The 72,089-nt window shown below is 36.5% G+C and overlaps 2 long non-coding RNA genes and 1 other non-coding gene across 4 annotated transcripts; 2 read left to right on the forward strand and 1 right to left on the reverse strand.

Moving 5' to 3' along the window:
• Positions 1-17,895: 17,895 nt before the first annotated feature.
• Positions 17,896-34,279, forward strand: LOC107872947. 2 transcript variants are annotated; one of them, XR_001675044.2, is made up of 3 exons: positions 17,896-18,650; positions 31,126-33,233; positions 33,325-34,279. It is a non-coding gene; the product is annotated as an uncharacterized LOC107872947 (long non-coding RNA). The 2 variants fall into 2 exon arrangements; XR_001675045.2 differs by having other exon boundaries at positions 17,896-18,181.
• Positions 34,280-38,032: 3,753 nt separating this feature from the next.
• On the reverse strand, positions 38,033-38,139 carry LOC124899779. Its single transcript, XR_007057343.1, has one exon. It is a non-coding gene; the product is annotated as a small nucleolar RNA R71 (small nucleolar RNA).
• A 5,148-nt stretch (positions 38,140-43,287) lies between these two features.
• Positions 43,288-46,130, forward strand: LOC107872946. Its single transcript, XR_001675043.2, has 2 exons — positions 43,288-43,658; positions 44,617-46,130. It is a non-coding gene; the product is annotated as an uncharacterized LOC107872946 (long non-coding RNA).
• The last annotated feature ends 25,959 nt before the right edge of the window (positions 46,131-72,089 follow it).

The raw sequence follows: 72,089 nt of genomic DNA on the forward strand, positions 1-72,089 counted from the left end.
TGGTTCAATAAGAACCTAATAATAATATTTGTAATCTCATGTAATAGAGTGGATTTTAAAACTCAATGACCATTAGGTCAAAACATTTCTCAACAATCTCAGAATACTCAAATCATAGGTTCTTATAGCACAAGAGTTCATAAAATCTCAAGTCTTAAATAGGGCTTAATGACCCATAATTCAATCTCAAGTTAAAACTCATCAAAAGCATAATAGATAGCATATAGATTCATAACTCATGTAGAAATGTAGAAATTTCAGCAATTGTCTCAAAATCTCAACATACTCATATACTTTAATATCTCAGACATTTCAACTATTAACTTCTCAAGGATAAAAATCATGGGGTATAGACCCAGCTGTAATTTCTCAAGAAAACATGTAAAAATCATGCCATTAGACTCTCAATTCAAGGAAAGCATCAAAATCTTGTAACCAATAATAATGAGTGAAAACCCCCATTTCAATTTCATGTAAAATCTCATAAATTGTAGAGAATTGTAGTTTAAAAAAGCCTTTGGACACAAGGGTGAAAGGATTACCCTTGTTCAAAACCCCACATACCTTGAATTAGAAGCTTTGGATGAACTCTCGCTTTTGGAACTCTATTAGTACTCTTGAATGAGTGTTCTTGAAGTCCTTGACTTGGGAACCTTGAATCTTGACTCAATTTATAAAATTTATGGTGAATTTTTTAGATTCTTGGAAGAGGTTTTGGATGCTTAGGGTTTTTGTTGTGAGAAAACTTGAGAGAGACTTTATTGAATGCTTGTAAATGACTTTAATTTGGTGTTTGCACGGTTTAAGAGGCTTGGAAAAAGTCCAAAGTGCCCTTTTTAACTTCTGTACAAAGCTAGAAAAATTGAACTGGGAACCCAATTTTCTGGACCACCGCGATGCGCCATTATCACGATGGCTCACTGGAAATTGACAAATGGGAATCTCGGAGTCACGTGATGCAGAGCCATCACATTGTCTCACTGGTTGGGACCTGGAACTTCAGCGCGACGTGTCACAATCACGCCAGGCCACTGGAAATTGACTCTTAGGAAATTGGGGTCCTCCACGATGTGCCACTATCATGAAGTTCCACTGGAAATTGGAAATTTTTAAATAGACCCTCTCTGTGATGTGCCAAGCACTAAAATGACGTTGTTTTACGACTAGGACTTAAATTAGCCATAACTTCTCACCCGTGTATCAGATTTACGCGAATCTTATATCGACGAAAAACTTATCAAATTTCCCATGTGATAAAAAGTCAAAGTTGGGGAAATTCTATATGGTTAAGACTATACTCACCTAGGAAGTCACTTCTTAATGTTTTAGGGTTGTAATTACGCCTTACTTGACATGCCCTAAGGCTCATTCTACGAGGGAATTTTGTGGGGTCTTATAATTTCATAAGTCTTGAGTGTCTATAATGCTAGTTTCTTCTTCCTTAACACTAATAGAGTCAAGATCCAAGTTGAACTCCTTCTTGTATTATGTTTGTGCGGATTTAAAGGGTTGGCCGTGTGTGGTTTGTTATTGTTATGAATTCAAGATTTGTGTCTAGATTTGAGTGTATTTTGCTTGTCTTAGTAGTTTTGTATGTTTGCTTATTATTTTCCTAGCACACTTGAGTCTAAGGTCCAAGATTTGAGTTTTTGTTTTGTGTTGTTGAAGGGTTGGACAACTTGAATATCATTGGTATTCATAAGTGTTCATATTGTTCTTTAGATGAATGTTCAACAAAAGGTTTGTTTGATTTGAAAAGGATAAGAAAGAGGTAAAGTCTTGGAATTACTTTCAAGATAGCACTAAAGTTGCAAAGAAAACATAGGCCTACCAAAAGGGCTTATCTACCAAAAGAGTGTCAAAACATCTTTCAAGAAAGGTCAAAAGAGAAAAGGATCAAAGACAAGGCAAAAAGGTATTTGCCATTTTAGTGCTTGGTGAAAAGATAATGTAAAACTTTTGACCTTTGGAAAGAGAATCCAAAGTCTTGGTTTCCTCGTTTCAAAACAGAAAACCATCACCAAAACAACTAGATTGAACAACCTAAGTTGAAAAAATAAAGCATCAAACTTCAACAAAACAACAACAGCAACGGCCAAAAATAAAAAGTGAGGGCCACATCAACAATAAAACTCAAGTCATAGGATATTCGTAGTTTCTTTCCTTGTCTCTATAAGTTTCACTTTTATTGACTCCTATACTAGTTGATAACTAGTAACAAGCTACTAAGTTGTGAACTAGTTTTTGAGTACTTCTTTCGTGTTAAGCGTTACTTGTGGTGCTTTGTTCATTTATAATTCATAGTTGTGTTTTTTGTTCAAGTGCGTACAAAAATTCATTGAGTCTTCAAACCAAAATCCACTTCAACTCAAGAGTCGACTCATTCCTAAGTTCTCACAAATTGATACCCGACTTACAACACTTGAAGAACAAAGTGAGGAAGCTGAGTGTGAAGAATGTGTGAGCATATTTTGAACTAATGTTTTCTTGTTTTTTAGGTACAATTTCAAATGGAACCCAAAAAATTCAATGCTTCAACCATGGACAATAATGTTATGAATGTCCTCTTAGCTAGTCTTAAAACTGTCTCGAGGAGTGGCTAGGATGAAGGCAAATATTAAGAAGTTAGGTTTAAATGTGGCCTGAATGAGTGAGAGGTTGGAGAAGGTGAAAATCCAAAGGAGTTCTGGACCTCATACTCCTCAAAACACCTTACCTACCATTACTCCCGAGACCTTGCACCAAAGTTTTTATCCACCAAGTGCTAAAAACCAAGTAAATATTCTACCCTAGAGACGAGAACAAGATGCACCTATCCATTCCTTACTCCACCAAGTTCCACAAGAAGGACTTGGAACCTAAATTCCATCTCTAAACTAGAATCCTCCACTTTAAAATTCTTTAATTCAAAGACCCTATACTCTACAAAATCCAATGCCTTCCCTCCATGCTCTACTAAATTGAGATCACAACATCCAAGTAAAAAAAAAAAGAGTTAGACTCCGCGGAGAATGAGGCTAACCCTCAATATGGAGAGAAATTTGATGGTGAGGTACAAGAAAAATCTGAAGAAAAGAGGGAAAAAAAAATGGAATCCGTGGGTATTGAAGTTGGAATGGGAAAGAAATGCTTGATTGTGGATTTTATACACAAAGAACCCTTGTTACTCACTAACCCAAGTGCTAGCATTTTGCCTAGCATTGGTTCTTCTTATGTGCAGGTACAAGATGATATATTCCTAAAGGAGAATCCAAAAGAAATCCATCCCAAACATGTTGGTGTTCCAATTGAATTCTTGGACGAGAATTCAATGTAAGTGGGCTGCCCTAGTACAAACCAAGGTAAAATTAGTACACTTTACACTCCCTTAAGTTTAAAAAGTTATGATGTGGATATTAGTAGCCAAGTTGATGTGTATAGATAGAGTAGAATTATAAGCATCATTCTTGGGTAGTATTTTAGGTGTGTATAATGATCAATGTGCTCCTAAAATTAGCTCACTACTTGAACATGTAAATGGTATGATTAAAAATTTTTAAGTTATTATTGAGGCTTGTAATGTTGATCTAGATAATGAATATAGTCCTTTCAACTTGTATGATGAAAGCCGTGATATTAGTTTTGTTCATAATGACCATGTGTATGTCAAAGTTTTGAGTAATGCCTTGGGTGATTGTGGGTTTGATTCTCTAGTAAAAGAAATGAGTAGCCTCGGCTTATGCCCTTGGCTACTTTATCCATTTGATCTCGGTGCATTAGTGGGGTGGGAAAGGAATTGTCTAGGTTTGTGCTCATTCTCCCTTGATGTTTACCTTATCCCTATACTTTATAACGCTCATACTAAATGTTTTATTGTCAAAACAAAGGATTGCAGGTTGTATTTTAAAAGTGTACCCCCTTGGCATAAAGTCTTCACACTTGATTCCTTCCTATATTACCTCTTTACCTATGATGATAACCATGTTAATTTTGAATATGTATTGTGTAGAGGTAGTAAGTTTGTTGGATGGTTTCCTGGTTTGAATAATAATGATATGTGGGTAAGGTGGATATTAGGATCAATAGTGGCACCATATTTCATGAGGTACTTTGTAGAGGTAATGAAACAAATCTATCTTATAGTTCCTAAGCCAAAGTCAGTCTTACCTTTTGGGTATAGTAAGGCCATCAAGAACATTGTTGTTTCCTTATCTCTTGGTATGTTCCAAAACCACATCCTTTGTTCCATTCATTCTAAGTTTTTCATGTCACTCACAAAGTCCCCATGGATGTATTTCAAATATGAATTACCTTGGGTTATTGATATATGTGATGGTCTCGGGTTGCACTCCTCTACCTTTGATGTCTATCTTAGCCATGTCCTTTGTGATGCTTGTAGTAAGTATTTCATGATCATAACAAAGGATTGTTGGATGTATTCCAAAAGTGTACTCCCTTGGCATGATTATATAATTTGTAACACTAATGCTAACCCTCGTACCATGAGGGTTGTGTGCTTATTTTCCCTCTCTTTGGTTTTGCAAGGTGTAAATTTGAGGAAAAAAATCCTTTCAATATGAAGAGGATAATACAAGCGTAAAGAGCACAAGGATGACAAGTGATACGAGTGCAAAGAGGGTACAAACATGTAAAGCTATACCTGAACCATATCCAAGAAGAGGGAAGAGTGTGAAGCCACATTCATGAAGATGGATGTGTTTAAGCTTGTCTTAAGTTCGTCTAAGGGATTTTATGTATTAATGTTTGAAGACATTCCTTGAGTATCATAAAAATACTACAAGGAAACCCCATTTATACACTCCAAACCACCCCTTTCATTAAGGGTAAAGATGTTATTTCCCATCTCTTTTGTAATAGACTATAAGTAGGAACCCCTTAGTCTTATTTGCTTAGTTAGCTTATTTTGAAAATCAATATTGTAATATTGAAAATCCATCCTCTCAAGAGAGAGTAGACCACCACTTTGACATCACAAGAAATGATTTCTTCTTGTGTTGTATATATCGGCTAAAAATATGAGTGCTTGAGTGAACCAAGTTCCTCTTGTGTTCTAGTCAGAACTTGGTGCTTATTAATGTGTTTTGTAGACGTTTTAGAGTTTGATACACTCTTTAGTTGCTACATTACAAGTTCTCTTTATGTCAAGTTATCTATCTCCTTATCTTTTGAGTTTGTATATTTGTTGTTCTTGTTTGATGTCTTGTACGTGTGGACTATTTTTGTGATTTATGGACTATTTTGTGCTCTTGTAGGTACCGTTTGTTATCAATGCATATGAACCCATGCATTCATCCTACCTCACTTTGCATCCAAGTACATTCAAACGTACTGACGCATACTTTTCTCTTTTGCTATGGTGTCTTATACCATAGGTTTAGACGCTCGGGCTCTTGACCATCCTTAGCATCCCAGTCTATCAACGAAAGACTTATGGTAAGTCCTTATAGTTTGAGGATGAAGTTATCATGTCAGTTATCAGTATTCAGTTTACTTTCAGTAGACGGAGTTAGTTGGGGACTGGTCCCTTCAATTCCACAGTTCAAACAGTTTTAAAGGCTTTTCAGACAGATATTTCAGTTTTGGTATTTTTATACCGTATTTCATATTTCAGTTTACAGTATTTACTTCAGATCAAACCTTATGGATGTTTTCCGTATTTATCTCTGCTATATGGTTATTACAATATTACTATTATTCACTGCTCACAGCAGGTACCAGTCACGGGTTAGCTGGTGATCCTTCAAGATTATTAGCACCGTGTAGCATCTGGGGTACAGACTCGGGGCATTACAAACTTGGATATCAGATCCTAAGGTTCAATAATACCCTTGGAAGTCTAAAAGCCATATCTAGTAGAGTCTTATGCATGGGTGTGTTTAGTGCCAAACTTATGGACAAGAGGCTATAAGATGTTTTAGGAAAAGTTTCCCTTCTTTCAATATTTATGTCGTGCGAATGAGCATGATCTCAAGTTAAACTCTCAGTCTAATCCATTCTTTCTTTCATTTATAGACATGCCTCCTAAGAAGAGTACCAAAAGAAGAAATAGAAATCAAGCAGCCCCTCAGCCCGTACAGGCAGATCCTCTGGATGAGCATGTCTCCTACACTGAATTCATAGTAGCTTTTACCACCCTATCTTATTCTGTGGCAGCCCAGAATAAATTCTCAGCTATTGTTTAAGCCAACTAGTGGCCAATACTGTTGTAGCCAGGATTCGAGACTTTACCCAGATAAACCCTCTAGCTTTTACCGGGTCTAAGTCAGATGAAAAACCTTAGGAATTTCTAGATTAGGTACAGAAGATTACAAATATTAAGGGGGTGACAACTAGTGAGAGTGCTGAGCTAGCTGAATATTAGTTGAAGGATGTGGCACACACATGGTTCAAATAGTGGAAAGCAGAGAGGGCCGCAGATGCAGGCCCCCTAGAATGGGAGGAGTTTGCCACTTCTTTTCAAGATAAATTATTTGCCCTAGATTTGAGAGAAGCTAAGGTGTTAGAATTTATCAACCTCGGGCAAGGGAACACGATGGTCAAAGAGTATTCTCTCAAGTTTACTCAACTAGCTAGATACGCTCCTCATGTGGTGGCAGATAGAAGATCTAAGATGATTAAGTTTGTATTTGGGGTGAATGATTGTGTGATCAAGAAGTGTAGGACTACAATATTGATTAGTAGGATGGACCTATCTAGGCTAATGGTCCATGATTAATAGATAGAGGATCAGAATAATAAGGAGAGAGAAAGCAAAATAAGAGAGCTAGAATAGGTAATTTCAACTTTTCTCAGCCTAAGTCAGAGAATGGATATTGTTCTCAGTTCTGCTCAAAATCTTAAGTTCTAGCTCCGTCCTCAGCCAGTGCTCTAGTGTCAAAATTCAGAGATAGCAATAGGGATAAGGTGTCAGGTCCTAAACCTCAGGGCAATTTTAATAGTTCCCAAACCAATCCTTTTTTCCAATAATATGAAAAAACCATCAAGGTGCTTGCAGGGCTGGCAGTGATGTATGTTTTGGATATGGCAAGCCAGGCCACAGAGTCAGAGATTATCCCCAGTCAGGTTCCCAAGGTTAGCATAACTGTCCCCCAACTCATCTGGTCTCCCAAATTAGCAGGGTGCCACATCTAGTGTCACTAGTGGGCAATGCCCGCTCTTCAGTCCCGACAAGATTAGGAAAGTTCTCCTGATATGGTCACTGGTACGTTACAAGTTTATCATTCGCATGTTTATGCTTTTCTAGATCAAGAAGTTTCTTTGTCCTTTGTTACTCCTTATATAGCAGTTGACTTCGAAGCCAGTCCCAAAATCCTAGAATAACCTTTGTTAGTCTCTACCCAGTGGGTAAATCTATCATTACCCGATGGTTATACAGGAACTATCTGGTTATGGTATCTCAGAAAGTCACTTCTACAGATTTAGTTGAATTAGAGATGACCGATTTTGACATCATTCTTGACATGGATTGGCTTCATTCCTGCTATACCTTAATCAACAACAGAAACATAATTGTCCAGTTTTAATTTCTGAATGAATCCATCCTAGAGTGGAAGGGTAGCACTTCGTTATTCAGGGGTTAGCTTATTTCCTACCTAAGGGCAAGAAAAATGATATGTAAGAGATGTGTCTATAATTTTGTGTGAGTCAAAGACTCTAGTACTGAAAATCTCAATCTTGAGTAGTCCTAGTAGTGAATGAATACTCAGATGTCTTTCCCGAAGATCTTCCTGGAGTTCCTCCCGTCAGGGAAATTGACTTCGGAATAGACCTTCTTCCAGCTACTCAGCCCATATCTAATCCACCTTACAGAATGGCACCAGCAGAACTTAGAGAGTTAAAAAAATAGTTGAAGGATCTCCTAGATAAGGGATTTATCAGACCAGTGTGTCCTAAAGGGTGAGTCAGTCCTATTCATGCGCAATAAAGACGGTTCTCTCAAAATATGTATAGACTACCATTAGGTAAAAAAAAGTCATAGTCAAGAACAAGTAACCACTTCCCAGAATTGCTGACTTATTTGACGAACTTCAGGGTGCTAGTTACTTTTTTAAGATAAACCTCAGATCAGGCTACCATCCGCTCAGAGTCAGAGAATGTGACATCTCAAAGACAACTTTCAGAACTTGATATAGTCTCTTCTAATTCTTAGTCATGTCCTTTGGTCTTACCAATGCTCCAGCAGCTTTCATGGACTTAATGAACCGCGTGTTCAAGCAGTATTTGGACATGTTCATCATAGTCTTCATAGATGATATTCTTGTCTACTCTCGCAGTAAGCATGATCATGCAAACCATCTTAGAATAGTGTTATCAGTCATATCAGTCAAGAAATCATGTATCAGATATGCATGGCCAGTATGTACATTTAGTTTCTCAGTTATCCCATCTTAGTCAAACTTATTAGAGGACGAATGTTTCCAGTCTTAGTCTAATTCAGTCTTACATAGCATGAAAAAGGTCTCCAGACTTAGAAAATTTTAAGCTAAGTATTGACACTTAGTCTTATTTCTGACCTCAAAATTTCCACGACTTTGTTTTCAACCCATACGACCTTAGATTATCAATTTTTAAGTTAATTCATGGCCAGGGATGTTAATAGGTCCTATTGGGTAAGTTTTGGAATTTTTGAAATCCGTTTAGGGTATGTTTGGAATTCAAAACAGAGGCATCGCATGATTAGCATACGGCACACGCTCCAGTCCACCAGTAGGGGCGGGTGATATATAGTATGCGGTGCACGCTTTATTCTAATGCACTAGGGTATACGACATACACTCCCTCGCACGCCTCTAAAAATTTTAGCTTCCAGCTTCATGTATTTGAGGGCAATTAGGTCTTTTGGCTCACATAAAAAATGTCCTAAACACTTAGTTTCACCCCCAAAAAACCTAGATACATGAATTTTAGCAAAATTCTCTCAAGAACAAACCCTAGCTTTATCAAGCTTAAAGGTCAAGTCTTAAGAACTCATTCCATTCTTCACAAATCTAGAAATCAAGGTATGTAATGTGTTCATCCAGGGGTTTCCTTCCGCACTTGGAGTTCAAGAAACTTCTTTTGAAAACATGAATTGTGATTTCCATGTTTTGGGTTTGATTGTAATCTTGTTGATGTTGTGGTATGTATTCCAAGTTAATATCTTTAATGAATTTCATGAAATTATGTTATCAGGTGTATTGAAATCCTTGAATTTGTATTGATTAATGTACTCATGAAGCATTAGTTAAGGTTCTTTCTTAAGCATAGAATTATGCCTCCCATGTGTTTGTTAAAATGCCTAAGTGAATGAAATTATGCCATGTGATCCATGGGTGGTCCTATAATGAACTCACGATAGAACTACATGTTCAAAATTACTCCAATGTTGAAATTATGATTTTGATGTGATTGTAGCATACTTATGTGAATTGAATAGTGTATTTATGACACAATAGTAGTGCATTCCTATTCATATACAAGTCCATGACTTTTACAAGTTCTTGATGAAATAACTCATTGATTTAATAGTGAACGGTTGACTATTGTCATGTTGGCAAGAATTGCCATGTTGTATTATTATTCATCCTATCGAGTCCTGGGGGTATTTAATACCCAACAATTTAGCTGATTACCTAGAGATAGTGTCACTTTTAAGATAATCACCGTCATGCCACGATCAGTAGTACTCTAGTCAGTTACAAAACTCAGGAAAACTCAGTAAACTTAGTATTAGTCCAGTCTTGTTTAGCATTCAGTTTAGTCCTCAATAAACTCAGTCAGTTAGATGAATTTAGTAGTATTTTGTTAGTCAACGGAAACTCTATAAAATCAGTAATAATGAAGTCAAGTTTAGTATGAACTAGGAATTCAGTTCAATTTCTATTCAGTTGGGAGTAGGATTCAGCACCTAGTGAATCCAAGGATGTGGACCACCTGAGAGTAGAGGGTGTGATCCTTAGAAATGATCTTTGTTCCAGAACTACGTAGCCAACGTAGGTTGAGACATCAAACCTGCAATTTGAGCGTAGATGAAGTGGCTTAACCTGCCAGACGAGGGTCCCACCATTCTCTTTCAGAGAACCTGCCAGATATACTCATCATGGCCAGGACCTGGTTTGGGTCATGACAGTTGATGTGCAGGATGCGGTAGAGAAAGACTGCTTCTCTTCTTCTTTAGTGTAGGCGTTGTCCGGGCTTAGGGTAAGGTCCAACCAACTCTTTATCCCTTTCCAGCTTACTAATCAGTTAACTGTTCCTGTAAATTCAAAACCAAGACCAAGTGAACAGCACCAAAGAAATCAAAACAGTAAAACTAAAACTAAAAAAATTGCCAAACTACAAGTCCCCGGCAATGGCGCCAAAAACTTATTGATTGCGCCCAAGCACACATGCAAGTGTACGTTGTCTCACCAAATAATAGATTGTCCTTATAAAAAGCCGAATAATGATCCCTCCAAGACTTGTGTTGACAACTACTCAGTTCTAGTTCAACGATTGAGATTAATCAAGTGCTACACGACCAAAAGTGTTTGATAGTTACAAACTAAAAGTGAAGTAAACAATGTGGTAAATTATGGTGATTGGACAACCAATGAAAGAGAAACTTAGGGTTAAGGATTTGCGAAAAATCATACTATGCTATTGAACTTCATTGGTTAGGTATATTATCTTAGTCATTGATTCACGGGGTTGGTTGTATGATCATAGCCTTTTGAGCTTCTAATCACCTATCTAAATTAGACCCATAACTACATTGTTGAGAGGGAATGTCAGAAATAGGTTAAATGCATTCATATTTAATCCTTTAATGAACCAAATAGGTCATTCTGTAGAGGATTATAATCCTACTCTATTTACTGCACATTTTATCCTCTTGTTCCTCCTTCTAGGCTCAAAAGATGACAATGGATGTATTCTAAGGGTCGAAAATCCTTAAAATTGTTATAAAAAGGATAAATAAACATCAAAATATAACAAATAATCAAAACTAAATCAATTCATAGGAAGAGTAATCATGTTCTCCGCCTTAACCTCTAAAAGGGGTTTTTTAGCCATACATGGATATAATCGTAATTACGATAGAAGAATACATGATAAAATCCATAAACAGACTAAAGTAATGAAATAAAAACCCTATTTGAAGTGTTTTCCATCCTCCATCAACGTTTCAAAATCGTCCAAGGTTTTTTGCATTATGTTCAAGCGTCGTATTTATAGGAGAGCAAAGATGGCCGAAATTAGCATAAGTCCTCGACACACCACCTATAGCGGATCCCAGTGTTCGTGTCTTGGCCTAATAATGGGGAAACAATTGAAATTTTCCCTTAGTAATCTCCCATGTCTGTTTCATGGACCTTATAGCCTTGGTTAAGGTCGCATGGACTCCGAAACCTCCTTTTTGCATCAACGCTTGTCCTTGGTTTTGTCCATCCATTCCAAGAATTATGGAGCTATTTACACTTGATTTACAGATTTTTTTATCTTACATATATCATCATAATAAACTCACAAATAATCTCCAACATTAAAAACCACACATTAAACCTCCAAACAACATACAGTTCAAGACTATGATCTAGTAATGAACATAACTCAAGCTAAGAGTACTAGTTTAGTCCTTTCATTCTCAATTTAGCGTTTTGACTCCAAACCAACTATAAACATGACTTAAGCATGAAAAATACATATATTTATCCTTGGATGCTTATTTCTATCCTCAAAAACTAATTAATCATAAGATAAATCATCAAAACAAGACTAATTAGGGTTGGATAACAAGTCTTAGGTGCATAAATCAACCTAAGATCAATGACCCACGGAAAAAAGGCCTCTAGGGGGTTCGGGATTACCTGTATACACTGACCTAGTCCTTATCCTTGATTTCTAATAACCATCATCATCATCAATCTACTCTATCTAGTACCAGAGATGTATATTTGTAAATGCATGGTATCAAATCAGGCTAAATGAGTGTGTGAATCTATAAATTTGTTACTTACAAGAAATTTTGGGGCTAAATCATCATAAGAGTGTGGAAAGGATCAAAATCTCTCTAGATTGTGGTAAATAGCAGTAGTAAAATTGTGGATTAGAATCTATCTAGGTGAAACCTTTAAAACATAATTTTTAGTCTAAAAAGTCCATCAATTATTCATTATGGTAGTACAATTCCTATTATAAAAGAATCTCTTTTAAAAAATAAAAGAGGGATTAAATCCATTTTTAGGAAAGCACTAGTAAACCATATTTTTAATCAGAATCGTACCATTAAGTGAGAATGAATGTAATGAATCTAAGCATGCCATCACCACTATTCTTACAGTACCATTATAAGCGTCTAAACATAAATAATCTAAACCACACCATTTACGAGGGTAAATTACTCGCTTGAAATCCTTCTAGTATCGTGATCACGGCCTTAGGCCCAATAATACATAAATGACATAATTATATCATTATTCGGGAAACAAACATATATCTCCAAGTAACATAGTAAACATTCCACAAAAGGTTCATTATCCTCAACTATGTCTAACATGCCACCTACTTAAGGTAATAGGATCTTATAAGCATAGTACGTATTTCACCTTAAGGGTCAGTTACCCTTCTAACCCCCAAACTCATAAATTAGACTATGTCACGACACTCTACCCAATATCACATCAGAACATCCCTCACTAACATGCAATATATATAATACACCATCTTATGAAGATGAGTAGACAAAAGCCTACCTCGATGTCAAACCTCAAATCATTGAATTACCCCTGAATTGTCTATTTTTGCTCCACTATCCAAAAATTACACCATGCTATCAAAATTGTAATCTACATATCAATAGGAGAGAAATAAGATCCATATTTCTATATTAATGGTTGTGTTAAAATTCATATCAAGAAAGGGCCCGTAGGGCTCGCAAATGGAATAAAGAATTGACTCCATCACGGGGTCTCTCAAAGGACAGGGAATGTGTGCTTAAAAGTTGTGCATAAATGGAGCATAAATTGGGTCTTAAATTGATCCTTAATGTTTAGGAATTCAAGACCTAATTTATAAGAATTTACCATAAATTATGATCAAAATTAAAGGAAAATGACCAAGGAGAGTTAGGCTATGTTACCTGAAGATTCTGTGGATGATTTCCTACTTTTTACTTTCTTTAAGCTCTCAATTTGGTGTTAAAATACTGGAAAATCGGATGGGGGAAAGGGAATTTAAAGACACTAGGTGTCGCTTAAGCAGTCACCCTATCACTTTAGCAAAAACTGCTTAAGCAACTCCACTATCACTTAAGCAATTTGGAAATGCTAGCATGTATCAGTTAAACGACTCTTGGTCCGCTTTAGCGGTATCTGCTTAAGCAATATTCGCTTAAGCGGATACAATCATCGCTTAAGTGGCCATTAAAAAATGGACAGTATAATTTAAGCAACACTAAGTTTCATATGAGAAAACAACTTAAGTGGTCATATGATTGCTTAAGAGGTCGTGTTAGTGACCTGATGCACTGGATTTCTCGGAGTCTAAAATAGACTCCAATCGGGTGCTTGGGATTCATTCAAAATCCCGTGCATGCAAACAAATATGCAACCATGCCAAATTTGATGATTCGAACTCAATGAAACCATCTAAACTTTTATTCATGATTCTTTTTACGATTTTTAGGGCCTACATATATAGTTTTGTTTTTCACATAATCTTCCCAATAGCCCAGAATGACCTCAAAAGCCTTGAGTCCTGAAGCAAGGGTCCCCTAATCCTAAATCAAATGTTCCAGAGCTGATGACTCTATTGCAATTCTCATCTGAGGTCACCCACTAGGAGTTTTGGTCCTAGACCAAATCCTAAATTTCAAAAGCTCCAAAACAGGAATATGAGCCTAAAATCCAAATGAACTATCCAATAAACTAACTGAAAGTTCTGGCAAGTCACGAATGACCTATAGTCTCTGTGGGAAGGCTCGATATGGAAAATGTATACAAATAGAGAAAATGACTTAGGAGGTCATTACTATATCCACAACTAAAAGAAATTTAATATGCAAAAGTCAAAGAGATAAAAAGATTCATTAAAATTCAAGAGGACGAGGTATTGGGCCCTCATCCTCCACGCATGACTCCCCAGATAACCTTCATAAGAAAAATAACGCTTTCAATGGATTTTGCTTTGGGAATGTTGTTTTACACAATTTTCCTTTCTTCACTTCTTAAACAACCAAAATTCAACCTTCGACTACGCTAAGAAGACTAATACACAGAAATCTGATCCTCAAGAAACTGACACCTCACTAATACCAGCATAACCTAGCGAAGACTCATCCAAGACAAAGGCAAAACAAGTTATGGGTTATACAATTGACTCCAAATAAGAAAATAACATTCTTTTACCCTTCCAAACCTGCTATCCAATCAAAACCAAGTTAAAAGTCACATAAGTCCTCCCAGTGCAACTTTATCACACTATCTTTGAAGAACTGAACCTGGTCTACTAAGAATTCATAATGGAAAGCATGAGAATAAGACCACAAGGTGCTACCTGGGAATACAAAAGGAGATTACCAACGACTATAATATATATCGATTCTACAATAGGTTTGAATGACCCTCAAAACTAATAATTAGGAGTTTGAAGCACAACTACTCAGCACCAAATGATCCTCTCTAGGAGGTCCCATCAATTGAGGATGAAGCAATTATAAATTCAAATCATGAATACTATTTCTGCTCAGTACATCATTAAAATTTTCAACAAAAACTGTAACCTTAGGTCAAAAATAAAAAAACCAATATCGTACCAATGGACTACCATATGAACATTTATACCATAATCCATCTTAATTGAATGAGACCGAATAGGTAGACACAGAGTAGACTTAACCATCCAATAGATGAAATCCCAACTGAGACAAATCTCAAAATAAAGGCTGCATCCTGGCTCTACAAATTCCCGGTGAAATCTTTACACCAAGACCGAGCTGCTAAATCTCTACTACACAAACAAAACCTGATGATGGGTAAGAATCCATACTTCAAATATTTCATAACCGCCCAGCCTTTATTCCAAGGTTTCAAGACCAAAACCGAGCCAAAAGATCTGAACTAAGGCCGAATGCCCAAATAAACCTTACCTTAAAAATCAAACATATCCTTACTAAATCATGTCAGAGATTAAACCAAAACTTAGATGAAGCACCAATCACCACGGAGGATAAATCATAAGTTGAAAACGCAAGCAACAAACTCTAAATCTTCTACAGGGAAAGAACAACCAAAGCATACTAAAGAACACATTAAGGCGGCAAATCACACTAGTAATGGACAAAACTCAAGTAACTTAGAGAAATACAACCTTAGATAAATACTAAACAATCTAATACTCCATATCGACAATGAACAATTAGTTTGCCAACTTAGGAAATAGCCAAAGAAAGGATCACTAATCTCTTACTTTCTAACTCCACTATAACAAAAACCACATCGCAAGAACAGAGTACCCAACTCTTAATCCTAAATAAGAGTAAGGTTATTACCAGGAGAAAGACCTATCTAACCTGAAAGGCAAATCTAAGACCTCTTGACATTAGCATTGTAACCATTACTAGGTGATGAATTAGTACGATCATAAGAATCGACACCAAACTGGTCAACCTCATAAACGGACTACACAACCTAATAACCAACTAAAACCACATTAGAACAATGTGTGGTCAACCTACCCCCTCTTAAATAACCCACTCAACCAATTTAGCATAGTTAACAGAAGAGGGAAATGTATAACCTTACCTTGATACAACAGAGATATTATCCAACCAAGATAACCTTCAAAGCCAAATGAATAAAAATCACGAGGAAGGGAAATCTAACAAGATAAAGCTAGATTAACTACCTACCAAGAGATGATCGATTAATATTCAACAATGAAAATAATAACAATAATAATATAATTATCAACATAAAGAAGAGGTGGTACAAAAAATGAATACCAATAACAAGCACCATTATAGTGCCATAAGAAAGCCCGTATGCATATGTAAATAAGACTCAAAACCAAATGCTACACCCCCATTGAAATATCAACACTAATCCACTCTATCCACTACTAAAAAAAATAATCTATAGAGTAGGTCAAATAAATATGATCTTTATATCAAGGGAGATAATAATCGATATAAACCTACCAAGGCATACAACCATCGATGTGTACGAGAACTCCAATAGACTCAAATTAAAAGATAAAGTTGAAAATAAAAATTGCACCTATGAACGGGTCTAAATTCGCACTGACTATTTGAATCATCAACTGAGCCATTAAGCATATTGTCTCTAACTGAAGGTTTCACAATATCATAAGACTAATCTAAATGAGTTGAATGACAAATAATCCCACCCTGGGGACACTCTCTAGACTAGTGACTTATCTTTATTCAATCATAGAAAACTTTTGAAGCCCTAACCCAATGAGAAATATGATTGACCCCAACTGGCTGGCCAACTAATATCGAGGGAACTCCCTACTAAAATGACCATTACGCATTCATAATACACCACAAGATCTCTACACTCACATGGACCATATGCTAACCCTGCCTAGGCAACTAACTCACGTCTATGGCATTCTGTAGACCAATGAACAATCTTTCCACAACTATGGAAAGCTCTCAAAATACTCTGAGGTGTTGCCTCTATTGATCAAGAATGGCCATTACCGCCTGAAGACCCATATCAAAAACTATATAAGTTATGATAATGATACTACCCCCAAGTGACCATCACAATTAATCTGAGAGCCACATATAGTTTAAAATGTTAGCTACATAGAATTGATAGGATGCAGGCAAATCTAACCTCCACTAGGAGGATCCCCACTACCAGATATAATACCAATAGCATCATATTGATGACATGGAATTTTACCACCATCTTCATTAGTCTTAATACATTCTCTCTCTATGAGCCTCACGTGATCAACAAGCTAAAAGAAGAAAGACTCAGTTGCTATAAAGTGCTCCGACACCAAATAGTAGCAAAGCTAATCCTTTAATAAATTCATGAACTATATGATGCTCTAAAGGATATAGCATAAGAATATACCTGGCCCACTTAAGAAACCTAATATCATACTCTAAAATAAATAAGGAACCCGATTGAACACTGTTGACACCTAATTTGCCCTCCGCAATCCAATTTAATTTCGAGTTTCTTCAATTTTAAAATAAAATCACAACAATTACTTTGATTCAAATAAATGCTAGTTTGAATTTCTTATTCAATTCAATTTTATCATTTAATTAACGATTATACATTTTTTGCATTTTTATATATGAGAGTGTATAAATTTTGTTATTTAAATGAAAGTTTTCATTAAGATTAGATTTTTATTGATTAAACTTGAAAATTAATTCAAATGAATAAAATCTTGATTTTAAATATGATTTGCTCTCAAAATATTTTATTTGGAGGAATATTTTTTGGATTGTTATCAAATTATGAAACTCGAGGTTAATTTGTTACTTGATTCGTGCCAGATTGCGATTCAATTTAGCGAATGAATTAATTATGACCTCAATTGAAATCAAAATGTTCCAATTGTAATGCAATTGACCAATAGACATTCTATATGGTTAGAATTTAAATAAGTCGTTTAAATTGTAATTCAATCTTAATCCCAAAAGTTATCATTTCTTAATTGAGATTATTTTAATCCGATTAAATTTAATTAGAGTTATTCTTAATCCAATTAAATTTAATTAAGGTTATTTAATAATCTAATTAGATTTAATAAAGGTTATTAAATAACCCCTATTAAAGACCCAAAATTTAAACAACAATTATCAGCTCCCCAACCTATTTAATTAAACCAACTCCTCCATCAGCCCAGTTGTCCTTCAGCAGCCCAACTCCAAAATCCCTGACCCGGCCCAGTACCATTATTTCTCATCTCCCTCAAACCACAGCAACATTACAAAGCTGCGTACAAATCAACCTTCAACATCAACGACAAAATCAACCCAAATCATGACTAATCAACCAAAACAAAACCCGTCTTCAACCCGCGTCCAACAGCAAAACCCGACCCCAACCCGTTTCTCTTTCATTGTCGTCACGCGTTCCACGCAGCTTCGTATGAGCAAAGGCCTAGAATCTTCCAGAATAAGTCTAGGTGTTCTCTCAATGTCTCAATTCCGCAAATCTCGGGATGACCGGTATGTATTTGTACGTTTTTGGCAAATTTTCATTGGTTGAGATGAAATTTCTTCACTATTGGTTGCCTATTCCAGATTTGGGGAAGAAAAATCCAAAAAAATTGGTACATGATTGAGGGGGTGAAATCGAATTGGGAGGGGATGGAAATTTCGAATTTCAAAATCTCCATCGAAAATCCCTAATTTACCCCAAAAGGGAAACCCTAGCCGATTATCTATATAAAGGCTATTTTAGGAGAGAAAAGAATTTTTTTTTTGGGGTTTGAAAGATTCGAGGTGGAGGAAAATCTGGGGGCTCGAAATTTTTGGGAGAGGAAAAATGTCTCAAAAGGGAAGGAAAAGCTTCAAGCAGTAGATCTTTTTCTAGTTAGATTTCTTAAAAAGATAGAAAATCTTCGAAAAAAAGTAGAAGTTCTGGTGGTTGATATTCTGCCAACAGCTCGTAGTCCTGTTTGCTGCCCCAAAAGAGGTAAGCATACACTTATCTCTTTTAATCCCGATGTTTCTTCTACATCTCTTTCTCTGTGGCTGTGTGGTTGTTTGAACGATGAAAGTGTAGTCTGTTCAAACGATGAAACTGAGGTTTTCTTCTACATCTCTTTCTCTGTGGCTGTGTGGTTGTTTGAACGATGAAAGTGTAGTCTGTTCAAACGATGAAAGTGTAGTCTGTTCAAACGATGAAACTGAGGTCTGTCTGAATGGTTGGCTGTAGATGGCTTCGATAGCCATAGGTTTCGTTTCATGATAGTTACCACTGTGTTGATATATGAGTCAGTGTGTTTGATGCCGATGCTTAGTATTGTTAAAGACATGTTCTTCCCTAAGGCACCTTAAATCAACTACTTTCATCTATTAATTGTCCTTTCTTCTCCATTTAAGGAAAAATGACTTCCCTCATGGACCAAGGGAAGTCATTTTCCTGAAAATGACAAATGTGACTTATGCCCCCACCCCATCCCTCTTTCCCACCCCAACAACACTCATATTCACATGACTCAAAAAATTCACATTTCTAAAAGATTTACATTACTCAAAAAAATTTTTCACTGAGCTTTGTTTCAATTTTTCACTGCTTGAAATAAAAAATAAAACTAGTGAAGCCCGAATTTTTCCTTTTTTCAATGTTCATTGAATGTATTGTTATTTTCATATGCATAGAGGAAGATTTACTTATGTTACTTTTGCTAATTGCATATTTCATTTTGTCATCGATGTAACTTGTTTCATAAGGTTGAATAAGCTTATCGTTCCGTTATATTTCTATTGCTTGTAGTATCTTGAGATTGTCCTGACAAAATGTTGAAAAGTTTCTCCTATATTTGCTAATTAATAGTTTCTTAAATTTAGTGATTGTAATATTTTAGTATTCGATATTAATATTACTTGCTATGCTTAAATTAGTTCTTACAAATTGTTGAGTTGCTAGAGACACTGATATACTAGTTAACAGTTAGTAGTATTTTCCACAAAATATTTTTTCACTCACCAATCAAACACTAAAAAATATTTTTCTAAAAAAATATTTTCTACTCACCAACCTAACACCATAAAATATTTTTCAAAATATATTTTTCACTCACCAATCAAACATGAGAAAATAAGTAGAAAATCAACTTATTTTCCTGGAAAACATTTTCCATCATACCGAACACACCCTAAAACCTTTATTCAATAAAGAACTGCATATGTCAGTAATTTAACTTAATCAGAGTTCATTCATGATGAACTCTGTAAACTAGAATGAAGAAGAAGAAAGAAAAATAAGAGTGCAGAAAGAAACAGAGAAAAGTTTTGATTGATCTCAATGATTGAATCTTGATCTTGTATTGTACAATGTGTAGTTAGTATGTATATAAAACTAACCATAGAAGGTTCTAGAGACTAACTACTTAACTAACTTAATTAGTTACAAGATACAAAGTTAGGTACTAACTATTTTCTGGAAGTTAGTTAGCACTGTTTTCACAGTGTTCGTTGTAAGGAGTGAGATGACTTCCCTTCTTTCAACACTCCTCCTCAATCTAGGTAATCCCAAATAGATTAAATATGCCTAGCTTGGATATAATATATTCACGCTGAGATTTGTTGAGCCCTTTAGTTAGTATATCAGCTGGTTGTTCCCTGGTTGGAATGTAGTTGACTGTTAGTAGTCCTTGATTGAGCTTCTCCCTTATGAAGTGACAATCTATCTCAATGTTCTCATGATATACAGGGTTGGATACAATTTGCATAGCTGAATTGATATCAGTATAAATCTTAGCTGGTGGTTTCACTTCAAGTCCAATCTCTTTTAGTAATTTAGTAGCCAGACAAGTTCAGCAACAGTTGCAGCAATGCTTCTGTATTCAGCTTGAGCTGAACTTCTGGAAATAGTATTTTGCTTCTTAGATTTCTAAGAGACCATATATTTACCTAGCTTCACAAAATAGCCAATAATTGATCTTTTTGAGAATGGACATGATGCCTAGTATGCATCGCAATAGGCTGTAACTTCTGTTTTTGGTTGACTTGACAGTAGTACTCCTTGTCCAGGCTTCTGTTTAATATGTCTAATCAACCTAACAGCATCATCCGTATGAGACTTCTTTGGTTGTTGTAGGAATTGGCTGAGAGTCTGAACAATATAAGGAATGTCAGGTCTGGTCATTGCTAGATACAATAATTTTCCAATGAGTCTCCAGTAACATTGTATATTTGTTGGTGAATCATTCACTTCATGCTCCTGGTTATAGACATGATCATTATATTCTTTTGTTGTGAGCTTGATGTTTTTGTCAATTGGTGTAGCAACTGGTTTAGCTTCTCCTAATCCCATCTCAGATATAAGTTGTAAGGCATATTTCCTTGGGTGCATCAAAATGCCTTCCTTTGACCTGCAAACTCAATTCCTAAGAAGAACTTTAGCTCATCAAGATCTTTAATGTTGAAGGCTTGCTAAAGATGTCCTTTTGTGTCTTCATCATCCTCAGAGTGTGACCTATTATAAAATGTCATCCATATAGACTAATACAATAGTAGTATCTTCTTTAGTCTGCTTTGTGTATAAAGAATGATCAAGTTGACTTTGTTTGAACCCCATCCTTATTAAAGCTTTAGATAAGTTGCATTCCACTATTTGGGAGCCTGTTTGAGACCATACAGAGATTTCAAGATTCTGCATACTAGTTCCTTCTCCTCTTGGATCTTGAGTCTCTGTGGCAAGTCCATTTAAATCTCCTCATGTAGATCACCTTGTAGAAATGCATTATACAGGTCCATCAGGTGAATGAACTAGTGTCTCTGAGATGTAATTATGAGTATTGTTATGACTGTTTTCATTATCATAACAGGAGAAAAAGTTTCTTGAAAATCAATACCTTCTTGTTGGCTATAGCCCTTTGCAACCAATCTAGCTTTGAAGCTCTCTATATCACTAGTAGCTTTGTATTTTATTTTTAAAATCCATTTGCAACCAATAGGTTTATTTCCTTCAGGTATGCTAGTGATCTCTCAAGTTTTGTTTCCTTTTAGTGCTGCGATCTCCTCCTTCATTTCTTTTATCTACCTTGGATCTTTAACAACTTCACTGTAAGTAGCTAGTTCTGTAGTTGTAGATGACTTTGCATTATATCCCTGGCACATTAGAGATGATGCATCATAGGTTAAGTAATTCCCTAGGGCATAAGGTTCTTCCTGTTGAATGTTTAGATAAACAAAATCCTTGAGCCATAGTGGAGCTTTTTTGGTTCTGTTGGTCTTTTTGATCACAACTTGTTCCTGATTTTCAGCCAGTGGTTGAGATGTGTTTAGAGTTTGAACCTCATTAGTCTGTGGCACCTGTTTCACCTGTTCTTGTATCATGTGATCATTAGTGTTCTCAGTTGGTGCTGAATTTTGAGAGATTTGTATGTTCTGCGCCTCCATGTCTAACCAGTTGACTAGAGTCTCATTGAGTTTAGTAGTAGCTGACTGTTGGGAGTCATGCACCAGGTTTTAAAAGGGAATACATCTTCTCTGAATTTGACACCCCTATTAACAAAATATACTTTATTAGTATGATCATATAATAAGTAGCCCTTTTGAGTATCAGAATAACCCATCAAAATACATTCTCTAGATCTAGGTTAAAGTTTATCATATTGTTGAACTATCTTAGCATAGCACAAACATCCTATAGTTCTCATGTGACTAATATTTGGTTTCTTTCCATGCAATCTCTCATAAGGGAAAATGTAATGTAGCACAATTGTGGGAAGTCTATTGATAATGTACACAACCGATTTAACACACAAGCCCCAAAACTTAATAGGCATTGTTCCTGAAATCTGATGGCCATAGTGATTTCCAAGATGTGTTTATGCTTTCTTTCAGCCACTCCATTTTGCTGAGGGCTAGTAGTTTGGTGAATAATCCCTAAGTTGCTACACAAAGTAGAACATATAAAGTTGACAAACTCCATTATTAGTTCTAATAACTTTGATCTTTTTATTAAATTGAGTTTTAATAAGTTGAATAAACTGAGACTATTACACACACATCAAATTTGAGTTTCAAAAGATAGATCCAAGTCATTCAAGAATAGTCATCAATTATGGTTAAGCAGAATCTATTTCCTTCAAATGTGGGAACTCTATAAGGTCCCATACATCCATATGCATCAATTCAAATGTAGAAGTAGATTTGATACAAGTAGTTGGAAAAGAAAGTCTTGACTTGTTTTGCACAAGGACAAACAACACATTCATTGATACTTTTTAATGTTATACCACTAATTATAGGTAGTGTTTTCCTAAGTACATGAGTAGAAGCATGTCCTAATCTTTTATGCCATAATATTATATCTAAGTTGGCATTATCAACTATAGAATCACAGACAAAATTAGGAACAAAATCAATAAGATTTGATCTTTTTGCTATCGTTACAACATCATTGATAGTAGTGGTATTGGCAAACTGAGGCAAGTGAAACACATTTGTGAGTGTATCAGTGCCAGATATATTGGTTGAACAAACATGTGTGACTACTGGTTATGAAGGATTCATTTAGGGGTCGTTTGGTGTGAGGTACTAATATAAATAGTCCCGGTATAAATATTTTGGCACTGTGTTTGGTTGCCTAATTCAGGATAACTTATCCCTGTATTAATAAATAGTAACGGGATAAGTTATCCCATACATTTGGTAGTATTATAATCCCACCCTAATTTATCCTTGGGAAAAAGCCATGAAAAGATACAATTACCCTTCAAATCCTTGATTATCACTTTTAATATATATATATATGTGTGTGTGTGTGTGTTTATTACCTTAGTACTATATATAAGAGAGAATGTGAGATTTTGAAAGTCTTCACGTCAAATCTTTTTGTCAATTTTATCTCTAATTTTAATTTTGATTTCTCTTTAAATTTTTATCCATTTTAATAAATTTGAACATTATATGAGCTTATTAAATGTTACAAAAGCGACAAGTCATTAAAAGATGGTCGTGACACCATAAAAATTATTTATACAATCAAACTCAAAATTAATTCAAGGATTTATTGTCTTTGTATTTTGTAGATATGTTTATTAATCTTATTTCAAATTTTTATTTTTTCAAACAAATTTATCATGGACAAATAATTAAAGTATCTTGGCATTCCCTTTCTACTTAATAAATGCTTAATTATTAAATGAAAATTATTTTTTATATTTATCTAAAAATATTTGTAAGTTTAATTTAAAAAAATATAATTTGACTCTCACAATATTAATGATACTAAATAATGAAAAATGAGAATAATTTTTTTTTCAAAATTTTGATGATGAATTTTTTAACTAAAAATAGGATTATCAACATTTTATAGAATTTAGTACAAAATAAATAATTTAACATGAAATATTAAAGCTTCATACACATTTAAGAAATATCAACATAAATTTCTTAACGTGTATTTTTAGGAAAAGGAAACTTATAAAGTTAAAACAACTAGTAACTTTTTAATTTCTGTTGTATGATTTAATACGAAGGAAAATAATTAAAGCTAAATAAGGTGAAGGGTGTTTTTGTAAACAATCTATTTTGAAAAAAATGCAATGCATATTATTTTTACTACAACAAACCGAACAACCAACAAACAACAACAACAAACCCAGTATATTCCCACATAGTGGGGTCTGGGGAGGGTAGAGTGTACGCAGTCCATACCACTACCTCTAAAGAGGTCGAGAGGTTGTTTTCGATAGACCCCTGGCTCAAGACAAAAGACAGTATGAAAGAGCAACAAAAGCATAAAACATGATAAAATAACATATGTACGACATCCATAAACATATTGTACATTGCCAAACACAGGACACCAAGTTCAATCTTAATACTGACTGCGACTTATTCAGACCCTTAGCCCTCTATCCTAATGCTATTCCTCCATAACTTCCTATCCAGGGTCATGTCCTCAATCAGCTGTAACTGCTCCAAGTTATGCTTAATCACTTCTCTCCAGCATTTCTTCGGTCTACCTCTACCCTGCTTGAAACGTTCCAAGGCTAACCTCTCACATCTACAAACTGGGGCATCCGCGCCCCTCCTTATCACATGACCAAACCACCTCAACCTGACTTCCAGCATTTTATCCTCCACTGACACTACTTCTACCTTTTCCCGAATAATTTCATTCCTAACCCTGTCAGCCCTCGAGAATCCACACATTCAACGCAACATTCTCATTTCCGCCACCTTCAACTTTTGTATATGAGAATTCTTAACCAGCCAACACTCCGCTCCATACAACATAGCAGGCCGGACTGCATTCTATAAAATTTTCCTTTCAACTTGGGGGCATCTTCTTATCGCATAAAATTCCCGAAGTGAGCCCCCATTTCATCCAACCTGCCCTAATACGGTGAGAGACATCCTCATCTATCTCTCCATTCCCCTGAATCATAGACCCGAGATAGTTAAAACTATCCCTCTTGCAAAACGCCTGAGAATCCAACTTCACTGTCACTTCCTCTTGCCTCAATTCACTAAACTTTCACTCCAAGTACTCCGTCTTGGTCCTACTCAACCGAAAACCTTTAGACTCCAGGGTTTGTCTCCAAACCTACAGTTTATCATTAACCCCTTATCGCGACTCCTCAATCAAAGCAATATCATCAGCGAAAAGCATACACCAAGGCACCTCGCCTTGAATATTTCGCGTCAACACATCCATTACCAAAGTAAATAAAAATGGACTTAGAGTCAATCCCTGGTGCAACCCTGTCAAGATCGGGAAATGCTCAGAATCTCCTCCCACTGTCCTTACTCGAGTTTTCGCCCCCTCATATATGTCTTTAATCACTCTGATGTACGCCACCGGGACCCCTCTCGCCTCCAAGCATCTCCAAAAAACCTTCCTAGGGACCTTGTCATACGCTTTTTCCAAGTCAATAAACACCATGTGAAGATCCCTCTTCTTCTCTCTATACTGCTCTACCAGTCTCCGCATTAGGTGAATTTCCTCAGTCGTGGAGCGACCAGGCATAAAACCAAATTGATTCTCAGAAATAGACACAATCTTCCTCAACCTCCGCTCCTTCACCCTTTCCCAAATCTTTATCGTGTGACTCTAACAACTTAATACCCCGGTAATTGTTGCAACTCTGAATGTCATCCTTGTTCTTATATAAAGGAATCATCGTGCTCCATCTCCATGCCTCAGGCATTTTTGCTGACTTGAAAATATTGTTAAATAAGTCAGTTAGCCACCTTAAACCAGTCCGGCCAGAGAACTTCCAAAAATCTACAGGAATCTCGTCGGGCCCCGTCACCCTGTCCCTTCACATCTTGCGAATAGTCTCACTGACCTTCTTTACCTTAAAACGCCGACAAAAGCCAAAGTCGCGACACTCTCCGGACTGCTCTAACTCCCCTAACACGACACTTCTATTCCCCTCATCATTAAAGAGCCTATGGAAATACGATTGCCATCTTTTCTTAATGAGGATGTCTTCCACCAAAATTCTTCCATCCTCCCCCTTAATGCACTTTACTTGGTCCAGATTCCGACCCTTCTGCTCCCTAACCTTGGCAAGCTTAAACAACCTTTTCTCTTCGCCCTTCTCCTCTAACCCCTTATACAAACTCTCAAAAGCTGCTAACTGCTAACTTAGCCTCCTTCTTAGCTAACTTGTACACCTCCCTGCTCACCCACTTCTCTTCTTTATCCTTACTCTCAACCAACTTAACGTAAGCCACCTTCTTCGTCTCCACCTTCTTCTTAACAGTTTCATTCCACCACCAATCACCCTGATACCAAAATAACCTACCTCTCGAAATACCCAACACTTCTCTAGCAGACTCCCTGATATAACTAGCAGCCCTATCCCATACACTATCCATGCCCCCCTACTATCCCATAACCCTATCCCCTCCAACTTTGCCCCTATCTCCTAAGAACTACCCGGAGTCAGACTGCCTCACCTAACTTTAGGTCAACCCTTCTCACCTTGCCTCAACTTGCCCTTCTTGATAACCAAGTCCATCACCAAGAGTCTATGCTGGGTTATAAGATTCTCACTCGGGATAACCTTACAATCCTTACACAAAGTTCTATCCCCTTCCTAAGCAGCAAAAAGTCAATTGGGTCTTGGCTAACCTATTACGGAAAGTAACCAAATGCACTTCCTTCTTTGGAAAGTTGGAATTCACTACCACCAACCCAAAGGCCCTCGCAAATTCCAAAAAAGCAACTCCTTCATCATTCCTAACCCTGAACCCAAAGCCTCCATGCACATCATCGTACCCTAACGGCAACGACCCGATGTGCCCATTGAAATCCCCTCCTATGAAAATCTTCTCCGAACTTGGCACGCCCCTAACCACCTCATCCAAAACCTCCTAAAATCTCTTCTTCCCTTCCATGTCCAGGATCACCTAGCAACCCCCCCAAGACCAACTTGATAGTCACAACCCTATCACTAACCCTTTTAACCTCCATCAACTGCCCCCTAAGCTCCTCATCCACTAAGATACCTACGCCATTCCTATGTCTGTCACTACCTGAATACCACAACTTGTATCCATCCACATCCCTAGCCTCGGACGCTACCAACTTAGTCTCCTGGACACACGCAATACTAATCTTTCTCTTCTTAAGAATCTTAACCAGTTCTATAGACTTACCCTGCAGGATTCCTATGTTCCACGACCCTACCCTTAAATTATCAGCTCTCTTATCCCCTCCCTTAATAACCCGCACTCTGCATCTTGGACCTAACCCACCCGCAGCCCTCGATCCCGCTCCTAGCCCTACAGGGCCCCTGACCCCTCGAACATGACCCTATTCTACCATGTGCCACCTAAGCCACTACTCAACCCGAAGAACAGGACAGGCTAAAACAGCAATAACAATAAAAGGCACATGCAAAACACAAAATACAACCAAAATTCAAGCACAACAGATGCTAGACACCGATATATAAAACAGATATTCTGCAATAAATTAACCCACACAAATAATAAATAGTGAAGATATTAAAAAGAGTGATACAGTAAAGCTTAGTAAAATAAAGTTTAGTGGTTCGAATTCATTGGAAAACGTGGATCCAGTACTCAGATCCTGCTTGCTATGTTGGATTCCGGCACGTTGACGTTCGCCGAAATGACGTCGCCGGGAAATCGCCATAGGGGTCGCCGACAGCAATCACTTCAGATCGCCTGACCCAAATCACTGACAGATCTGCTTCTTACCTAGCCTCGTTGAAGTGGAAACCGTGGGAACCCAAATGCCGGCGAGAGGACCGAACTGGCAGCAGTGGGGGAGTAGAAGGGGGAGGGACCAGAGGAGATAAGAGGGGGAGAGAGAGAAGGTAGCATGTTTACCAGCCATCGGTGATATTACTATGCCGGCGTCTGCTTCGCCGGAGATGGAAGTCACGTCAAAGAGACGTTGGAGACGATGGAGAGAACTTTTGTTAGAAAGAGAGAGGAGCGTAAGAGAGATAAATCGCCACTGAAGGTATGTTGAACAATTCCTCGAATTCAGAAGAAGAGAAAATAATCTTCAGGAAGAACTACTTTAAACCTAAGCCTAAAAAAACTTAAGGGACCAACTAAAAAGTAATACCAGGATAACTAATTCCAGTACAACTAATCCGAGTCTAACTAAGACCAACATAACTAATTCCAACATTTTCTTTCCCAACCAAACGACCCCTTAGTGCATTGAGATCAACAACCATATGATTGGTTGCACTCGTGTCTATGATCCATGGATCCGTATTGGTGGAGCTTGTTGACTCTACCATTTTACCTGCTTCATGAGCTGAGTATTGAGATTTGTATTATTTATTTAACAGTTGCAGAACCTGAGTATACTGCTCATTAGTGAATACACAGGGACTTGTCTGTGAACTAGAGCCTCCCATCTCAGAGTTGACTGTAGGATTGGAGCAGTTAGCTTGAGTGTGAGTTGAGTGAACCAGTTGACTATGTCTATATCCTGCATTTTCTTCCCCAACATTACACACTGTATTTGCACTTGCATTGGTTCCCATTCTTTTGCTGAAGTTGAAATCAGTAGGATAACCAATTACTTTCCAGCAGTTCTCTCTGGTGTGACCTCTTATCTTGCGTATATCCCAATACAAATTCTGGTTCTTCTTGAACTGTTTGTGTTGTTGACCTCCACTTCTGTGGAATATTACTGTTTCAGTACCTTTAGAATAGCCATTTTGGTCATTACTCCTTGTAAACATAAGTGATTCATAACCTGTAATTGCAGGAGTAGAGCCAAGAATTCATGCAGTAGCTCCTACTGACTTTTGACTTTCATCACTTATTACCATAACATATGTTTGGTTAATAGATGGTAGTTGATTTATGAGTAAAATTTGACTCCTTGCCTGACTATAAGATTCATTTAGCCCCATAAAAAATTAAAATAGTTTTAACTTTTGGAGATGAGCAACATAATCTTTGGAACTCTCACAGTTACAACTAGGTATTGGAACCAAGGCCTCAAATTCTTCCCACAGATCTTCCATCCTTGAGTAATACAGGGATACAAAAGATTTTCCTTGAGACAATGTGGCAATTTCTTTGTGAAGATTGAATGTTCTTGAACCATCAATCTTATTGAACCTTTCACACGGATCATTCCAAATGGCTTGTGCACTAGTGGCATACATGATCCCACCTAATAGATTTTTGGCTACTGCACTCATGATCCAAGAAAGTACTATTGCATTTACTCTTTCCCAGTGGTTACTCATTTCAAGAGGGAATTTATCCTTAGAACATGAACCATCTACCATTCCTAACTTGTTTCTTCCTAGCAAAGACAATCTCATGGATCGAAACCACATAGAGAAGTTTTCAATTCCAATTAACTAAAAAGAGATAATCTGCAGGCCACTTACATCTGATGGATGCAGAAATAGTGGATGGTTATAATTGATTCCCACTGAATGTTGAACTCCAGTTGCTCCAGCTGAATTAGCTATTCTTCAGCATGTACACCATTGTTAGAAGTGATCACTATAGTTGTAAACTACTTTATTGATGTAATTCTTGTATGTGACCTTTGTAGATTTCAGAGTTTGCAATTTGCATAAGTTGAATCATAGTAATGGAAATGATTAAACAAAATCGATTGTGCTCTGATACCATAAACTTAATCAGAGTTCATGAACTCTGTAAACTGGAATGACGAAGAAGAAAAAAATATAAGAGTGCAGAAATAGAGAAGAGTTTTGATTGATCTCAATGATTGAATCTTGATCTTGTATTGTACAATGTGTAGTAAATACGTATATATAGCTAATCATAGAAGGTTCTAGAGACTAGCTACTTAATTAGTTACAAGATACAAAGTTAGTTACTAACTACTTTCCAGAAGTTAGTTAACACTGTTTTTAGTGTTAGTTGCAAGGACTGAGCCGACTTCCCTTCTTTCAATAGTAATGCGTATTTCAAGTGCAAGGACTGAGCTGACTTTCATTCTTTCAACAGTAATGCATCTTTCAACAGTTACACTTTCATTGTGTAACTCGTTACCTGCCGCACTTTGCCGCACTTCGAGATCTGCTCAAAACTTCCCTATGGGCAGATATTGGATGGCTTTTTTTCTGGTCTTCTTTTACTTTAGAAAAAAATTTTGGTAAACTGTTTGAATTTAGTTTTGTTATCTGCCATAGAATGTTGGAAAATGTGTTAGAACTATCTCTCTCTCATGCGCCCACACTCTTTGACTTTTCAATCTTCATCTCTTTGAAGGCATTATGGCAATATTGCTGAAAATAGATGTGGTGGTAGGTTATGTTTTAAAATGTCATTTGTTTTACATTTAGTATATACTAAATGTTGTTTCTCTAGTTGTTTTGGGTTGAGATGTTGTTGGTCCATTATTCATTGTTTAGGTATCATTGTGAATCATTGTCTCTTGTTTCTGAGATGGCGCTATTGAAGCCATCGAGTTTGCTAGATAAGCTACTTTTATTACTAATCTTATCTAATTCTCAAGCTAATGATAGTGGATCTAGTTCTTGTTAGAGTGGGTAAAAGTCTCACATTGGCTGGGAATGGACTAGTGGTTTGCTTATATGGACTTGGGTAATCCTCACCTCTTGAGCTAGCTTTTGAGGTTGAGTTAGGCCCTAGGTTCATTCTTGACAGTTCTATGGTAAGTTTTCCCCGTGGCGACATATGTTATTGAAAAGTGATTGCTCCATCGAGCCGGGGGTCTATCGGAAATAACCTCTCTACCATACACTTTACCCTCCCATGACCCCTTTATGTGGGAATACACTGGATATGTTGTTGTTGTTGATGTAAAATTAACTTTAAGATAAGTGCAGAACATGTTAAATTGCTGGCCCAATTTTATTAAAGACTAAGCTGTTAATAATAGTTATTGTTTTAAGGTATCTGTAAGTATGATTAGTTTCTGTTTTTAATTTAATTTCACTGTCTTTCATAGGACTTTATTCTTTCATGTGCAGGTAATATCTCATCTGATGTAGTACGGATCCTAAATAAAAGATGGAGATAACTGGTGGTCAAAATATTGATATTGTTCAGAATTGCCATTACAGGATTTCCAGATGGAGTTTTCAATTACTTAGGTGAATTTCGTAACTAAGTACATAGAAGATTCAAATGCAGTAATACTATTGGAGATGGCATCATCTCCATCTATATTTTATAGAACTTCAAATGATGATATAGTAGATGTGGATCAGTGTGATGCTATGATAGATGACGATGACCCATGGATTAGAACGACGGACTGTACCTGTTTGGGTCGTTTGGTAAGTATAAGTCTATTGTATCAAGATTGGATTATCAGATTTGGAAAAGATGATGAAATATTTCAGTGGAATTAAGATGATTTGTGGAGGAGAGAAGAAGTGCATAAATGTTGAGGGTACTAACGATGATGTGAAGTACCCTTTTTAGTATATGGAGGTCGATAGACTCAGAATGAATAACCTCTTTTGGCTGAATGCATTCTTGCACAAAGCAAACATTTATCGGCCTCTACCTGAGGTATTCCTTTATAGTCTTTACACAATTAAAAGGAAGGATATTATTTCTTCACTGTGAAGCCTGTATTTCAATTGTCAGATTAGTGATGCTCGTTCGCAAATTCACCTTACTATTGCACAAAAGATTGATGAAGCACACCAGTTAAACAAGAAAAGGTTTGATGATTGTGTAGAAATAAAGAAGTTGGCTATTACACCAGCTAGAGGCTATTATATGCCTTCTGGGTTAGAGTTGTCGAATAGAATTTTAAGGGAGTTTGGTGCAGATTCGTTTATCAGAGTTTCCTTCACAGATGAAGGAACGACCATACTCAATAGAAGGATGCTGAACTTCTACACTGCTCCGAAGAGGATGAAAGCACAACTCCAACGCACCTCAATATATCGAAGGATTGAGAATATTCTGAATAATGGTTTTACTCTCGGAACCGAGCATTTTGTTTTTCTGGCATTCTCAAATTCTTAATTAAAGGACCACTCAGCATGGTTTACATTCAAAACCTTACTGTCAGAAATCAGAAACTGGATGGGGGATAGCCAAATGCTTAGCTAGGATGGGCCTTTGTTTTTCGTCCACTTATGAAACGATTAAAGTTCCTTCATCTCAGGTTTCAAATCTTCCTGAGATCATAAGGAATAACTACGTATTTTCTGATGGAATTGGGAAAATTTCCGCCTCTTTAGCTGCAAAGGTTGCGAAGAAGCTGCAACTAAGTGTTCATAACGCGCCATGTTCTTATCAAATTCGATTTGGTGGTTATAAGGGGGTTGTAACATGCTGGCCAGAAGATAGAGATGATGGGTTTCATCTTTTTTTAAGGAAGAGTATGCTGAAATTTAAGTCTGAACATAGTATTCTGGAAATTTGCTCTTGGAGTAAATACCTACCGTGTTTCTTGAATAGATAGATAATAATTCTTGTCTTCATTGGATATAAAGGATGATGTTTTTATGAACTTACAGGAAGCTATGTTAGCAGCTTTTGATGCAAAACTTGCAATTGACATAAGAAGATCGTCTGCCGAAACAATAAATGCAATTGCGACAATGGTAGCTGCAGGTTTTAAACTAGAAAGTGAACCATTTTTGGAAAGAATGATATATTGTAGTAAGTTCTTTGGCCTTTAAGGCCTCAAGAACAAAGCACGCATCTATGTTCCAGATGGGCGCTTATTAATGGGATGCTTGGATGAATTAGGCATACTGGAAGATGGGCAATGCTGTATTAGAGTATCATCTTCTGCTTCATATCCTGAGATACATGACATAAACTTTGAAATAATACAAGGAAAGGTAGTAATTGCAAAAACCTCTTTCATCATCCAGGGGATATTCGTATTCTTACTGCTGTACATGTTGAAAGGTTATCCCATAGGAAGGACTGTTTGGTCTTTCCACAGAAGGGGAACAGACCCCATGCAGATGAGACATCTGGTAGTGATCTAGATGGCGATCTATATTTTGTTACTTGGAATGAAAATCTCATTCCTGTAGAAGCTGTTGAGCCGATGATTTATGATTCAACGAAAATTGATGAGTTTCATGGAAAAGTCGAAGACAAGGTAGCTATGGTATTTTTTCATTATGTCCATCTTTTTTTTGTGTATGCCATAGACGCTGATATAAGTTGTTCTTTGCTGGCATACTATGTAGGACTTAATTGATTTCTTTTTGAGATACATCATCGAAGATAACTTGGGATCAATGAGCAATGCTCATCTTATGCAGGCACACCAGTATGGTGCTAAAAATTCCACATCTATAAAGTTAACAGATTCCATTTCTAAGGCACTGGATTGCAGCAAGACAGAAGATTATGCAGCCTTTCCAAAAATTCTGAAACCAAAGAGCTATCCCCATTATATGGAGAAAAAGGGGGTCAAAACCTATCTTTCAACAAACATTTTGGGAAAGTTATATGATCAGATTAAGGACGTGATTACAGCTGAGTTACCATCTAGAGTAATACAATGAGATACAGACCTATTTATATTAGGAGCAGAATCTTTCAGGGAGGCCCTGAGGTATAAAAAAAGATACGATTTGATGATGAGGGAAATTCAGCACTTACATTCAGTGGCAGAGGTAGAGATTGTAACAGGGAACTTTTGGTCATTGCCCAAGGGCAATAAATAGAACAAGTTGAAGCAGAAAATACTGCTTGCTTATGAGAATATTTGGAGAGAATTCAGGTCTTACTTTGAGAATTTAGGACCTAAAATTGCTGATCTTTCTGACCATGATAAGCAAACCCTATATGAGGCAAAAACATCATGTTGGTACCGGATTACGTATAGTGCAGAATCAAAATGTGAGCTGCTAGAGGAAGATACACGAGAAAATGCTGAGTTTTCCCTGGATCGCCGTTGATCATCTCTCTCGCATTAAAAAACAGAAATCATTTCAGTCGTGACAGTGATTTTTCTAGTATCCAATACTAACTGATTTTCACACTTTCTACGTGTATATAACATTAGCTTATAGTGTAATACATTTTTGGATGGAACCACGTGTGGATGCTTGAACCACCTGATCTCTAACTGGTCTTTTCTTTGCTTCTACTTATAACATAATGTTGGAATGAATCAAACATTTAGTTGTATTTGCATTTGATTTGTCTCCCCTGCTCGACTTATAGGATGGATACTTTACTACCTCCTAAAATATTGTTCGTATAAGGTTGGAACATGTTGCGCCTTTACGTGTTCTCACCAAGTAATATAATGTTATTTTACAAGCCAAGTATCGATCCCTCAGAGACTTGTGTTAATAACTATCAAAGACTAATTCAGTGCAAAGCGTTAAGGCTCTGAGAACAATCATACTACTTTATAGAATTTTATTGGTTATTGGTTCACGGGGTCTATACTATAACTTAGCCCCACAACTACATCATTGAGCGGGGATGTGAGAACTAAGTTAAAACGCTTTTGTATTCATCCCATACATGAACCAAATAGGGCACTTAAGTGTATTCCTATGCTAAGTGCAAATCCCTACATCATTCTATGAAGTTTACGATCCTATTCTTTTGATAACACGTTCTACTCTATCATTCATCCTTCCGGGTTTACAATAGAGTTATAGCATATATTCTAAGGGTTATGAATCCTTAAAAGAGTGTTAATAAGGATAAACAAACAACCAACAATGCTAAACAATCATAACCAAATCAATTCGAAACAATAGCACTCATATTCTTTGCCTTAACCCCGAAAAAGGGGGTTTAGCCAATCATGGGCGTAATCATAATCATAATGAATGAATACGTATTAAAATACATAAACAAAACAAAGTAATGGAAAAAAAAACCATAATTTAAGTGTTCTCCATCCTCCCTCAAAGTCCCAAGGTCGTCCAAGTGAACATAATGACTAAGTGTCCTATTTATACTTGGACCACAATTGTCGATTTTGACTTAAGGGCGTGCCACACCAATATTGCGGCATCTAGGAAGTGTGGAAAGCCAAAAAATGTGGAGGTACAGTGGAAATTATTATTGACAATGTTTCCAAGGGCGTTCCACAGCCTTATCGCAGCACCTAGGCGGCATGGCACGCCGAGGACTTCAAAATGCCCAAACTTTGCCAAGCTATGTCCCATGCTCTCGTCCTTCAAGTCCAAGCTTTGTGATGTTTTTTTCACTTAATTTACATCTTATTTAACCATCATTTATCATCATTATTATCTCACCAAGCATCCTATATTATCAAACACCACAAATTAGAGCTTAAAATAAGATACAATTCAAGGCGATGAACTAGTAACGACATAGCTCAAGCTAATTGTATTAGTTTTGCATTTTTGATCTTTAACTCATTGTTTTGACTCCAAAATCACTATGAATACATATTTAACATTGCAACTATATGAATTTACACTTAGATACTCATTCATACCTTTAATTACTTATTTCACACAAGAAAAGTCCTCACAACAAGATTAAATAAGCCCGGATAACAACACCGAGGCGCATAAATTCACCTCAGATCATCACCCCACACTTAAAGCCATGCTTTTCCTCAAAGAAATCCTTACTCTAAGAATCAAAATTATGGAATACTTCATACTTCTACAACAATCAGAACATTTGATCTTGGGAATATTTATATGTTCAAAACACCAATATGCACCCAAATTTGGACTTTGTTTTGAGAACTTTGATGTGAATTCTTGAGTATAATTCGACTTTAATTCTATTCCGTACCTAATGGATATGATTAGTGTTTTTAGGGCTCAAATCTTGATGAATTGAACGCAATTGGATACATTGATGATATGAAATGGTGGAAGGAATAAAAGACATGGGAACATAGCCCAGAAAGGCAAACTAGAAGTCAAAAATTCATATTTGCATAGTCTCTATGTCGCGCCGACCAACAAAATGGTGTTGGTCAAATTCCAGTGGAGTATTGCAATTATGGAGCGTCGTGGAGAGGCTCAATTTCACATTTTGAAAAATCTAGTGTTGGTCCATGATTGTGGCGCATCGCGGTGATGAAGGAAATCATAGTAGTCACTTTCCAGTGACTTGGCGTGATTTTACCGCATCTCGGTACAAGCTGAGTTGCCAATTTTTGAGACCTAAAAGCTTAGAGCTTTTCAGGGGAAGGAGATTTCACAATTGTCAAAAACCAGTGGCTCACCGCAATAGTGATGCGTTACGGTAAGGATAAATTTCACAATTTCACTGAATAATGGAATTCCACGATTACCAAGATTTTGACAGAAAATGGCATTTGATGGAATGGCGCAATGCACCGTTTGGCAAAATCGGGAAGATTTTTAGTATTTTGTCCTAGCTATAAAAGGAAAAATTCAAGATAATTTGGGGGACTTTTTGGCAAGCACAACAGCGGCGAAAAAGCAGAAAATTCTCTCTTTTAGGATTTTTAGACATTCTTTTGAACTTCTTTACTTCAAGATTAATTCTTGGTATGATTAATTATCTTTATTGGATGTTGAATTCAAACATGAGTGGCTAAACACCATTGTTCTGACGTTGAGGCCAAGAACATAATTACTCTTTGATATTTTATTGTAGTTTTTTTTTAGATTATCATCTGGGTTGTTCTTAACTTCTTAAGCTTACTATTCTGATGAGTGGCCACCATTGAAATAAATCTATATTTCTATGTGAATCCAGAAAGAGAATCGCTGGATTGAACAAAGAAATTAAGGAGCAAGGTTCTCATCCTTTTATGAAATAAAGGATTTGAATTAGCATCTAGATAGTGATATACCTAGAAGCCTTGTTTGGTTAAATAGCAAGAAGATAACTTTATGAATCTAGAAGAATGGTTGTATCCTTGCGGGAGTTGTAGCTATACCAAGATCGTGGTATAAACCTTGCGAATCAACAACCCGATAACTAATTAGATTGTGATAAAAATAGAGATTTGTATGATTGTTCGATTTGCCTCAACCCTGGAATCCTTATCACTATTGTTTGCAACCGTTGCTTTCTTTGCTCTAGTCACAACTTGCTATTTCTTATTGATTAATTTAGATTTTTATTTACAATTTCTAAATCATCTCGATACTTTACATCACTTAATACCTCATTGTCTAAAATTGAAAGTTGGTAAAATTTCTAGTTGCTTAGTCCTCGTAGGAACTATTTCTGACTGTCTAAGACACTAGATTACTTGTACGATCATGTACACTTGCATATGCGATTAACCGCAACAAGTTTTTGGCACTGTTGCCAGGGACTAATATAATTAGTAAATTGCAAAATTTTTGGTTTTTGATAATAAGTTTAAGTGTTAACAACTTGATCTTAGCGATTGAATTTTTGCAAGTATAGCTGAATACAGGATTGGCTAGAGATAAAGAGTTAGTAAAGCCTTTTGCTGAACCAGAACTGATTTTTCATCAAAGGTGAAGAGCTTAATATCCGATTCAACAGGTTGAAATGGCTGAAATAAGAGATCCCAATGATCCTGTTGATCCAAATGTTGGACGTATCCCACTTTTTCCTGCCCAACCAGCTGCAAGACCTGTTTGTGAGGTGGAAATCCCACTCACAAACCATGTGACTAACAGTATTCACAAGCTCGAGCCAGGTGGTCGCTTTAAACTAATGCATAATATGGTACAATTGTTGAATTTAGCGGAGCAATTCTCTGGCCTTTCAGATGAAGACCTAGAACAACATATTTAGATTTTTTTGGAAATAAATGATACTTACATTTCTACAGAGGTGAATTCTGATTATGTTAGATTAACACTCTTCTCTTTTTCTCTAATGAGGGAAGCAAAGAGGTGGTTACATACTAAACCACCACTCTCCATCACTTCTTTGAAAGATCTAGCTCGGAAGTTTCTTATTCGATTCTTCCCATCACAGAAGACTACATGTTTTAGGAGTGAGATCTTGAGTTTTAGACAAAAAGATGGAGAAAATCTCTACCAAGCTTGGGAGAGATTTAAAGGCATGCTAAAAAATTATCCTCATCACCATCAATCGAATGATGTTTTGGTTCACATATTTATAGAAGGCTTTGAGTGTAACACAAAGATTCTCTTGGATTCAGTAGCAGCTGGACAAACTTTAGAGAAAACTTATAAAGAATTGTATACACTGTTGAATCGAATTTTGCAAGGGAATCCAGATTGGCATACAGACTCAAGAAGTGCTCTTAAAAAGGTTGCTGGTGTATTATAGGTAGATTAGTTTACTGCTTTATCAGCCTAGCTCACAGCAATGCAAAATCAGATGCTTACTTAGTTGAATAATATAAAGTTAGGGGTTCCACAAGTAATAGCTATAGCTAATGCCATCTAATAGGTAAACTGATGGTGTAAAGTTTGTAGGAGCAGTGAGTATACAACAAAATATGTGCAGTTAATCCAGATTCTATCAATTACATTGGCATTGCAAATCGACAAAGAATGCAAAATTATGTAATACGTACAATCCAAATTGGAGAAACCACCCCAATTTCTCATGGGGTAGAAATCAGGCTCAAGGCAAGCCTCAGTGTAATAAAATCAGAAGCAGGTGCAAAAAAATTTGACCACCATTCCAACTGTAGAGGAGATGATAAAGCAACTTCTTGTGAATCAAGCATAATTTGCAGCGGATTTGAAGAATCAGAAGTTGATCACAAAGAATTTGGAGATACAAATTGGGTAAATAGCAAGAGTACAGAATACAAGACCTCAGAGGAGTTTGCCTTCTGATACAGAGGAAAATCTAAAGTAGGTGAATGTTGTTACAACAAGGAGTAGTTTGCAGTTGAGTGAGAAAGAGCTTGAGAAGGATAGTCACACTGTTGTTGATAATGAAGTGAACAAGAAAGAAGAGACCACAGTCATAGAAAAATATGCACAAGAGAAAATTCAAAGAGAGAAGAAAACTCTACCCCACCCTTTTCCTTAAAGGCAATGAAAGCATCAAGAGGAAGAAAGATACAAGATATTTATGAATCTTCTGAAATTGGTTCAAGTAAATCCTCCTCTTGTGGATATTCTTCAAAGTGTGCCAAAATATGCTAAATATCTAAAGGATATAGTGGCAAATAAAAATTGGTTGACAAAGTATGCTATTATTGCACTTACTCAAGAGTGCACATCGAAGATACAAAATAAATTGCCGACAAAGCTGAAAGATTAAGGAAGTTTTACTTTGCATATTACTATCGAACAGGTTATAAGTGCTCGTGGGCTATGCAATTTAGGTGCAAGCATCAACCTTATGCCCACTTTTTGTTTTAGGAAGATGGGTTTTGTGAGTCCAAAACCCACAACCATTGAATTGCAGTTGGCTGATAAGTCCCTTACTAGGCCTGACGGTATTATTGAAGATGTTCTAGTGCAAGTGAGATCTTTGATCTTTTCTGTGGATTTCGTTATTCTAGACTTCAAAGTTGGCCCGGTGGTTCCATTTATTTTGGTGTTCCCATTCTTAGTAACTGGGCAGTCATTAATCGATGTAGCTGGTGGAAAAATGACAATATGAGCGCATGATAAAGTGGAGGTGTTTAATGTATACAAGGAACTAAAATTACAAGCTATATATGAGGAATTATTGTCCATATCGGTTATTGACCTTGCTTCTGAGTTGCATATGTTGATGTCTGATGATCCTTTGGAGCGAGGTTTGATAGATCATGATATTTATGGAGATGTAGAGACATTAGAATTGGTCTAAGTCATGAATTTGATAGTGATTAAAAAGAGAAAGTTGCCTTTTGAGCCATTAAATAGACCAATTAGGCCATCGCCTAAGGCCTTAGTTGAAGAAGCTCCAAAACTGGAGCTTAAGGCTCTCCCTCTACATTTACAATATGTTTTTATTGGTAACCAAGATACTTTTCATGTTATCTTATCTGCAGGTTTATTAGATGTACAGGTGAGGAAAGTGATAACATTTTTAAAAAGAAGGAGGAAAGTGATTGGATAGAAAATGTCCGACATTATAGGAATAAATCCAGCGTTCTGCATGTATAATATCTACATGGAAGAGGGATACAAACTGAAAGTGCAGCAACAAAAGAAGTTGAATCTTATGATGAAGGAGGTGGTTAGAAAAGAAGTGATCAAGTGGCTGGATAGTGGTATTATGTACCCAATTTCTAACAACAAATGGATAAGCTAGTGCACTGTGTACCAAATAAAGGTAGGATAACCGTGGTAACCAATGATGATAATGAGTTGATCCCCACGCACATGGTTACCAATTGGAGGATTTATATTGACTATCAGATATTAAATGAAGCAACGAGAAAAGATCATTATCCGATACTATTCACTGACTAAATGCTGGATAGATTGGTGGGGAAAAAGTATTATTATTTTTTGGATGGGTACTCCAGCAACAATCAGATAATCATAGAACCGAAAGACCAGGAGAAGACTATTTTCACTTGTCCATAGGGCATATATGTATTCAAACACATGCCCTTCGGCCTCTGCAATGCACTTACTATATTTCAGAGATGTATGATGGCAATAATCTTTGATATGGTTGAATATTTCATGGAGTTATTCATGGATGATTTCTCTGTTTATGGTAATTCTTTCAATAATTGCTTGCAGAATCTTAATAGAGTCCTAGCTCGATGCGAAGAGACAAACTTGGTGCTAAATTGGGAAAAGTTCCACTTTCTGGTTAAGGAAGGAATTATCCTAGGCCATAAAGTGTTATGTAATTTACTTGAAGTAGATAGGTCAAAGGTGGAAGTGATTGAAAAGTTGCCACATCCAGTCACAGTTAAAGGAGTGCGGAGCTTTCTTGGACATGCAGGTTTCTACAGCCAATTCATTCAGGATTTCTCAAAGATTGCAAAGCCCATATGCAAATTGTTATAGAAAGAGGCTAAGTTCAAGTTTGAGGTTGATTTTCAAGAATCCTTTGAAAAACTACAAAAAAGTTGACTGAAGCACCTATTCTGATTTCACCAGATTGGGAGTTACCGTTTGAGCTTATGTGTGATGCCAGTGACATTACTATGGGAGCGGTTTTGTTTCAAAGAAAAGATAAGGTATTTCGCTCGATATACTATGCTAGCAAAGTTTTGAATAATGCTTAAGTGAATTAAATAGTCACGGAGAAAGAGATATTGGCATTGGTGCATGCATTCGACAAGTTGAGATCTTGCTTAGTCGGCACTAAGGTCATTGTTCATACTGACCATGTTGCTATTAAGTATCTTTTTAATAAGAAGGATGTGAAGCCTCGACTGATTAGGTGGATTCTGCTACTATAAAAATTTGATCCTAAGGTCCGAGATCGAAAAGGAGCTAAAAATCAAGTTGCTGACCACTTATCGCGACTAAAAACTCAGAACCGTATTGTTGATGACTAGATTTGCATAAGGAAAAGTTTCCTGATGAAAAATTGTTGTCTTTAGATGCATTTGAGCTCCCATGGTATGCTGATATCAGAACTTGATAGCTTGTAAGGTATACCCTCCCGAGGCCACCACACAACAAAGGAAGAAATTGCTTCACGATTCTCGCGCCTACATTTGGGATGAACCATATCTCTTTAAGAAGGTTCCATATGGAGTTATTCCCAGGTGTATCCAAAAATCTGAATTCTTAAAAGTGCTATAAGATTTCCACTCATCTCCTTATGATGGATATCACAGGGGTGAGAGAACTGCTAGAAAAGTGTTGCAATCGAGTTTTTTCTGGCCTACGTTGTTTACGGATAAAGTTTCTTTCATAAAGAATTGTGATCAATGTCAAAGGTTGGGTACCATATTGAGGCGTCATGAGATGCCCCTCAACAATATTCTAGAAGTTGAAGTATTTGATATATGGGGGATCTATTTCATGGGACCATTCCCACCTTTAAATGGCAATTTATATATCCTTGTAGCGGTTGATTATGCCTTTAAATGGGTGGAAACTGCAACATGTCAAACTAATGATGCGAGATTAGTGCTAAAGTTTGTGAAGAAACACATATTTTCCGTTTGGCACTCCAAGAGCAATAATCAGTGATGAAGGTACGCACTTTATCAACACTTGGTTTAAGAATCTTCTTTCTAAATATGGTGTTAGGCACAAGGTGGCCACTGCGTATCATCCCCAAATGAGTGGACAAATTGAGGTGTCCAACTGGGGGATTAAGCAGATATTACAAAAGACTGTGAATGGGCAGCACAAAGATTGGGTTGAAAAGTTAGATGATACACTTTGTGCTTACAGAACAACTTACAAGACATCTATTGGATATCTCCATATCGCTTGGTTTATGGTAAAGCATGTCATCTGCCTGTGGAGTTGGAATATCAAGCATATTGGGCCGTGAAAAAGATGAATCTTGAGATGAAAGCTGCTGGGGAGAAATAATTATTGCAGTTGAATGAGCTTGATGAGTTTAGGCTTCATGCCTATTAAAATGCCAAGCTATATAAGGAGAAGACCAAAAGGTGGAATAATTAACAAATTCAAGAGAGATTCTTTGAACCTGGACAACTTGTTTTGTTGTTTAATTCCAGGTTTAAGATTTTTTTTTGGTAAATTGCGTTCTAAATGGTCTGGAACTTTTGAGGTGGTGCAAATAACACCTCATGGTGCTGTGGATTGTGGAATAAAAAGAAGACGGATAAGTTTCTGGTGAATAGACAACATGTAAAGCATTATTAGGAGAATCATTTGGATAAGCACAATGAGTCTATCACCTTTTCTGATTAGTAGAACTGAGCTGAGTTGTGCCACGATGTATAATAAAGTGCTATGACGGAGGAAACCCACACTTGTAATGTAATAGGTAGTTTAATCTTTAGTTTGTAAAATCAAAAAGAAAAGAAAAATACAAAAAATGAGTCGTTCCACGACCAAAACTAAGGTATTGAGTGGGAGACAACCCACTTTTTCTTACAATATTTGTTGTTTTTGTTGAGATATAGTGATATGCAAAGCAAAACTAAGAGGATTACCACATCTGAGGGAAGCAATTAGGTTTGAAAAACAATGTATAAGTCAGGGGTTAACATCTACTAAGAAAAGAGTTGAAATACGCACTGGAATTTTGGGAGTGGCGTATCACGGAGATGGTAAAATTGACAATCATCAACTTTCAATAAGGGTCCGCGATCATGCCGCGTCGCACCGGGTCAAAAAATAAGAATTGTCAAATTTCTAGTATGATGGCGCGAAACCACCGCATCATGGTGTGGAGAAAAATTAGAAAAAATGTTTTGAGTTGCACCATCAGCGCATCGTGGAGAGGGCAAAATTGATAATTGTCAATTTCAGTAGGGGTCCACGATATTGGCACATTGCGCCGTAGACCAAATTGACAATTTTCATTCTTCCAGTGTTGTGACGCAATTGTGGCGCATTGTGGAGGGTTCAAAAATTGAAAAATAAAAATAAGAATTTCAACAGACCCATCCCGCCTCTATATAAACCCTTTCCCACTAAACCCTAATCCCCTCTTCCAACCCTAGCACCGCCCCACTCCCCCTAAATGCTAATTCACTCAATTTTCTTCCAAAAGTCAAGCCTTTAACGCATTCACCTAGGTAAGTTTCCAAGTTTTCTCTTTATTATTTTATTCTTTGTGTTCTTTTTCTTTAAATTTCAAAATGATAAGCATGAATGGGGGTTGTTTCATATTGCTTGTGATCTCACTTTCCTTGGGGCATATTATTTTTGGGAATTTTGTCAATTTTTGGTCCTATGTCATATTCGTTGTTCGTTCATATGTTCCAGAACTGATTTTGATGAATGCGTACTTGACTGAATTGACATGGGGTATTATAGACTATGTTGTCACGGTACTTTTTCTATTTTGGGTTTGTATTTGGCTTATTGCATAGGGATGTGGTGTTGTCTTAGTGTTTAACTGTTTGGGGGGGGGGGGGGGGGGGGGTACTGTGCCTATTTTCTGTGTGTTAGGATATTGATTTGGTTTGCTTTTACGAACTTTATGTGTGGGCTAAGTGCTATTGGTGTAATGGGGGGTTGCAAGTTTTGCTCGAATATGTTTGTATGTGCGGGCTGAGTAAAATTGCTGTGCTAAGATTCATAGTTAGTGCATACTAGTGAGTCCCTTGCTAAACTATTCTAGTTTTGTTTTTCTTGATACTTGCTTTACAATTTTGACGAATTGCATTGTTGGGTATGGATGGTGAGACCAATCACAAGTTGCTGACCATGTTGTACATTGTGCGAATAAAAATCTAAAGAGTTATCTGTGTTTGTTTCCTAATTAGGTAGCAATTACACGTAAATGTCTTAAATATGCTACCCTCTAGAACTACTGTGGGTTAGCTATCAATGGCTACTGTTTGTAATTTGAACATATATTGCTGTGCTAAAAGTGTCGGATAGGGGAAGTCTGAGTACCCTATTCTTTGTTACACACACCTTAGCTAGCAACTAAGTGTGGGGGTGGTATCACCTATTCACACTTAGTTTAGGGTAGTCATCCTGTGTTTCACATACTTATTTGTTTGTTGCATCTGCTGTATAACACAGGTATCATGGAGCCCCAACCAATCAAAGAAAACGTAAAGGGTGGTTCTTCTGCACCGGCAAGGAAAACAGGCAGGCCATCTGAGACCCAACTCACTAGGGTACCCTGGGCTCCTCCACTTCAGCATGGACAGGTCGGGAAGATTGGATATAAGGCTGTGAACAAAGCGGAAAAACAGTGGTACATGAAGTATACAGATGCTAAATAAATTCCCGAGGTGTTCATTGATCGGGCTAGCTTATTGAGGGAATGCCCAAACATGGTACGATGAGTTGAGCAGCTGAATATGAATTTCATCTTTCATTAGCATACTGAGTGAATATTGTACTTAGTTAGCGAGTTTTACGCCAACTGGGATCCAAGTGACCCCCCCGATCATGAGCTCATGACGATTCGTAGGAAGGTAGTTTGTTTCACTACTGCAGACATTATGAATTGTTGGGTATACCAAAGTCAAGCCCAAACTTTTTGAAGTAGTTTATAGTTTCTCCTCCTTATGCGCATATCAGAGATCTGTTGTGCGGGGTACGCTCCTCAGCTCGTTGGACTAGGCATCGTGTCACTGGCCTGCATTCTTCTTTTCCTTATGCTCAGATGAACATGGAGGCCAGGATATGGGGTCGCATTGCGTATCTTCGCTTGATTCAGGGCAAGCATATGACAGAGGTTACTAGGGACCGAGTATGTTTGATTTATGCACTGATGTGTGATGACGTTGATGTTAATATGGGGCATGTAATTTTTTTTGCTATGAAGAAGGCGCATACCCAGGTGGGGCGCAGTTTTGTTTTGGAGGATTGGTGACCTAATTTCTATGAAGGCACAGAGTAGAGAGGATCTGGACTATAAGCCCGATGTTTTGACTCACTTGTGGATATCACTATCGCTAGGAGCGCATCTGGGGCAAATGGCCTAATCTTGACCATGGCTGAGCTCCAAACCCAAGATGATGAGATTTTAGCCAGAATGTATGGCCTTCAGATATTGCAGCTGAATATTGGGGGCAGACCAACCACGCTTGAGAAGCTTTGAGTTGTTGAGTTAGATTATCCCTTTGGGCATCATGCTAAGACCTTGCTGTAGATTAGCTCGAACATTGTGAAGTATGTCGATAATGACATTCTAACTAATGAGGAGAGGCGATATAGGGACTCAGATCGAGAGTCAGATAAGGAGGATCTGTCTGATGATGGAGCTAATGATGATAATGAGGACGTGGATGGGGTCGCTGATGACATGACAACCATAGTGCCATTTGAGTGACCAGGGAGTATGTTGCCACTCTACATATGCTTATTTGAAAGCACTGGGATAGTGCTTTGTTTAAGTGTGGGGTTGTTGGTTTTTCTTTTGCTTTTTCATGTTCTTTTTTATTCTTGCTAAATAATTTTTATTTTCGGTTTTTTTGGTTTTTGCAAGTTCTAGCTATCCAGAACACTGGTCTATAATAGTTAGTAACTTTGTGGATTGCAATTTTCCCTCTTTGGCATTTATCACATATTGCTTTTAGTTCAAAGTATTTGCTATTATCATTATTTTTGCCCTCATTAGTAAATTTCAGTTTCAAGTATTTATTTGTGCCCTCTTTGGCAATTCGAAATAAGTAGTCATAGTTAGTTGCCCTCCCCTATGATTGATGGATGGCGATTGTCTTAAGGGGAGTGGATTGTAAGAAGTAAAGAATAAATGAGAACCTAATCATGATCTTAGAAGAGGGCACGATGTGGGCCATCTTTGCAGTAATTTGAACTAAATTGGAGTTTAAAATATAAAAGTGTCTGGACTTTTAAAAGGGATTTCAGTGTAAATGGTTTAATCTCGATATGTGAAATCTTATTTGTTGGCTTAATTTTGAATTCAATAAAGGACGAGGTCGGGAACCTTAAGGATTCAACTTGATTTCGTGCATGCACTGTGAGTGTGAGGATTGCTTATATTCTACATGTATAGGAATGTCTAAAATTTGCCCGGTGCGTTTATAAAGTGAAATAAAGGGTGTTGGTGTAGGAAGTGATGTAGGCATTTCTTTGACAACCGCATTTTTAGCCTTAATATACCTACCCTCGTGCATAGTCCTAGTCATCCCCGTTGAGGCTTTAGTCTATTCTTTTGTAGCCGCATATGTAGCCTTATCCTTTTTTTGAAAGACCTTAATTTGATCCAAATATGCTCCTAAGCGCTTTAGTACAAAATCAAGAAGAGTTAAGAGTTTGAAAAATAAGAAGGAAAAGGTGAAATTGAAGCCCTAAATAGTAGTTATTGATTTTGAAAATTCATAATATGGTTGGGTGGGAGTTTGTAAAGAATGAATTGTGCTTTAAAAGTTTCTAATTTGAGCCCGAAATGTTACAATGAACCTATTTTGGCCCTGGTCAATTTTGGATATTATGCACCTTAACGAAGGCAAGTTTCTTAAGTTGAGGGTGGCTATAATAGGGGTGCGTAGCATAAAATGGGTGTGAAAAAAAATATTTTTTTTTCTTTTTGAGGAAAAGTTGAATACTCCCACCATGGTCTGTGTGAATAATCTTAATAAAAAAGGGGGTGAAAAATAAAAGAATAGGGAGATAATAGTGATGTAAATTGGGTGTTGGAGGATTGATTTAATTGACAGTTGTTGTATTGAAGCGCTTAGGTGCGATAGTCATTATTTCCTAAATAGTACCTACCCGTCCCCTAGCCTTCATTACAAACTAAAAAGACCTAGTTGATCCTCCATATCAACATCCGACTATTAGTGGAGTAGTACACTATGGGCAAACTTATGGTTCATTCACTAACATGTATGAATTGTTTGAGAGAGAGAGAAATTTGATTTTGATACTCCCCTTATTTTTGCATTGATATTATTCTGAGTTAATATGGTGAAGTTTTATTTGTGCGAGGATGCATGAGGATGAAATATCACTTATTATGTTTCTGTGTTGAGTACTTTGATTGAGTTCACCGACACTTTGAAAATTCATTGTTGAGATAGAAAAATTTGAAATAACTTGTCCCATGTGCTAAAAATGTTTTGACATGTTTGTGTGAGATGTTATTGTAAAAGTGTATGTGCCCATTGTAAGCATAACTCTGAGATTGTGGTGTAAATATGAAGTGATTGTGCTTTTGATTTAAATTGTTTAAGGACGAACAAGGTTTTAACTATAGGGTGGTGATATTAGGCATATTTAGATGTTCAATGCACTAATATGCACCCAAATTTGGACTTGTTTTGAGAACTTTGATGTGAATTCTTGAGTATAATTCGGATTTAATTCTATTCCATACCTAATGGATATGATTAGTGTTTCCAGGGCTCAAATCTTTATGAATTGGACGTAATTGGATACATTGATGATATGAACTGGTGGATGGAATAAAAGACATGGGAACATAGCTCAGAAAGGCAAGCTGGAAGTCAGAAATTCACATTTGTATAGTCTACGTGTCGCGCCGACCAATAAAATGGTGTTGGTCAAATTTCAGTGGAGTAGTGCGATTTTGGCGCGTCGTGGAGAGGCTTAATTTCATATTTGGCAAAATCTAGTTTTGGTTCATGATTGTGGCACGTCATGGTGATGAAGAAAATCATAGTAGTGACTTTCCAGTGACTTGGCGTGATTTTACCGTATCGCAGTACAAGTTGAGTTTCCAATTTTTGAGACCTAGAAGTTTAGCGCGTTGCAGGGGAAGGAGATTTCACAATTGTCAAAAACCAGTGGCTCACTGCGATAGTGATGCATTGTGGTGAGGATGAATTTTAAATTACACTGAATAATGGAATTTCATGATTACCCAGATTTTGACAGAAAACGACATTTGATGGCATGGCGCGACGCGCCATCTGGCAAAATCGAAAAGATTTTTAGTATTTTGTCCCCGCTATAAAAGGAAAAATCCAAGATAATTTGGGAGACCTTTTGGCAAGCACAACAGCGGCGGAAAAGCAGAAAATTCACTATTTTAGGGTTCTTAGACATTCTTTTAAACTTCTTTACTTCAAGATTAATTCTTGGTTTGATTAATTATCTTTTTTGGATGTTAAATTCAAACATGAGTGGCTAAATGCCCTTGTTCTGGGGTTGAGGCCAAGAACATGATTACTCTTTGATATTCTTTATCATAGTTAGTTTTTGGATTATCATCTGGGTTGTTCTTAATTTCTTGAACTTACTATTAAGATGAGTGACCACCATTAAAATAAATTTATATTTCAATGAGAATTCGGGAGGAGAATCATAGGATTGAATAAAGAAATTAAGGAGCAAGGTTCTCATCCTTATATGAAATAAAGGATTTGAATTAGCATCTATGATATGGATATACCTAGAAGCCTTATTTGGTTCAATTGCAAGAAGATGACTTTATGAATCTAGAAGAATGGTTGTATCTCTACGGGAGTTGTAGCTACAATATTCAATAGATAGAAGATTTGAGGTCGGGAGACCAAAATTGTGGTATAAACCTTGCAAGTCAACAATCCAATAACCTATTAGACTGCGATAAAAATAGAGATTTGTATGATTATTTGATTTTCCTCAACTCTATAATTCTCATCACTATTGTTTACAACCATTGCTTTCTTTTCCTTTAGTCACAACTTGCTATTTCTTATTTATTAATTTACATTTTTATTTACAATTTCTAAATCATCTCGATACTTTACAACACTTAATACCTCATTGTCTAAAATTGAAAATTGGTAAAATTTCTAGTTGCTTAGTCCTCATGGGAACGATCTCTGTCTATCGAAGTCACTATATTACTTGTACGATTGCGTACACTTACGTGTGCGATTGACCGCAACAATATTCAAGCTAGTACTACAATGACTACACAGATAGTAAGTCTCACACTCAAGCATGTTATGTAAATAATAAAAAGCTCACGAACACTATTTTAAAACATGCTAAACTCAAGAATTGACTCACCAAGTTAGAAAACTCATGCATATTACTCAATCAAGGAATTCATACAAATCTCCCAACCCTCATCAAACATATTCCCTTACAATAAGAGGGTTACCTATAATCACTCACATATATGCAATTTATCACAAAGTAGGTATAAGAATCAAATTATGCTTACTATAACAAAAAATTTACAAGTTACACAAGATGAACCATAGGCTTGCCCTTAGTTTAATGCTCTACTAATATGATACGAGTACGACTATGAAGGTGGACATATGTGACTTGTATTGAATCCGAGACGTGGAGTGTTCAAATGAAGTACAAAGGAGGTCCTAAATAGGCTCCAAAAATAGTCCACATTCTACACTCCAAGGGTGCCTAAAGTGAAGCATTTGACTAAGTGGTCTATTGGACATTTCACACTATTTTTGTAACATACTATACATAGAATATTTTAGGTCACTTACTATTTAGTTTTTGTTGATTATTGAAATTGTAAACTTGAAACTCTCTCTCTTGTGAGAAAGGCCCCCGTGGCCAAAACTTGTAGCTAGGGTTTTTAACTTGAGTGTGGAATCACTCGTGTTGGATTCAAGCTTGGAAACATTGGATGCTTGGGATATTGAGGTCCTCTTGTACCAACATAACAGATAGGTGAATTATAGTGTATAGTGTTAAGGGTCCAAGAGTGGTATAGGCTCTTGGGTTCTTAAGATTACATCTTCATGTAGTCTATCTATCTATCCTTTGTTTTATTGTAATCGTTGTTTCTTGTTCTTATTAATGTAACCCGTGAGGTGTTGTTATTGTTACCACATTGTTGATGTTCATTTTTTCTTCATATTTTTGTTGTTAAATCTAGTTTGGGTGGATGTTTTGGGGTTAAAAAACACCTTATATCTCGTTCTTGTTGTTCTTGTTTGTGAAGTGTGGTCATCAAAAGGGTCCTCGATTCTTTGAATTTGTGGGCTAATTTTGATGTTTATTTCATGTTCCTAGTTTGTATTGTATCATTTCGTATCTAATCCAGGTTTGATTTTGTTTTATCAAGATCAATCTTGGGCTTGAGAGTTGAAAAATTAAAAAAAAAATTGAAAACAAAAAATTCCAGAAAAGAGAGCAATCTGTCCATTTTGTGTTCTTGGCCGAAAATTGTGTTTTTGCTATGTCTTCGGCGAGACTTTTACTTGTATTTGTTGTATTTAAGTGTTGGTTTTGTTCCTCACTAACACATTGAGTCTATATCTTGATTTGAGCTTGTATTTTGATGTTGCTGTTTTAAACATAAGCTTGGCCCATTGTTGTTGAACATTGTTGTGGTGGACTGTTTTGGCCGTGTGGTTTCTGCTTGATTTTCTAAGCTTGAACACGCGCTATTGTTGTTAATTGGTGGCTTGAGAACTATTTTTTTAAAGTTGTAGTTGTCTTGGCCAAGTGTTGGAGATATAGTTTTTGTGGAATTTGGGAGTGGCTGTGTGAAAATTATTTGTGCTCTTAAAGATTATTGTTGTAGTTCTTGGTATTGTTGTTGTTTTTGATGATGTTCATCACTAAGTTCATATATTGTTGAAGATAAAGTGAATGCTAAATCCAAAAAGTTGAAGGAAAAGGGTGTATTATTTGTTAGTCTTGAAAGACACTACAACCGACAAAGACCTATCAATCAAACCTGAACCACTTTCCAACACTTTTTCATGATTTAAGGATCCATGTTTTAAGGAAAAGTACAAGAAAGTCAAGTCTTAAAAACTGGAAATTGAAAAGGGCTCCAAGACTTGTTTGAATTTCCCTCAAACAAATTCCACCAAAGTCTAAATTGAAAAATTGATCAAGACTTGAAATTGGACAACAAAAGTTGTGTGAGACCGAGACCAATACATGGATTGTTCACGTAACATATTTAAGCTCAAATTTCAGATTTCTTAGTTTCATTTTTTTGTTCCTTATTTTCAACTTTGTTGGTTCCAATACTAATTGGCAAACTAGTACTCATCTACTAGATTATTAGTTAGTCTTTGTGTTTGTTCATTCGTGTTAAGCGTTTGTTCTGTGCTTTCTCTTTTGTAAATTCATTGTATCTTGTTGGTTCAAGTCCATAAACAAATTTTGTTTTAGTTAACTCAAACGAAAATCTATTTTGGGCAAGAGTAGACTCAACCCTCAATCATCGCAAAGTACAAGCCGGCTTTCAAAACTTGTGAAACCAAGTGTGAGGTAAAAATTGAGAGTGAGAGTGTAGTGAGGCACTTTTGAGCTAACAAGTTTATTTGCTTTGTTGTTTGTTGTTGTCTTTTCTTTTGGGTACCATGGCTACCACCAATATCGATGCCACATTTGACCGCATCACCTACAATATTGAAGACATGAAATGACACGTTGAAAGGCTACGCCAATTGGTATCTGATACGCCCAAATTACACCTCTCTTACGAGAGAGTAAGCGGTCGTTGTCAAATATATAACCCAACTAGGTTGGGGTCGAATCCCACAGGGAATATGGTGTTAATTAAGTTGTATACAGATTAGTTGACTTTTAATCGTTCGTTTTCGTAAAATAAATAGGGGGGGATTTGATTCAGTTCACAAATTAATGGTTTCAGTTTAACAAGATGAAATATGTGTAGTAGTATTCAAATTCAGAGAAATAGCAAGCTAGGGTTATGTCCACCTTGCAGTTTTCAATACTTTCTAACTATGGGCTTTACGAATTCATACATGTATATGTTTACAGAGAAACGTATTGTATTTAATAACATAATCCTAGTGTTTCTCAACCATCAAGGACTAATTCACATAGTTCTCTCGAATCAAAAGCATTTACCAAAACCAATACGAAATCTCCAAGTAGTTAATCCTGCTAAGGCATTAACTTATGAAATAGGGGTTGGTAATCCTATTTTCTTGTCACTACTCTCTTTTCCGAACATCAACCTTTCTTTCGAACAAGTTGCGTTTTAAGGTATATCCTCTATTTTTGCAACCACGAGAATTCAAGATAAGCGAAGAGAGTATGATGTAAACTAATCAATGCATAATGAATTCAAAACCCAAAGTGATAGATTGTATGCTACAAGGTTTCCATAAACCTAACTAATAAACTTAGCTACTCATGAATAAAATGAAAATTATCATAAATATATTCATCATACCAAAAACTAGAAAACGATCTTGGTGTGTAAATAGTGAAAGTAAGAGAGAAGAAATGTTTCTCTCTCTCCTCAAGCTAAGCTGCCACTCTCCCTCTTTAAAAACTAATACAGAATAATTCAATAATGAATAAAAATTAAGCATTAAGCCTTTTAATAATCTTTTCTCTCATAATTGCCTTCAAGTCCCTAAACTAATTATAAATGACAAACTAGTCTTGGACATAGTTTTTAGGCGCCACATTTGGTCCAGATTGCTACTCTCTCTTGTGTCATATGCCATCCGCATTCCATAGTCCCATAATATCTTCATCTACCTCATTAATACCTAAAATCATGCTAATAACATCGGTTAGCTCAATTACATAGAAGTAGAGTAAAAACATAAGAAACTAGGAACTTTGTTCTCTAAACATAGCTAAAATATGGATAAATTATGGTGCTTAGGTGTATAAATACACCCAAGATCACCACCCCACACTTAAATCTTTGTTCTTCCTTGAACAACGTATCTATTTATGCATACTACACAAGCCTTAGAACCCACAAAGAAAAATAAGATGCTCAAATAGGCTCACACAATAATTATGAACAAGAAGTAGCTTCAGGAATCATTCTTAGATACAACCTACCCTCAAGAATAGACTCATTAAGTTGGAAATTTCATGCATATCGTTCAAGAAAAGAAATCATATAAATTACCCAACCTTCATCAACCATGTTCCTAACAACAAGAGAGTTACCCATAATCACTCACAATCATGCAATTTCTAACAAAATGGGTACAGGAATCAAGTTGCGCTCACTCTCACAAAGAATTCTCAAATTACAACTGATGGCCATATGCTTGCCCTTAGTGTGATACTTTACTAATATCAGAATTCTAAGATTAGGATCAAATAGGTCTTTTATGGGTTTTAATGTAGGCTAAAGGATGGGTAGGAACTGTTTTGTCCATAAATAGTGACTATCTTCCCTATGAGCTTTAATACACTACATTATGCAATTAAGATCAATCTCTAACAACCAATTTCCACTTCTTCTATCTTCACAGATTTGCTTTTCACCCCAACTCGTTAAGCTTAATTAATAACACTATGATGGGAGTATGCAACCCTTTTAAATATTTTTTTTGGCACCCAAATTACACCTCTCTTATGAGAGAGTAAGCGGTCGTTGTCAAATATATAACCCAACTAGGTTGGGGTCAAATTTCACAGGCAATATGGTGTTAATTAAGTTGTATACAGATTAGTTGACTTTTAATCATTCGTTTCCGTAAAATAAATAGGGGGATTTGATTCAGTTCACAAATTAGTGGCTTCAGTTTAACAAGATGAAATATGTGTAGTAGTATTCAAATTCAGAGAAATAGCAAGCTAGGGTTATGTCCACCTTGTAGTTTTCAATACTTACTAACTATGGGCTTTATGAATTCATACATGCATTGTGCTTATAGAGAAATGTATTGTATTTAATAACATAATCCTAGTGTTTCTCAAACATTAAGGACTAATTCAGTTTAGTTCTCTCGAATCAAAAGCGTTCACCAAAAACAATACGAAATCTCCAAGTAGTTAATCCTGCTAAGGCATTAACTTATGAAATAGGGGTTGGTAATCCTATTTTCCTATCACTACTCTCTTTTCTGAACATCAACTTTTATTTTAAACAATTTGCATTTTAAGGCATATCCTCTAATGTTTGTAACCACGAGAATTCACAATAAGTGAAGAGAGTATGATATAAACAAATCAATGCATAATGAATTTAAAACCCAAAGTGATAGATTGTATGCTACAAGGCTTCCATAATCCTAACTAATAAACTTAGCTACTCATGAATAAAACGAAAAGTATCATAAATATATTCATCATACTAAAACTAGAAGACGATCTTGGTGTGCGAATAGTGAAAACAGAGAGAAAAACATTTCTCTGTCTCTCCTCAAGCTAAGCTGCCTTTCTCCTCTCTCAGAATAATCCAGAATAATTAATAATGAATAAAAATTCAGCATTAAGCCTTTTAATAATCTTTTCTCTCATAATTACCTTCTAAGTACCTGAACTAATTATAAATGACAAACTAGTCTAAGACATAGTTTGAAGGCGCCATATTTGGTCCAGATTTCTACTCTATCTTTTGTCATATGCCATCCACATTCCATAGTCTCATAATGTCTTTATCTACCTCATTAATACCTGAAATCATGCTAATCACATAGGTTAGCTCAATTATATAGAAGTAGAGTAAAACATAAGAAACTAGGCACTTTGTTCTCTAAACATAGCTAAAATATGGATAAATTATGGTCCTTAGGCGTATAAATACACCCAAGATCAGTATCCATATTTATCCCAACAAATCCAAAACCTAAGGTCTGAACACCATGCGATGAGAGCTTCCCAAAGAAAGTTGCTGCCCAAACTTGTGATGGACTTTCACACCTAGGTAAAGACGAACATACTCATAAACGTCAAGGTAAAATAACTAAATCTTACACTTTGGTGCATATGAATGATGAACATGTGACTAATAAGCCATTGAATGTGAGTAGTAGCTTGCCTATATATGAGTATATTAATTCCTTACCACTTGTGGATGATGTACATATTGTGCGAGTAAATACACTAGTTGATCCTATAGAAGACAAAATCGACTCTTCTAGTTAGATCCATTTGTGTCCACCTAGTATTGAAGCTATTGTGTTGAATGAAAGTACATCATCATGTGAAAATTGTGTTGACTAACTTCTGTGTAAAACTTGCCCACCGCTTGAGAATATGTATGCTGTGATTAACGAATCTCAAGTGAGTGAAGAAATTGAAGATGTTGGTCAAGGAAAAGGGAGTGAACCCCTATGTTGTTGTAAAGGTTCTAATGTTTTCTTGGCTCATAGGGTTAATCATGTGCTTGACATATCTTTGAAACTTGATATTGATTCCTTAGAGATTGGAAGTTCCAAATCTGTCCGCGGGTTAGATCATTCACTCTTTAGGTACAATATCTTATTTGGAGATAGTCTAATCACTTCTAATAAACTTAGTGCTGCAAGTGAAGTTGACGGCATGGCTTATCTTGGAAGATATAGCCTATACGATAACCCATTATGGTGTGACAACATTCCTCCACAAGATGGAAATCTCTTCTAGGAAGATAAGAGTACTCTTAAGGGTAGTGAATGTGTAGTCTTGGAAAGGAATAGTCAATCGAGTGAAGATGACCATGGTTTGCTTGATTACTTGGGAAACCTGAATTATGATTATTACTTGAAAAATGACTTTGCTTGTACTCTTTTGCATGACACCCTACCCGTGCTTGACAAATATGGTGACTTTAATTATGATCCCTTTGATGTTAATAGTGGTTTGTGTCTACTCCAGGACCCTAGGGAAAATGTGTCATTGTCTCTTTGGGGTTTTGCTCATATCCATGCATCTATATTTGACACACTTGTACTTAAGTTATGTGAACCACAACTTGTGGATGTCAAGTTGTATCCTTGTTTGTGGAAGGGTCCAAGGATGTTAAAGGCTTCTTGTCACCTTCATGGGGTTGGACAAATTAAAGTAACTTGTAGGACTCTTGGGAGCGTTCTTAACATCATTTGTAGAGTGAAATCGAGTTCTTGGGCAAACTACTTGTCTTGGATTATATTATTACATTGTAGTTTCCCTATTCTCCCTATTGGTATGATTCCCTTGATGGAATGCCTTCTCTCAGGAAGTGGTTAGAAAAAGAGAGGTCTTACATGCTTGCAATATCCCTTTATCTTTTTATGTGTTCCTACTTGTGAATGCATCTTGGATGATAATTGTGTCTGTGGTGCCTTTCTTCACTATATGCATATGATGATATTCATGGTGTTGTTGGATATACATCATATAAGAGACGTAGTTTTGGTTTTTGTTCCTTATTTCTTAATGTTCATCCTATCCCTTTTCTTTGTGATGTTATATAAAGGCTTTTTATAATTAACACAAAGGATCCTTAGTTGTACTTAAAGTGTGTACCACCGTGGCACAATAATGCTAATTGTTTATTTTGCTAACTCTAACCTTCATGCCATAAGGATGAGTGCTTGTTTGTTTCCTCTTTGATTTTGCTAGGTATGGATTTGAGGTTGAATCCTTTTCAAGAAGGGGAGAATGATACGAGTATGACCACGAAGGTAGACAGATGTGAGATATATTAAACCCGAGACTTGGAGTATTCGGATGAAGTGCAAAGGAGGGCCTAAATAGGCTCCAAACACAGTCCACATTCTATACTCCAAGGGCGCCTAAAGTGAAGCATTTGATTAAGGTGTCTTTGGGACATTTCACACTATTTTTGTAACCTACTATAAATAGAATATTTTAGGTCATTTACTATATAGTTTTTGTTGAATATTGAAATTGTAAGACTTGAAACTCTCTCTCTTATGAGAAAGGCCCCCGTGGCCAAAACTTGTAACTAGGGTTTTCAACTTGAGCGTAGAATCACTTGTGTTGGATTCAAGCTTGGAAACATTGGATGCTTGGGAGATCGAGCTTCTCTTGTACCAACGTAAGAGATAAATGAATTATAGTGTGTAACGTTAAGGGTCCAAGTGTGCAATAGGCTCTTGGGTTCTTAATATTACATCTTCATGTAGTCTATCTATCTATTCTTTTTTTTGTCGTAATCATTGTTTCTTGTTCTTGTTAATGTAACCCGTGAGGTGTTGTTATTTTTACCACATTGTTTTTGTTCATCTTGTCTTCGTATTATTGTTGTTAACTCTAGTTTGGGTGGCTATTTTGGGGTTCAAATATACCCTTATATCTCGTTCTTATTGTTCCTGTTTGTGAATTCGAGTGTGATCATCAAAAGGGTCCTCAATTCTTTAAATTTGTGGATTGATTTTGATGTTTGATTTTGGGACTGATTATTTGAATCTAGTTCTTTCGCTTAGTTTAATACTCTACTAATATCATAATTTACAAACTTAGGATCAAGTAGGACTTTACAAGTCGTAGTGTAGGCTAAGGAACGGGTAGGAACTATTTTGGATAAAAATAGTGACTATCTTCCCTAAGCATTGTTGGGAAATACGATTCTAGAATTCTTGATTGAAATTGTTGGAGTTATTGGGTTTTATTTTATTTTATTTTATTTTGTTTTCTACTCTTCTTGAGATGACAACTTGGCCCAGTGAAGTATGGAGTGATGATGACTCCTTATTTATTGATTCTCTTTCTTTTGGTATGATACATTACTGTAGGAGCATGATAGATATATTGTTGGAATATAATGAGAGAATTCTTGACACGTTGGCACTCCTATAAAAAAGAAGGCAAGATCATATTCAAAAGGTTGATAGGTTTGCCTTGGATATATACCAATTACCATTGGATCTAGTTGTAAAGGTTGTTGCATGTAATGGCCAACAAATTAGTTATAGGTGGTGTGAGACTAAAAGAATTTTTAAAAGCCATCTGGAGGAGCTAAAATTAAAGGACTCTAAAATTACTCATACTTCCGTGGATGATGTCGCGCTTAAGGAGAGAATACTAAAGTTATATGGGGATGTAAAGAAGACTATTAATCATGAGTGGAGGCATATTAGAACTCATTTTAAGCATTTTTTCACATTGTGTATGGATAATTATATCTTAGTGAAGCCATTCAAAACTGAAGAAGAGTGCAATGAGGAGGAAACATATGTCTATAGTCTTGAATTTGCTAAGCCAAAATTAAGGAACTATATTCCTCACTTAAGGGCCAAGAAGTACAATATTCTATATCTACTACCACCACCCCATAAGTATAATGGGAAATTAGAAAAATAATTAGGGGTGCAGTTCTTAAGTCCAAAGTGGAAAGAGAAAACTGTAGGCTAACAATTAGGCTACCTTGATGAAGTTCGAGTAATCAAGATAACCATGGGATTGTTGAGGAAATCTGAGTACCTAACCAAGTCCTATCACGCTGCGACGTGAAATCAGACACTTTTTGGGAGGTAACTCAAGGTATTTTGTTATTTGTATTCATATTGGATAATTGACGTTGGATATCTGTACCTATGGTGCCACTGGTATGTTCCTAAATCTCTTGTTTTGTAGTGGTTTGATGCATTGCGGATAATGCTTGATTTTAAGTTGGGAGCGGGACTGCTTATAGGTCTTGATGTTCCCTTGAGATTTTGTTGCCATGCCTCTCTTCTTCGGAGTCTTGTTCCTAGTAGATCCAACATGTATAGGCGTATTATGTCTTGTTTCATGATGTTTTGTGGTTAAATAGAAGAAAAATAAGTTTCTAGGGAAGTTGACATATTTTTGTTGAGTTTTGAGATAAATGATCTCTCCAATTATCTATTTTTGAATCATGTGACATGTATAACTGTGTGACTATTGTGAATCTTGTTATGGCATTAGAATTAGGAATATGATAGTCATTGCTAATAATTTCATGAATTGGATTGGTAGTAGTTGGTAATATTGACTTTGTGCTATGTGTGTGTGAGATACTACTTAGTTCTCTTTGTGTGTTGAGTTTAAAACTTGCCCGATTTGTCTTTCCTAGGTTTTAGGGTTGTTGGTTAGGAAATAATCATAGGACATTTTTGATATTAGTCCACTTTTAGCCTATATGACCTTCCATGTGTGAATTACATCTCTTGATCCCTATTTTAAGCCTGAATTCCTTATTTTCTTGTTACACCTTTCACCTTTCCATTTGTGTTGCAATGAACCTATTTTGGCTCTATCCTCATTGAAAATTGTGTACCTCAATTGAGGCAAATTTCCTAAGTTGAGGGTGGCTATCAATGGGGTATGTAGTTTAAAGTGTGATAGGTATAACTATGTGACTATTGTGAATTTTTTTATGGCATTAGAATTAGGAATTAGGGACATAATAATCATTGCTAATAATTTCATAAACTGGACAGGTAGTAGTTGGTAATATTTACTCTGTGCCATGTATGAGTGAGATACTACTTTGTTCCTTTTGTGTGTTGAATTCAAAACTTGTCCGGTTTGTCTTGCCTATGTTATAGGATAGTTGACTAGGAAAGGATCATAGGTCATTTTCGATATCATTCCACTTTTAGCCCACATGACCTTCCAAGAGCGAATTATATCCCTTGATCCCAATTTTAAGCATGAATGCCTATTTTTCTTGTTACACCTTTCACCTTTCCATTTGTGTTACAATGAATATGTTTTGGCCCTTGTCCTCCTTGGACATTGTGCACCTCAACTGAGGCAAATCGCCTAAAGTTAAGGGTGGCTATCTTAGGTGTGCATAATTTAAAGTAGTTATGAAGAAGGGAAAAATAAGAGAAAATTAAAGTAGGGTTGGGTGTGGTTGCAAAATAAAAGCAAAAAGAAGAGAAAAGAAATAAGTTGAAATTGAAAGAATAAGAAAACCACACACATCTTGAATGTGCTTTCAAATTTAAAGGGAGAAATAAGGGTGGAAAATAAAGTAAAAATGGTTAATAAGTGAGACTCCAAGGTTAGTGTAGTTCCAAGGAGGATTAGTCACTTGATATGTCTATATGTACCATATCGGCCCTTAATCCTATATTACAAGCAGAAAAAAGTCCTATAGTGATCCTACCTTGATTGTCTGAAACTAAGGTAAAGAAAATAAGGGAAAACCTATGGTATTTGACATGCATTGATTGGAACTTCTTTTTGAGTCTAAGTGTAATACACCACACTTCTCTTAGTTTAGTTGAACTCCTAGTGCGTGCTTAAGAAGCTTAGAACCTAAAAATTTCACTAAGTGTTGGAGACTTAGTCATATATTTAAGACTTTCAACTTCTAGGAATTTAAACTGACTTTTCGGACTCCGAGATGAGGGTTTTTGAGTTGAATTATGTTTAGGGGAGTAATGATTGTGTCTTGGGGAAGTTTTAGAATTTTCAGATGAGAAGCTATTCATTTAGAAAGTAGCTCACTGCGATAGTACCACATCACGGTGACATGCAAAATAATACTCGTCCAGTTTTTGGTCGATCACCGCGATAGTGCCTCATCGTGGTGATGTTCCAATTTGTAATTGTCCATTTTCCAGTGAAGCACCACAATTATCCTGTATTATTGTAAAGCTCAAATTCCTACTTGTCACTTTCCAGTGGCTTACCGTGATTGCACTGCTTCGCGGTAAAGTGCTAAATCGCACTCGTCCTTTGGATGGCAAATCCCAATAGCTTAACGCTATTACACCACATCGCAGTGAAGGTGTATTTGCCATATTCTTGATCCATAATTTAAAATGCATGTTTCATGACCTTTATCCTAGTGTGTGAAGTGCTTATGAGGTTAACAATGTTCCTAGAAATCACTTAGAGCCAAGATTCTTAGATTCTTCGAAAGTTTGGGGTTTAATTCTATAGGGTCTACTTTAAACATGTTTAAATTTTTATATACAAGGAATTTTTCAGCTTAAGACCCACCAAATTGTAGATAATTGAATTATATTTCCAACAATACCAATTTCTCCTTAATCTGATACCCGAGTAAAAATTTATAGTAGTTTTAGTGTGTAGCAGTAAGCAGCCGCGATGGTACCGCGTTGTGGTAAGGTACAAAAATGTGGTACGGGTTATGAATTTTTGGTTTAAATGAATGAGGGGCAATGGGGTCTTTTATTCCCTCAACCAAAGTTGTAATATCACGATATATAGCCTCCATTAGGGAATTATTTTTCCACCATTACCCTATTTCACTGCCAAGAACAAACCCTAATCAATCCTCTTTACGATTCATCCATTCCATTACCTCTTATTCTAGAAAACAACCAAGAATTAAGCTTTCCATTCCATGAATTTCAAGAAAAACATTTAAGAACATTCCCAAGAACATCAATTCAATTCATCTTCTTCATGGAGCAATCTTCAAGAACACAAATAGGAATTCAAGTCAAACTTCTTCATCAATTTAAGCAACTAAGGTATGTGGGGTTTATGAACAAGGATACTTCTTTCATCCTTGTTCCCAAAATTTGTTTTAAAGCTGATTTTTATATGAATTAACATGACTTTTAAATTAGGGTTCATACCCAATATTGTTATTTGCAAGATTATGAGATTTTGAGAGATTTAGATGTTGAATTGCATGTCTACTTTCATATTTTTATGCGTATTGCTGAAATTTCCAGAATTTGAATTGAATTATTATTATCTTTATTATCAAGCATGAATAATATCATATTTTAACATGTATTTGATGCATGGGTTATTATGCCCTAGTTGAATATTTCTAATTCAAGATTGATTATGCTATAAGCACCCTATGACTAGATTATTTTCAGATTTTATGATAAAGATTTGATCTTTGAACTCAATTTAGATGTGAAATCCACTGTACAGTTTCAGATTATAGTTTAACTTAGCAATTATTCAGTTTTTTTTTGTAATAAACCACTATACTAGATTTTAAAGTGGATTTCCAACAGATTGAGCATACATATTAAAGGGAGTAGTATTTAGCAGCGAGTTGGGTATGTTCACATGCCACAAAACTATGAGCCAACATAGGTATATATTATCAGATATTCCCATTTCTACACGGATGACAGTTACAAATGTGATCACTTAGATTCGGTTATACTCCTTAGCAAGAGTATGACACCTCTCCCCAACGCAAGGTTTTCTCATTAGGAGGGCTAGACGTTGGAATCCATGATAGCTCACATGCTTTATGTCGATTATAAGAACCTTCCTAATAGAAAAGAATAACAAAATAACTTTTATAACAGAATAGTTTTCAGAATATAACAGATTTTAGAACAATACAGTTTTTAGAAAAGAACAGCTTTTAGAAACTAAGTATAAAGGGCTCACAGTTTTATTCAGATATTGTTTTACATCATAATTTATTTATGATATTTAGTTTTCAGTTTACAAATATAAAGGTGAGTCTCTTTTGACACTTAGACTGCATGATTTGATAACAGATTTAACTTCAGTCCTTCATCCACTACTAGAAAGAGTAAAAGAACAGGTTTTAGAACTAAGTGTTATAGCTCACAAGATTTATAAAGTATGCTTTATTATTCATGATTTATGATTTTTTTATAGCTTTCTGTTAATCCAGCGAATGTGAGTCATTTACACTTAGCATGCATTATTTGCTCAGTGCATTCCAAAATTGCTGTTCCACATATATGTCTATGTGCTCTATTGTCTCATAATGTAGGTACAAGTTGTAGTACGTACATACAGAATCAGACAGTTGCAGATTCCAGCCAACAGTTGACGAGTTCTCCTATTTCAGGGACTTCAGTTAGATGTTGTTTACGTACTTTACTTTCTTACTCATCTGTATTGAATAGTGGTAGTTGGAGTTGCACCCCATCTATCTATATTCAGTATAGTAGAGGCTTTATAGATGTTAGTCAGGCTCAATTATGTTAATTTTTAGTCCCTCTTTTCAGATTTTAACAGAATGTAAAATTGTATCAGTATTATATTTTCACAGATTCCATCATTATTATATTTTTGCATATTAAACTCAGTTATTTTATACATATTTAATTATTTGCTTAATAGTATGCCAGTTCATGGGTTATCTTAGGATTACTTCTGGTCCTAAGCACAGTCTGACGTTTTGGGACCATTTTTGAGGCATTACAAACTTGGTATCAGAGCAAAGAGTTCAAGTGTCCTAGAGTGTCTGTGAAGCCGTGTCTAGTAGATTATTTTGGAATGGTACGAAGATATTTGTACTTTTCTTTGAGAGGCTACAGGGCATTTCAGAAAAAAGTTCCCCTCTTTCCTACTCTAGATTGTGCAGTAAAGTTGTTCTCCTAGAATCTCCTGTCTATTCGTGTGTTACCCCAAAATTCCTCATCTATGAATTATTCTTGAGATAACATGATTACCATGTTCCAATTTTCTCTCAGATTTGCTAGCAGAAATTTTAGAAGTTACACAAAGGGATTGAGAGGAGCTCTCTAGTGTGTCATAAGTCCCTCAAGTTGAAAGTTATTTCGTCATCCTTATGAGTTGTTCAGTTGAGAAAAAATTAGATATATATTCAGATTGCCCATTAACCCTTTGAATATAGGTAATGCTCATGAGAAGAGAGAGTATGAACCTAGATTGTTAAATATAGTTTGCATTCGAGGGATATTATGATTTATGAATAGTAGAACCTTATTATAGTTGATAATATGGGTATAGAAGAGTAGTGACAATAAAAGTGGGAATAATGATAGATAGAAAGTATAGATATAAACTTATGCAAGTTATCGAGATGTGTTAATGTGATCTGTCCTTGTGTGTTAGTTTAGTGGAGGGTGATGTTCCGGCTTTCAACGAAATATTTTGCATCTTTTTCTTGAGAAAGTTGTGTGTTTTCAAGAAACTAAGGTTGCGTTTAATTCTAGTTTTTAACATTTCAGGGTATAAATCTAGCTGAAGAAAAAGTCTTAGAAAAGTGGTAGAAAAACACTTCTGACGATAAAAATGGTGGACCATCAGAGTTGTGATGAACCACAAAGTTAACCGTCAGATCTAACCAGAACTAAGCATTTCAAAAGATTCTGTGATGATAAAAATGGTGAACCGTCAGTCATACGACGGATCACCAACTTGACCGTCTTGCTGCGATGGACCAAATGGCAGACCGCCAGTCTTACGACGGACCACTAAGTTGGCTTTTAGTGTCATCCAGAACCAGGCTCCCTGAAAGACTCACTGATGGACCAAGTGGTGGACCGTCAGTCTTACGATGGACCACCAAATTGGCCATTAGTTTTATCCAGAAAGTGACCTTCCCAGATCAGTAGTGACGGACCAAATGGTGGATCGTCAACCTTGCGATGGACCACTAATTTTGCCATCACTTTGGACGAGACTTTTATGACTTTGAATTTTAAATCCTTTTAGCTGGGAACATATAAATACCAAGTATTAGGGTTTAGTAGTTATATTTTGTCTTCAGTTTCATACTTTCTCCGCTATTGGGAGCCTTGTACTACTTTTCATTGGGTTTGAATCTAGAAATTGAGAGTTGATTATTAGTTTTCAGATTTTCAATCAAAGATTGATAAGAACAATATTGTGACATTTGTAAGTACTTTTCAGAAGTTATTTATGAACATCAATATAACTTTAATTCCTTACATGGAGATGAGTGGCTAAACTCCCATAACTAAGGTTATGGGAGCCTTGATGTAGAGAACTATTTTGGGGTTATGAATGGGTTTGATTTCTAACATATATTGAAATTGCATGAATCTTTCTTCATCTTAATGATATTTATTGGTTGTAAACTTGAGAAGTGATCCCATAAACTCCACTTGGCTGGCAAGAAAGTGGATGTTGGGAAAATAAGTGATTCACATGAACTCCATAGGTTTTACCCTTTGTGTTAACGGGTTGATTCCTTAATAGGATCAACCCTCATGAGAGTGTTATTGAATAATTCACAAATCGTTTAAAGTCGAGAGAAGTAAACGGTGAAATACTCATTAGGTTGAGAAACACATGAGTAATCCTTAGAATTCAATAATTCTTGCAATTGGATACATAAGTTAAATTTCAAACACAAAGTCGCAACTCTAATTGTTTGAATATCTTGGTGAGCATAACTCTAGTTAATTCATTCTCATTGAAATTACATCTACATTTACCCTTAGTTGCTGGACTTTTGTGTAACACAAATACAAAAGAGCACCGTTAACATTTCCAAACCCCCTTTATTTCCAAACCTTAGATCAACAGTCTAATAACAATCACAATACTTAGTGAACACTATATTCCCTGTGGGATTTGACACCCAACCTAGTTAGGTTCTATATTTGACAGCGATCGCTTACTCTCTCGTAAGAGAGGTGTAATTTGGTCGTATCAAATTTTTGTTCCGTTATCATGGATTACGGTTCTCAATTAAGTTTGTGCTTGTTAATTAACCTTTGGTCAAGTTTCCCAAATTTTACTTTTGTTTGTTGTTTTTGTTTGTGCAGAGAAGTTGTTTTATATGCCAATTATATAGAGATCGGGTGCACCATTTGTACTAATACATCTGGAGCCGTAACTTATTGGCAGAATGATAGAATCCCGAGATGCTGAAAGACTAGTCGCATTGGCTAGAGCTTAACTAAATCAATAGAATAATGGCCAACAAAAATGTCATCTTAACCCTAATGATGATGATTTGGGGGATGACGACTAGTTAGATCCTGATAATTGAAGACGTGCAGAGAATGTAACTGCATCAGTGAACAAAAATGTGAACAGAAACTATCCTTTCAGGGTCAGAATTGATCGTCAAGCTATTAAATTTGATATTAATGATGATAAAGATGGAATGGACGGATCTGGTGACAATGGAGATATTATTCCCTACCTCTATCACCAGGAGCAAAGTTCAGTATTACCAGTACAATGATCCAGCTCCTTCATCTAAAGGGGTTGTTTGGTGGACTCTCGGGAGATGATATAAATTTTATCACTATTTACAAGTCCTTTGATAATTCGGGAGTGGGACAGAATGCCATCTGGCTATGTTTACTTCTATTGTCTCTATTTGGGAAGGCAATATTATGGTTTAATGAGATGACACCCGATTCAATAACCAACTGGAGGTAACTGTAAGAGGCTTTCTTAGAAAGGTTCTTTTCCCCTTCCAGAAGGGTACAATTGATGGATGAGATCAACAACTTTAGGCAGCTCCCAATCGAAGCCCTTCATAAGATATGGGAGAGATTAAAAATGAAGCTGATGCAGTGTCTGAACCATAATATGATAGATATTCATTTGATGGATACTCTTTATAGGGCTTTGAACTCTATTACGAAGCCATTTGTTGATAATGCTACAGGGGGATCATTTGTGGATCTCACTTTTCAGAAGGTCTCAGAGATGCTTGATTGGATGACCAAATAAAGTAGAGCTTGGCATATCAGGGATTCTGTGGTATCAAGCCCTACTTTGTCTATTGGAATGACTACAAAACAACATAAGAAAGAGGAAGAACGTAATTAAGGTATGGCACACTTAAAGACGTAGATGGATCTATTAACCAAGCATTTATTATCTGATAAGACTAAAAAAGTAAAGGTTGTTGTAGCTAAAGGTAGAAATGATTCTGATTTAGAAAGAAAGGCTAACTATTTGAATAATTAGGGGGGTTTTCGAGTTAATAGCCAAGGAAATCAAGGTCGGAACTACTACGATAAGGTTGGTTACACGGATGGGGAGAAAGAAAATTTAAAGGTAAGAATGATAGAAATGGGCTATATGTACCTCTCAAAAGCAAAGATACTGATGTAACTAGCTCTGGCAAGATATCCATGGAGGACAAGATGGAGAAATTATTAAAGGGAGTTGAAGCTTCCAATTCTGGTGTGACTACCATGAAAAGTAATTTATCTTCTATGAGTCAGTTGGTGAACTTGCACTCTACCTTTATCAAGAAGTTAGAGCAATAAATGAGCCAGCTCTCAGTAGCTTTGAATCAGAGGAAGACTGGAACATTTCCAAGTGACACCATTCAGAACCCGGGAAATGATGCCTCTTGCATGGCTATCACTACTAGAAGTGGTAATGTATTGGCAGGCCCTCCTATGGGTAAGCCTGTAGTTGATATTATAGTCGATGATGTTGAAAAAGTAGAGTTTTATCATTCGATGGAGTCAGGGAAATCAGATTAGGTTATTAATGACACACCATCCAATAGTCAGCAGCTTGATGAGTTGGAGAAGAATAAGGAAAAGAAGGCTGAAGTGGTGATTACCTCTCTTCCAAAGACACCTCCTCCGTTCCCTTATCGAGTGAAGGATAAAGTTTAGCAAATTCATGGCTATTCTAAAGCAGTTAAAGATTAATCTACCACTGGTGGAGGCATTAGAGCAAATGCCCGGGTACGCAAAGTTCATGAAAGACCTCATCAGAAAGAAGTGGTCGGTTAGTTTTGAGCCAATAGATAATTTTTATCATTGTGGTGCTATTTCCACAAGGTCTCTGGTGCAGAAAAAGGTAGATTCAAGAGAATTTACTATCCCATGCCCTATTGGACCTCTTGACTTTGCAAAAGCTCTATGCGACTTGGGAGCTAGCATCAATCTGATGCCGCTAGTTGTTTACAACAAGTTAGGTTTGGGAGATCCCACACCTACTAACATACGACTTATGATGGTGAATAGGTCAGTCAAACGACCTGTTGGTATTTTGTATAATTTGTTGGTGAAGGTTGCTAGTTTCATATTTCCTGCGGATTTTGTTATTTTGGATTGCGAGGTGGATTTTGAGGTGTCCATAATCTTGGGTCGACCTTTCCTCGCAACTGGAAGTATGCTAATTAATTTGCGAGCTAATAAACTCTTATTCAGGCTGAATAATAAAGTGGTGCAATTCGATGTGTGCCAATCAATGAAGTAGCAGAAAAAAAAGAGTGTGTTTTCCATTGTAGATGTCTATTATGAGGAGGAGCAGAAAGTGCCGATAGAATAGAAATTTGTTGTGGAAACCTTGGTTGTAGTGTTGATGAATTTTGATCAAGATGGTATAGAATATTATGAGGAGACTGTATGTACCTTAACGGGCATGGGGTCTTACTCATATGCCCCCAAGAAGTTGGAATTAGACTTAGAAAATCATTCTAGTCCACCTGCTTAGCCTTCTATAGAAGAACCACATGTCCTGGAGCTGAAGGAGTTACCCAGTCATTTGAGGTATATGTTCCTGGGATGTGGGAATACACTACTTGTTATTATTACAGCTGAACTGGGTAAGTAGTAGGTAGAAGCACTCATTTTAGTACTTTAAAGATACAAAATAGCAGTAGGCTGGACTATTGCTGATATTATTGGCAGTCCTCCTGGCATCTGCACTCATAAGATACAACTTGAGGAAGAATGTACTCCTACCTTTGAGCATCAACGCCGACTTAACCCATCAATGTAAGAGATAGTTAAGAAGGAAATTATTAAGTGGCTATATGCATGAGTGGTTTACCCTATTTTCGATAGTAAATAGGTAAGCCCGGTTCAATACGTGCCCAAGAAAGGGGGCATTACTGTTGTTGCAAATGAAAAGAATGAGTTGATTTCTCTTACGCCTGTGACTGATTGGAGAGTTTTCATGGACTACCTCAAACTAAAATCATGGACTTTAAAGGACCACTTCCCAATGCCCTTCATAGATCAAATGCTTAATTGTTTGGCAGGAAGGGGGTGGTACTGTTTCTTGGATGGATATTCTGGTTACAATCAGATCTGTATTACTCCTGAAGATCAGGAGAAGACGACGTTCGCATGTCCTTATGACACTTTTTTATTCAAGAAGATGCCGTTTGGGTTATGTAATGCACCCACTACCTTCCAAAGGTGTATGATGTCTATTTTCTCGGATATGGTTGAGGACACCTTGAAGGTGTTCATGGATTATTTTTCTGTGGTTGGAGATTCATTTGAGTTGTGTCTGGAGAACTTGAGTAAGGCTTTGTAGAGGTGTGTGGAATTTAATATCGTGCTTAATTGGGAGAAATGCCACTTCATGGTAAAGAAGGGCATTGTTCTCGAGCACAAAATTAAGCAAAAGGGATAGAGGTTGATCGAGGCAAGGTAGAGGTTATTGAGAAACTACCACCTTCCATCTTAGTGAAAGGGGTGCGTAGTGTCCTTGGGCATGCTGGATTTTATCGGAGGTTTATAAAAGACTTCTCTACAAATGTAAATCCACTTTGCAAACTTTTAGAGAAGGAACCTAAGTTCTTACTTGACACTGATTGCATTAAGGCATTTGAATGCCTTAAGAGGAAGCTGGTGGAGGCCTGTATCATTGTTGCACTAGACTGGTCAAAACTATTTGAGATAATGTGTGATGCAAGTGGTGTTGCCCTTAGAGCTGTGTTGGGGCAAAACAAAGACAAATTATTTCATCCAGTTTATTATGCCAGCAAATCACTGAATGGAGCTAAGAAAAACTACATTGTCACAGATTAGGAACTTCTAGTAGTGATGTATGTTTTTGAGAAGTTTTGGGCATATTTGCTAGGTACCAAGGTAATGTTACACACTAACCACACTTCCTTGAGGTACCTAATAGCGAAGAAGGATGCTAAACCAAGGTTGATCCGGTGGGTATTAATACTTCAGGAATTTGACTTCGAGGTCAAGGATTGTAAGGGATATGAGAATCAGGTGGCTAATCACTTATCCAGACTCAAAGGTAAGAAAGCAGTAAAAGACGAGCTTGAGATTAATGATCCCTTTTCTGAGGAGAAAGTATTGGATGTAGTGCTAAAAAAAATACCTTGGTATGATGACTTCACGAATTATATGGTAAGTGAGGTGATACCAGAGAATCTTTCCTTTCATCAAAGGAAAAAGTTTCTCCATGATGTGACCCATTACTTTTGGGATGAGTCGTATCTTTTTCGGAGATTTGCAGATGGCATTATTAGATGGTGTATCCCAGAAGTAGATATGCTGAGTGTATTGGAAGCAATCCATGCTTCCCTAGTTGGAGGTCACCATGCTGGTGATCGTACTGCCAGAAAAGTGCTTCAAATTGGCTATTATTAGCCCGCTTTGTTCAAGGATGCTCACGAGTTTATAAAGAGATGTGAGTAACGTCAAAGGCAAGGGTCTATCTCAAAGGTCCATGAGATGCCAATGTCCAAGATGTTGGAGGTAGAACTATTCGATGTTTGGGGTATTGACTTCATGCGGCCCCTTGTGGGCTCATTTGGAATGAAGTACATACTAGTTTCTTTTGACTAGGTGTCAAAATAGGTCGAGGCCGTGGCTCTGGCTGATAATGAAGGGAAGTGGGTGGTTGCATTTTTATAGAGAAATATCTTCTCTCGTTTTGGGGTACTACATACCATCATAAGCGATGGAGGATTACACTTCTGCAACAAGATATTTAGAGCTTCCTTGGAAAAATATGGAGTTAAACAACATAAGGTGGCTACCCCATACCACCCATAGACCTATGGGCAAGTGGAGATCTCTAATCAGGAAATCAAAGCTATCCTTGCCAAGACTGTAAATGCTAGCTGGAAAGATTGGTCTAGGAAGTTGGACGATGCATTATGGGTATATCGAATAGCCTTTAAGACTCCCATTGGCATGTCACCATACCAATTGGTTTATGGTAAGGCGTGCTATTTTTCGATTGAGCTAGATTATAAAGCACTGTGGGCACTAAAGCGGCTTAATCTAAATTAGAATAAAGTAACAAATATGAGACTAGGGCAGCTAAACGAGATGGATGAGTTGCGTCTCAAAGCTTATGATAGAACTGATCTATACAAGGATAGAATGAAGAAGTACCAGAATAGCAGGATTGAAAAGTGGGATTTCTTGAAAGGCGACTTGGTGCTTCTATTCAACTCTAGACTCAAACTGTTTCCAGGTAAGCTCAATCCAAATGGTCCGGCCCATTTATAGTGAGTCAAGTCTAATCGTCTGGAGTAGTGGAACTTAAAAATAAAGACGAAAATGTCTTCAAGGTGAATGGGAAGCGTGTGAAACTGTATATTGGTCCAAAAGACTCGATAAAGAATATTGCTACCATCTATCTCAATGAAGTCTGAGTAATCGAGATAACTGGGTATCTCATCGCTAGTGGGAGGCAACCCACAATGTATTAGTGTTAAGTTAAAAGTGTTGTTATTAGTGCATTTTTGATGCGTTTGTGTAGTGTGCAGGATCAAAATTTTAAAAAAAAGGAGTATTGCTACAGTTGAAAACAAGGGTAAAAAAATCTGAGCTACTGGAATAAAAGTGATGGCCGATTTGGTGGACAACCATTCCCATGACGGTTCACCATTTCCTCCATCACAAATAGGCAGAAAAATTCATTCACTAGATCAAGTTAACGGTTAAAGTGGTAAACCATCCCAATGGTGGACCATATAATCGATGGTCAAAATCAACCTAGATGGCATGGGTTCTAGAAAGGTATAACGGTGAATTTGGTGGATCATAAAAAATGCGGTGAACTTTCTCGAATACCATCGTAACTAAGCAGAGTTGCACAGGTCTTGGTAAGATTTGATGGCTGACCTGGTAGACCATCCAAAATCTGACAGATCGTCGGGCCTGGCGTCGCTGTAATCCTAGTTTTGGGTCGGGTCGTATTAAATCAGAAGCCTTGTTAAATCACCCATTTTTGATCCAAAATGTTTTAAAGTGTAAAAATAAGGAGGTTACATACGTTGTTACCCTTTCAAATCCTTAAGTTGTTCAACTTCCTTTGGATTCAAAGAATCTGAAGGAAATTATTACCTCTAGGACTCCATATCTCCTTTCTTTTCTCCTATTTAAACATATCTATTCTTTTTGTCTTCTTCATCATAGTAAATTTGAGATCACAATTGAAGAGTTGTTTGAATTAGTCTTGTTCTCTAAAGTTGCAAGCTTGTTTCTCTGCAAAACCAAAGTATGCGCATAATTCTATTCTTCTTTGTCTAAATGATACATTTAGCTGTGGGTTGTGTT

Source organism: Capsicum annuum, chromosome 6 (assembly GCF_002878395.1).
Source record: "Capsicum annuum cultivar UCD-10X-F1 chromosome 6, UCD10Xv1.1, whole genome shotgun sequence".
NCBI classification, from domain to species: Eukaryota; Viridiplantae; Streptophyta; class Magnoliopsida; order Solanales; family Solanaceae; genus Capsicum; species Capsicum annuum.